The sequence below is a fragment of the Spea bombifrons genome, chromosome 3, assembly GCF_027358695.1.
Source record: "Spea bombifrons isolate aSpeBom1 chromosome 3, aSpeBom1.2.pri, whole genome shotgun sequence".
NCBI lineage: Eukaryota > Metazoa > Chordata > Amphibia > Anura > Pelobatidae > Spea > Spea bombifrons.
The window spans coordinates 85,567,317-85,639,405 of record NC_071089.1 but is presented as its reverse complement, the minus strand read 5'-3'; the positions used below and the strand labels follow the sequence as shown (position 1 = coordinate 85,639,405).

Below are 72,089 nucleotides of genomic sequence, written 5' to 3'. Positions count from 1 at the left end.
CCCTGATATTAAAATTGTAGTACATTGGAAACTGTGAGTGCTTAGTTCAAAATTCAAATAGGGCCAATAGAAGCCTATCATCATTTGCTAAAAGGGAAATGTTATAACCTACAGTGTGGTGGACTTCTCCATTCATCTTCACAAAGGACTGCTGAAATTTTTTTTATAGACCTGTGCAAATGGGCCAAAAACTATTTCGGTTTGTTTTTGGCCCATTCATTTTCTGCCTATTCGGTTTGGACTAACGTCGGGGGCACTTTAAATTGGTGGAAGGACTTTAACACAAGCACAGTTATTATGGTGAGAGTTCACTTTAGGGCAAAATTGCGGTGCTTTTGGTGACATTCACTCTCTCGGTTGGAGGATCGGAGGAGAGGATGTCACCGGAAGTGCCACTATTTTGTCAGAAGGAGAGAGGATGAAAGAAGGAAGGTAGATGAAGAACAAGAAGACGGCAGATAAAGTAGATATTTAGAGAACGTGATCAGCAATGGTCTTAGGGTAGCAATTGTTGCTGCCCATAAATCTGGGAAGGTAATAAGGCCATTTCCAAAAATGTAAGGTCCATCATGCAACAGTGAGAAAGATTATTAAAAAGTGAAAAACATTTAAGACGGTTTCCAGTCTTCCCAGGGCTGGACGTCCCAGCAAATTCACCCCAAGCTCTGTGTTCAGACAAATTGCAAAAAAACTGAGTTATATCTCAGACTCTACTGGCCAGTTAATATGTTACATGTTAAAGTTCATGACAGTACCATTACAAAAAGACTGAACAAGTATGGTTTGTTTGGAAGGGTTGTCAGGAGAAAGCTTCTTCTCTCTAAAAAGAACATGGCAGCAAGGTTGTTTCTGAACAAACCACTACCTGTAGAATTAAGAGGGCTATAATAACCATAACTTTCAGCAGTGCAAGTGCTGGAAACATAGTTTAACATAAACTATTTACTTGGCTTTGTAGGCTTATTGGTAATGTATCCAATAGATCTCTTTCCTAGTTTTCTTTTGTGAGTTTTATATGCCAGTCCTGTCAATTGAATACTTTATTCTCTGTTCATCCTGTTTTCTATAAAATGTTGATTGTTTTAAATTCTAATCCAAAGATGCATTGCTATATTTAATGTGCTATTGTAGTAAAGAAGAAGTAAAGTGGTGACTCATGTGGCATGACGGTTGAATGTGGTAACACTGGAAACAACTGAACAGGAAATTAACGGCATCAGGACTGTAGTGTTAAAAGCAAAACATTGAGGTTTTTTTCTCAGTGTTGCAAATAATGCTACTGCTTTGCCTTTTTAAAGTGTATATTCTAGTATGCACATTCCTTTTACTATGGCCACCATACAGGCCTCTTCTGATACACCTGTTACGGTTCTCTGCAGTCTGATACTATTCTCCCAATAATTCAGCATTGGAATCCCATCTTTGCTTAATAAACCTTAAAAAAAAGCTAGCTTCCTACTTTGTGCTATGCTATAAATGATTAGTTCCAAACTCGGTCAACAGATCCCTCACGTATGTTCTACCTCTAGCCTCAGTAGAAATATTTGTATAAATAAATATCACTCTTCCAGTGCTAGTATGTTTAAAATGACCTTATCCTTTGGCTTAACCCTGGTGTCTATAAAACCAAAGCAAGAATTTAGTGCATACCCAGCGAACACTCTTCCTCCCCAAAAGAACACTTGTCTAAAGCATAAATAGTGGAACTGCTGTGCATTTGAAAGCCTTTTCTGGTTGCCATTAATGAGGCACCTGTGTGGCATGACCCTAAGGTTTTGTCAGAACCTGCAAACACATTCAGATTCCTGGGTTGATAATGTTGGTGTGTGTCTAGTGCCCTTAATAGGCAGGGTATAACCCAATGTCAGCCTATTGCTATCTTATCTCCTACATGGCCAGGGACGTCATTGGTGAAATTCAGATAAGTAACCAACAACATATAAAAAAAAATGTCTAATGGGTGAAACAAAACAAATTATCTCTCCAGAAGGGACCATATCCAGCTTTTGGACAAACCAGGTAGTTTCTAAAACCTTGTGTGACTGAGCAACCATTCCACATTTAGTTGGGGTGCAATTGACACTTAAAGAAAAGGTGATCAGATAATGCATCCACATTTAATGAGCAGTCTTGTTCTCAACTTAATAAGTTTATATTCTTCTCTGTGGTAATACTAAGGTTTTAAAGTAGTAATGGTGGCAGATTGAGTATTTTGCTTTGGGTATGTACATGTACATCACTAGCATGCTAAACTACTACTAATCCACTGGATTGATTTGAGGAACTTACATGTTTCAAGAGGCCTTGTACAACAAAAATGCAGGTAGTCTTAACAAAAATATCAGTCATGGAATCTGTTTAAGACGTAAGCATACATAGATTTTACCTTGAGATCATCCAAATCTTAATTACCATAACTGGGGGCTTGCTGGGTTTGACATGGAATTTCTAGGTAAGGCACTCCAGGGCTCCAAGTGAGTTTCTTAAATCTCCGGGCAGAGAAATAGTGCCCTAAAATAGATAATCCTGACAATGCTGTCTTCATGCCTCCTTTATGGAGAGCTCCATGGGACTGGCTCTAGGAATTTCCCAGTTATGGACATCTGGCAGGGTTACAATCTAACTGGAACTACATCGTTTCTTAGCGTAGCCACAGCTTATTTCTTTGTAAATATCCACCACTATATATATTAAGCAAACTGTAATAGGTTCAAATAGTCTTTCTATCCCTCCTTAGTTTAGTGTTTGCCTGAGAAGGAAGAGTGTATTTTACCTGGACCTGTTGCCTAATCTATTGTTTTTAATGTCATCATCAACATGGTCCTGGACCCAGTTGAAGTCATTCAATCAGTGAGTCTCAAGAACAGACCCCCAGAGCAAGACATTAAGAAAAAGCACTCTTTGATAAAAAATACTTATATAGGGAAAAGTACAGTTTTGATCAGGCTCAATTGCTCAAACATGATAATACCGTATATTCCAAAAACAGTATCTGAGTCACTCATCATAGGATTTACTACGTCTGCTGAGTTAGGCTGTTGATGTCTCTCCTAACAATGTTAGGCTGGGGTTTGTCATTCAACTTAAAGTTAAAACCTAACTGGATTTTCGCCAGATTTTCTGTTTTGTGTAAAAATCATGCCTTGTTTCATCAATGCAGATAGCGGGACTTCCTCCATATCGGGCATTCTACGTCTGTGGAATTCTGAACATTGGGAAGTATTACTCAGTTAATCAGATTACTCAGTCTGGACATTACCTTCATTACTAATTTCCATGTTAACTACAACATCACAATATCAGTTTCAACAGGTTTTGCACGTTCCCTGTATCAATTTGTTTATCCCGTGGCTGACCAGAAGTCATTGGAAATGTGCCAATAATCTTTGTTATTCTTTTTTTTTTCACCAAGTCAGTAACAGGGCAAATTCCTGCCATAGTTTCTGTTTAAAGAGAGATCTATATAAAACAGTGTGTGTAAGGTTTGGGAAATGAAAGTGCATTCTTTCCCTAGTTATCTATAAGGAGTTGAAGCTTAATAAACATCCCGCTGCTTAAGGAAGAAAGGTAACCATGTGGCTCCTTTCATTTGATTAAAGCAATGTGTTAGATATGGTTAAGTATAAGAAGACACATTTTTGGAACAACAACAATTCTAAATCAAGTATTTTGCACTTGTTTCTTAATGTTTGTGTGGGGCGTTCATCTCTACTGAATATAACATTTTTGTTACCATATGCAGTATTAGAAACCGGGCTATTGAGTATCCAAACTCTTTCTACAAATTATTTAATCCATTTAATCATTTTAATAGAACACTATATAATAGAACACTATAAATACATTTATTTGCTTAACATGCTAGAGAGAACTTAATCTTATATTAGTGGAATGTCACCTTTAATACCTTATTGAGGTAATTATTTTTCTCCTATCGGTCACCTGCCTACATGGCATTTGCCCAGTGGGCCAATTAGCTAGTATGCAATTGTAAAGAAAACGACCATTTTATTTAAGACTAGCCGATATGTCGTAGGGAAAGTAGGATTAAACTAGAGAATAGAGAGTTTCCAGTGACTTCTTTGTTTTTTGGCAATTTTTTGGGATTCGCAGACCATTCTGGCTCAGAGAGATTACAAAAGTCTCCGCTGTTAAGGCCCCTGTGTTAGAGCAGCTGTTTGTCATTGCTAGAAAACAGAGTAGTAGTACCCTTGAGGGTTTAATATTAGATTGAGTGACTGATATTTGGTGTGAGAACAGCACCTGGTGTGAGCAAAAATGGGTCATCAATTTCTTCACAGATGTATACAATGACATGCATATTTCTTTCTTAAAACAAAAACATCTTTCTTTTAATTTTGGCTCCTTAAAGTTAATGGCTGACTTAATTGGTAATTATACTAGAATGACACTAAACAATAGCTAAAATTTTATAGCTATAAATCAGCCATCCGACACCTGATAATGCTTAACGACGGCACTTCCCGCAAACCTTTATTCTCGCTTGTGATTAAGCGCGCAGCCAGCCAGTTTTTGGCTGTTGGCCTTAACGTCCAACGGTCAATTTTCATCCCAAGTCTATTCCTAAGAGGCAGTCTGAGAGTTAGAATTAAACTATCTTAAAATAGTCCCCTGAAGGGATTCATTTGCAGAACCTTATGTTAACAGGCGAGGTGAAGCGTTTCAGCAGCCTTACATTATACAAGACCTACCCTGGTAAGCTCAGACTACATGATGGATAAACCAGTTAGCTGGCATTCAGTTATAATATCAGGGTCGTCTCTTCTTGTGGGAGGAGGTGATCTAGGGCTGACTTCAACAGATTGAAATGCGTAAGATCACCTGTAAATTCAGTTTAGCGAATGAAACTCATTTTTTGCCATCCTTTCTAGCAGTCTGAAACATGGCAAAAAATCCATAAACAAAAATTAGCACAAAATGATCAGAAAACACTTAACAGGTAAATAAAACACATCAAGGATGTTGCTGATCAGTTCTGTCAAACAATGTCATACAGAAGCCATATACACAAAGCTAAATTAAGGATCCACCGGATATGATGATAAAGCCATTTTGGTTGACTAGGGACTGCTTGCCAATCAGTGGCAAAGAAAGCACTCCCATTGAAATAACTGGGAGCGCTTTTTGCACATGCGCATGGGGTTTGACTGGAGGGGAGTATATTATATGCAGGGAGATGTGTTCAGCTGAATACTAGACATGTGCATTTGGATTTCTACAAATTGCACATTTACCCCCACTGAGGCAGACACAAACTCAGTCTGATTCTCGTTTGCACTCTCTGTCTTGCTTTCTAAATGTTTCCCTACCTTCTCCGCCAACTGTTTCTTCTTCCGCTTCCGCATCTTTTTGTTCTTCCTGCTCTATCTTCTGCCTTCCCTCTTTCATCTTCTCTCTTCTATTTTCTATCTTTTATCTTTCAACTTCTATCTGCATCCATATCTCAGCAGACACAACCTGGTGCGAAAATTCTGCGCCGCTGGAGACTTCTCTCCCACGATCCTCCAGTAGGACTGGAGGACATCACAGGAAGTGCAGTCATTTTGGAGGAAGTTCGTGCCAGATAAAGGGAAAAGATGACATAGAAGATAGAGAGCAGATGAAGAACAAGAAGAAGCAGAAGTGGTTGGAAGAGAAGGTAGGAAAACATTTAGAAAGTATGAGAGTGAACACGAATTAGAGTGTGAGTGAGAGTGATTGTGGGTGACGGGTTACTTATTTTTTCCCAAATTAAAAATGGCCCGATTTTCATCCGAACTAAATGGGCAGGGAATGTTATTTGTGAAAAAGAATGGGCCAAAACGAACCAAAAAATAATTTGTGGCCTGTTTGCACGTCTACTGAATAGATATCCTGCACCCAAAAAAAGGTGAGAGGCAAGAGAAGGGTCTAATGATGGGGGATACTTCAGAATTCCGCAATGCGTTTGCAGATAGCAACATAAAAAAAACACAAAAACTAAGGAGACCATAATACTATAATTTACATGAAGGTGGAGTTGAAATAGCAACCTATGATTTAGCATTACTGAAGAGACTGCGTGACTTGTAAGCAGGGATCAGAGGAAGACCTCTGTGAATGAATCTGCTACAAGGAAAATATGTCCTTCTCTCTTTTTTTACTTCCTTCTTTCAGGTTTAGATGATCAACACTGACACAAGTCCCTGAGGTGGAACTTAGCTAAGGTACACATTGTTGGCAATTCACTGGGTATGAACTAGAGTCTCTGGGCCTGCTTCTTCTATCTGGGGACAGATGTATGTTGGCATTTTTCTACCCACATTCACCTCTTCCCAATGACTTTCCCCTGCTCCCAGCCCAATTCCCTTCCAGGTGCCTTCCCAGGTATGGTGGCACAGCTAACTCGGATGATATTCGCACAAGTGCAGGACTCACCATGGGTTTGGTCCTTTTGAGCAGCAAGCAGTGTGTCTACCATGCAAGGGGCATTATGTGGAGGAATGAGCCCATATCAGTACTCTTAGGGACGCCATCCGGTCATTAAGATCTCATCAGTTAGCAAGTTCAAGCTAACACGTTTGAGACATTTCTGCATTTGTTTTATTACAGTATGTTATCCTTCAAATAAATTGTCACAGTGTTAAACGAATACCATGGTCTTTTATCTCCATTCCTCTGTCTGTGTTTTTATTATAATATAATTTCATGACCACATTGATATTACACATGTCAAGGTTTGGCAGAGTAGCAAGTTTAAACAGATGTTTGTGTGTTAATCTCTCAAAATCTGAAGCTTTATGAGTAACCAAATGTTGTTCTTGTTTAATAAACGTAGGGATTACCATATAAATGTCCTTATGTGAAATTTCAACATTATTTGAGGCCTCCATTTTATCATTGTAGTATTACTATAAATGTGGTAACTTTAAGACTCATTATTGCGCTTATAGAATTTCTGTTTCTATGAATTTTGTTTAGATTTCTATTGTATTTGTTATGCAATTGCATTGCCAATTATCTATTAATTAGAACCTTCTAAAATAATATAAGGGTTAAGCATTTGATCAGCAAAAAAGACTATGAGCCTCTTGAAATCCAAATATAACATTTCTGATATTATGTAAGGTAATTGTTCCAAATCTTGTTCGATTTCTAAAATATTAATATGTGAAGCTAACAGACGAGATTTTTATATAGTATATATTGAATTTACAATATATAATATTTTAATATCATACTTGTGTGATCACTGATTAGGAGACAAACAGGCACGCTGCAGAAATGTGCACTACAAATATCATGGCTTCTTAAGGTTAGTCGTAGAAAAATGCCATGTTAGACTATTTTTTTTTAACGTTTTTACAGTATATGCTGTTTTTCCATCTGAAAAAGTGTTAAAATAGAGACAATGCTATGTATTAGTACAAATAACAATAATATAATAATCAGAAGTAATTATTTATCATATACCAATCCTATAATATGGCACACCAAAAAACATTAGACAGACAAAACACTCAATGCATGCTAATGAGAGAGAAAATGCTTGGCAAATGCTGCCTAAAGTTCTTCTTACTATACCTTGTTACCCTGGTGGTTACATACGGAATTGCAAGTAAAACATACTAAACAAGGCCCAGGGTAATTGTACCAAATCTTGTAGCAACTGCCCTCTCTACAAGCACCACACAGTGGTGTTTATTTTTACCTTTCCTGCTTTTTCCACCTTTTCACTATTCTTCAATAAAAAGGAACCATGTGACACTTATGATCCGGCAAATCAGCATTAGCATTCTTGTGGCTTTACAATAAATATCTACATTTTAAAAAAGAATGCATGAAAACATTAGCTGCTCTTTGGTTATGGCTTTAGTTTTAAATTCTGTACCGGAATAAACAAAGTTAAAGTTGGAATGTAAAAGCAGCATTTTGTAAATCTAGCCATAGGAAGGATATGGATATTAAGGGATATTTCTGATAAATATGACCTTGTGCGCAAACAAAGGGTCAGCTTTATTTAGAGCAATTCCATTTGTTTCCATGGTGAAGAGTCAGCATTTAGCAAGTTGCCCCATCATAAAGATGGCCTACTGAATCACTTTAAAGTTACTCAATTCTAAAGGTTAAATCAGCCGGCTGCTTTCAGCTTCATCATATATGGGAACATAGCACTCATCCAGCGTGTGCGTTCCACACCCAGCACTGTTTTGCAAGACTAATCTTCCGCAATACTGTTAGACTGTGTTCCGCGTGTTAATGGAAATGAGTAACGGAATCCTCACAACCAGGTAAAGGCCACATCCTGAACTCCAGGTGCCCTAGGCTACATTTTTCATCAGGTTGAACCACAGTTTGTCTGGCTGAACCTCATATTAATCCAAATATGTAATTTGTAAACTGTTTCTTGTTCAAAGTAAATCTCTCTTCGGGTCTCTTAATTGCATTTTAAGCTATTGGTATTGATGAATGTTTCTCAAAGACATTGCTAAAGACCGGTTCGCAATGAGCACAAAGTTTAACAGATTCCCGACCAAACTGCTTACACTATTGGGATTGCATATTACAAAGAATCTTCTCAAGTCTCATGAGAACAAAAAAAAATGTTTAAACGGCTCAAATATCAGCTTTCGTTTGAGTCACACATTTTTTAATGACTCTCTCTATATTGTACTTCTAAACAAATTATTAATCTTGTTTTTGTTTACCTTGTATTTCGTCTCAAGTAGTGCCCTATCTTATAAACACCATCTTTCCTGTTTATTTAGCTGCTATAAGCAGCTGCTCTGAAAACCCTTCATTTATAAACCTAAACACTATATTTCGGTCCAATAAAAGCTTGGCATGGACAGACTTAGTAATATTATATTCTGGTAAAATATAAATAAAAACATCCCTTTCTAGTCTCACTTTCAAGGGCGAGTCTTAAAATACCCAACTCTTTTTCTAAAGCATTGTTTCTATTTTTTTTTTATTAAGAATCACCTAAAACTTTGTGCTCCTCTTTCAAAACAATCATAATTAGCATTTAATAAACTGTTTATGCCATACTTGGTATATGTATGTGTTACTATATGTTCGTTATCACCACACAGGCTACCAGACAAATACACTAAATCCTTCCCAGGGATCCAATGATGATTAAAAGTCTATGGAGGAAAGGACTTCATTAGATAAACAGAACTTCATTAGCATTGCCATAAAGAATTAACGGGATGTGGCGGAATGTCACCAAAATACCACATGACCCCATGCAATGATGACCTTTAGGTCCGTACATAAAAGGGGCTTGAGAAATTACCAAATAGAAACCCCAGAAAAACAACAGGTCCTACCTGAAGTCAAGTCTACTTGCAGAGTGGAGAACTGCCATTTTTGCCTTCACCACAAACTGCTAGGAAGGCAGAGATCACTTCGCAAGTGTTGTGCGTTGATAAGCAAAGCTCTAGTTTTTTCTTGTCTGAGCCCCTTTTGTCAAAGTGTTTTGGAATATGCTGGCCGCGGTGATGGGCAGCATATTTCAGGCTTACTTGGGGGTAACCTGTTTAGATACTGCAAAATGATGTACCATTAGACTTGTGCATTTGGACTCGTACAAACTCAATAGCTGGAGGGACTCAATGAAACAAACAAAAATGAATGGCACAACCACCGACGTTTTGTCTCCCTTTCATACATGCTACTTTTTTGGGGGGGACAGGCAGACAGGCTTAAACATTGATTAGCATTTTTTGGCAGCATTCCCAAAAAATGTGGTCAATGTTTAAAGTGGGTACTCTTTAGAAACAATCAAGGACAGGGTGCAAAAGGTTACACACAGCTAAAGAAAAAAAGACTATATTTAACCACTGAAATGCAAGGCATTGCTGTTCCTCATATCCACCCCCCCCCAGTAAAGTAAATCTTCCTTACCTTAAGTAAGACTTTATTACATTAAATAAAAACACAAATCTCAAGGGTTCTAAGGACCTCACTCTTATTCTGCTGGAAAGCTGTTCCACATATTCACCACCACTGCCCCAGTAAAGTAAATCTTCCTTCATTGAGTAAGACTTTATTACATTAAATAAAAGCACACATCTCAGGGGTTCTAAGGACCTGAAACTTATTCTGCTGGAGGTTGTTCCACAAATGCATCACCACTGTCCCTGTAAAGTAAATCTTCCTTACATTGAGTGAGGCTTTATTACATTAAATAAAAGTACAAATCTCAGGGGTTCTGTGGACCATTAGCTTTCCACCACCACCTCAGTAAAGTAAATCTTCCTTACATTGAGTGATGTATTATAACATTAAATAAATGTACAAATCTCAGGGGTTCGGTGGACCTCAAGCTTCTTCTGCTGTGGGGCTGTTCTACATAGCCACCACTCTCTTAGTAAAGTAAACCTTCCTTACATTAAATAAATATCCAGCTTGGCTATCCGTTCTGTGTTCTACTTGACGTCCGATGATCCCTGCCCTGGGTTTTACCTGTAGAGGTATCCGGCTATTCCTACAGTGCTTTGCCACCTACGCTCAGTGCCTACAATACCAACGTCTACCTGAACCTCCACACTGCTGGGATCAAGTTCCTGTCCTCTTATCTTGGGGCTTAACCCCTTGATAGGTGTTTCAGGGTGAAGAACTTCTGCTGTGTATGCGCCTGAGTGATGGCAGTAATGACAATCATACAAGACACAGAATTTCAAGTAGTTCAAGAAAGCTTGAAATGCTTGTAAAGAATTAATAAGCAATAGGTGATTAAAATTGTTTTCGACTGACAATATCTGTTTATGTATACAGTAGGTGGATCGCCAGTGTCTATAGATAAGTCCAGCATTCCTTGTATATTAAGAGTAAAACAGTATCATACAGAAGTTAGTTGACTTTTGTGCTCCATACATTAATGTACATTGTTGTGCCCTATTTAAAATTGTGGGATATATTACTAAAATATTATGTTAAAGTGGATGGATTGGACAGAGCTATGATCTGTTAATTTTCTTAATTGTTCTGTTTGCACAATAGGAATCAAAGTTTCAGTCGCTCTTAGAACCCTGTCTTTTTCTGAATTTGCAGTTAAATCTCTGAAGTTTGGCAAACAATATTTTCATCCAGATCATTACAGTACAGCGAGTCCTGGATGTAGTTATTGCTTTTCATTCTTTTGCAGCGTATGCACTTTTACTTGTGCTATTTATAATACTTTTAATAATCCAGATGTCTGCTTATTTGTTCCAGATTACGTACTAGAGAGACACAGCCTTTTTCTGTTCTGGATTTCGATTTGTAAGAAAAATTCATGCTTACGGCCACCCATTACAATTTAAGAGGAAGACTTACAACTGTATCCACTCCTTCTAGCTTTCAATCAGAAAGTGAAATTATTTTCTTCTGTAGGTTTTCTGCACTCCCATCTTGAGTTACCCTATTCCCTCACTTTTCACATTGTTTATTCTTGTGGTCTTCTCAATGATCGCTCAATATGAAGTTCTGTTTTCCAATTAAAAGTAAAAACTGTGATTTCCAAAGAATGCGTTGCATTGAACTAAACAGTGAATCATCTCTCCACAAGGTTATGTTTTTTTCCACTGACTCCTCGCCCCTTCATCAGACGGCAAACTACAACTAGACAAGTCCTTCCTGGAAGCTGATAAAGTGATTTTTGGATGCATTGATGACAATCACTGGCTGTAACATGAAACACGTTTTGATACAAATCACTCTTTATTAATCATGTATTTTTTCCCCATCTGAAACAGAGAAGTCAGTTCCAAAATGAAAGTTCTGCATTCAAGCTAATGAAATATATTTACAAGATCCCTTCCTAAGAGATCTGCTATGTTTAATCTTTTACATAAAAACATATATGTTTACCTTCTGATGCTTTGCCGTTTTCAACATGGCCTTGGCCACTTTGTATTGATTGTTTGCTGATTACTATGAAACCAGAATTATAGGCTATATCATATCATTTAATATTTTAATATAAAAAAATGTTTGCAAGCATTAATCTGGTAAAATATTGGCGTAAATATTGATTTAAGATGTCTGTCCAGCTAAAAGTCTTTAGCTTCTCCCTTTAGCTCTTAGTAACAGAGATATGAGTTAATGCATTGCCCTGCAGTACATTCCCGTTGGAATAGATATGAGTGACATTATATAGGAGCATTATGTAGGGGTCACAAGCTTGCATGTATCATCCTCCCTATCTCAATCCTGCTCTACAGATCACGGTCCAAGAAGAGATTCCTGGCATTGTGGGGAAATGTAGACCATATAAATTAATTAAACAAGTAAAACATTCCTCACATTCATCTACAAATAGCAGTACTCCCCTTGGTACTTCACCAAGAACTATGCATGAGATTTGTATAACCATCATTTTTATTTGTTGTAGAATGAGTTGTGTATTGAAAGGTGTATTATGTTATGTTTTTCTATAGTAAAACAAATATATTACGCTGTAATATTTTTAGTCATCCATCCCTAGATATCTATATTCCATCAATTTAAAAAAACAACCTAGGAATCTGTGTTCTCTTCTGCCTACATTGACCCCTGCCATGTCTTCCTTTAAGTATCCAAAATCAAAGTGTCCAAAATCACAACTATCATCTTGTATTGAACCCCTCATTATTTGATTTCATTATTTTGCTTGATACGTCTAATATCTTGTTTGTCTCTCTTACCTGCTGAATTCAAGGGGTTAATTTTCTGTTATGAGACAGTCCTATAATTTCTTATGCCTTGCTTAGAACAGCAATGTAGTCGCACTAATCACAAGAGGATAGATAACAGGGACACATAGGTGAATTCATCTCACATGTGGACAGATACAAGTTACAATGGAATTCAACTGGACAGAAAACAGTTAATTGCAGTACCATCTCCCTGTGTATTCCCCTGATATTCTGCTTATTTACTATCTCACTCACTATCGATGTTTGTTTCTCCTTACATGTATTGCTTTTCCCTTTCCCCATAATGACTCCAATGCACATATCACATTCCCCTCAAAACCCAATACTATCCCTTATTGTTCTTCCTCCTCCTCCTATGCTCAGGGGACATTAAACCCAACCCTGGTTCCCCTATTCCTATCTGCACCTGTCTCTCTACCTGCTGCTCCTTGATGTTTTTGATGTTTGCCATCGTTCGCTATCCCCTCTCTCCCTTGTCTCACCATCTTCATGAAATTGAAGCTCGGCATCTCCAAGACTGCGCCTCTGGTTATTCCCTCTTCAATGCCGTTCCTGAACAATCTCCAATTTGCTGCCATGGAGTGACCTTTCCTTTACCCCTCATATTATACTCACCAAATATTTTCTGAAATACCTTCACTTGCACTTCTTTTTTTCCTCACACAAGAGACTGCTATAAAACTAATATATTTCCTTGTGATATCCCATCAGGACTATTGCAACCAACTACTAACTGCCACCCATTCACCACTTCTAAACACCTTTACAAGGACCACTTTCTTATCTCATCGCTCCTCATTTGATGCACCTCCTGTGCCACCCCTCCATTGATTCTCCATGCCCTCTTATTCTGTCTCACTCCCTTATTTTTTCCCTTATTTTTTACTCCCTATATGATATTTTATACCCTGTGTTCTCCTGCCTTCAAAATTTTAAGACAAGTTATGCTTTTGCTTACTAAAGAACTTGGAGGGATTCTATCCTTAAATTCTGATCTCGCTTACGCATTCCACACATTATTCGAATCCATACATCATCATATCACTATATTTTCTTACATCTTTAGCGTATATTTTCTTTTCTTTTTGTAGTAACCTTCATTTTGCTTGGCTGCTCCAGTTTTCAATTCTAGAGCAATTGCTGTCTGTTCTCTGTGTTTCCTCTTAAGATGTTTATCAGTTTCTTCCACAGTGAGTTCCCTCCTATTTAGTAATATCTTGCTTCATATGACATCTATTTGACAAGTGTATTATATACCGGTATATATAGTCTTGTAAACCTATGTTGCGCACTACCACTACATTCTTCATCGGTTCCTAAGTACACAGTACTTCTTCTTTCTAGAAGGGTTGATTCTGATGTGAACGTTCAAAGTTGAAACATTTTGTGAAATGGTCATAGGATTAAAATAAAGGCAAAGTGTTCACATAAGTGAAGAAAGAAGAACATTAGAATACTTATTAGTATACTTGATCCGACAAGAGGTTATTAGTCTAACGTGGGAGAATTTATTGAGTTCTGAGAGTGGTTTGTGAACCAGAGAAATACATCACAGGTGAAGGTTATACAGCGATTTAGTGTCCCCAAGGTAACGGAATTAATGCTGAATTAATTAGCCCTTTAACTTCATGATTAATAAAAATAACCAAGGATAGCAATGTAAATGGAAAAGTAGATTCCCCCTATCCCACTATGCCACTGGTTTTGTAGATACTCCTAATGGCATAGCTGGGCAACAAAGGCTAATGTTGCGGAAATCTGCATGAGAAATCAGCCAGAGGATCTCTGCCGTAGGGCAAGCTATTTGGGAGATGTATACAAACAGCAATTATGGTGCAAATAACTTAATGTTGAGTGGTTACCAAGGGCATTCCTTTGATTTTATACCTAAATTGGTCTCCAACATCATTCTTTTCACAAATGGTTGTGTATCATGCAAACTGTTTTAAATGACTGAATTCAGATTTTTTTTTTGTGTAATCCGGCACTACAACGGTGATGTAAATATTTTACACCTGGCTTAGTTTGTTTTCTCCTGTGTAAGCTCTTACTATTTTATTTGTTGACATATTACTCTTAACACCTTCACGGTGTTCCATGCCGTGAGTAAAAAAAAAGTGGGCCAAAAAACCAATTGTGATGGCATCAGACAATAAAATAATAAGAAAAGTTATCCAGCGGTAGATGCCTTTTGCTTTTCTTGTGCACAGGTTTTTGTGGATTACTACTCCTATAACCCTCAGCCAAGCCAAGTTGTGTCCTATAAAAGTGTGTGCACAGGAAACATAAAATAGCTGGCTTACTTGTGAAAATGTACCTTTTGTTACCGGAATTGTCTTTGCACAGTATATTATCATTTAACCCTTTATTTTCTGTGTGTTTACCATGCTTACCTGTGCTGTTGCGTGTCATGTAGTGTGCCCCGTGTGCAAAAAAAACCATGAAAAGTTTGGTTAAAAATGCAATGAAATTTAACATTACGGCTCCCTTTGCCAGGGATTGGTGACCAACTGGTTGCATGATAAATTGTGAAACAACCTGGGTTGTCTTCTCTCCAAAAATCTTTTGAAGGGTTATTTTGAGCTGGGGGCTGCTAAACAGCGTCTGTCTTCCCGTTCTGCCGCGGTGCACGCTTCACAGCTGAGCGTGAAAAGCCGGCACCGCGATGGAGCCACGGAGAGTGAGGGGCGCTGAGCGGTTGCTGAAAACGTCACGAGCGACCGCTCGGCACCCCTGCCCGGGTCTTAAATTAAAACATCGGGGTTTTTTTTGTTTGTTTTAACTTTATTTAACATCCTCCATGTTAAATAAAGTAAAAAAAAAACTTTATTTAACATGGAGGATGTTAAATAAAGTTAAACAAAACAAAAAACCTGATGTTTTAATTAAAGTCCCGGGCAGGCGCCCCCGTTGCCATGGTGCCCTGTGCAGCCGCACAGGTCGCACACCCCTAAGGCCGGCCCTGGGCATGTTGCATTTTGTGCGCTATAACTTCCAAAACTCCTACAAATTGCAAATTGAAGACACTCACATTAATATATTTTGTGGCATTGAGCTTGTTAGGAGGTCATTTTAAATAATGTACATTATTTTAATTCATAATTAAATTCATAATAAATGATGAATTATACATCTAAAAATGGTATCAAAAGAAAGCTGTATCTATCCTTAAAAATACAATATATAATTTGTGTGAGTCGCCAAAAATTAAGGAAACAGTGTATTAATGCTGAGAAAGTCTCAGGTTTTTGGGCACAAAACACCCTTGGTAAGGAAGGGGTTAATTGTGACCCTCTAAAGATGGTTGGCTACAAGTCATCACTACTTTCCCTCCCCTACATATTTACCCACAGCAAAGGAGAAGGGTGGGTCCAGTAATAGTTATTTGCCATAACCTTAGCACAGACTCTCATACAGGAATCAGACTGCCTCCTAACTAGGATTTGTTAACTAATCTGCCCCATTTATGGTCAGAGACACATTTGTATAAATATTATCAGTTTTCACAAGATTGATGGCAGGGAGAAGCAGAAGTTTTTTCTTTCTTTCTTTTTTCTTTTTTTTTTTTTTTTTTAAGTAAATTGCTATCTTCTTCTCCTTAGCTGACTCACACCAGCATCTTTACTTAAGTAAAGAGGTTAGCAAAGAAACCACCAGTAAGGAGTGATGTGAGTTGTGTTCCCCAGCAGCAGAGACTTAAGTCAGCAGTCTGAATGGCTGAACTTCAGTGAAAAGCTGTGAAACCTCCACATATTGACACATCCCCCTTTGCTGATTCATTGATCTACATGGTTTAAATAGTGGGAGGGCAGCAATCCCTTCCCAGATTAGTGGAAGCTGGACACAGGATCACATCAGCATCTGTGCAGGACTGTGTAACACAACCAGGGTAGGTAACATCTGGATTTTATTCCCCACAATTTCTTCTGAATTGTACAGTTAAGGTGTGTATAAAATAACAAGAATAAGAGACTGTGATTGATTTCAATTAGAGAGTTCATTCTCTAACAACTACATTTGACTTTTGAAAGCTGTACAACCATCCTTTACCATTTAGTGTAACTCTATCTATTGACACTGTATTTCTGTATTGTTCTATGAGGACTCTTGGGGCATTGCTTCTTCCTCTATTGTTAGAGTAGATCAGATTGGGAAACTTCAGTGTTTTTTTTTCTTTCATTCATTCTTCCTCCTGCATCTCAAATTATTTCATTCTGTCTCTCTCTGACTCCCCTTGATACTACCTAACAGTATCTTCATCATAATCACCTCTTCTATTCTCTCTTTCACCATTTCTGTTACATAGCTGTAAATGTAGCTGTTTCCAAACTATCGTATAATGATAAGCACCCAATAAATTTCATGTTTTTTTTTGTTTTCCAAGTTTAGCTTTAAATGTATTGTTCCTATAAAACTTTTGTAACTAAGAGCAGTATTCGCAACTTAATTCCTAACCCTCCCTGGAAATACTTGTTTCATCAAATTTTGCTCATTCATATTTTTGGCTGGAAATGCTTGTCACGTGATGCACACAGTTTTACACTATGAAACCTAAATAGGAAATGTAAAATTGTCTAAGTGGAACAAAATCTTTAATACTGAGCTTTGACCTGCAAGTCCTACAGTAGTTCCATTATTGTGTCCCCATACTCTAGCAGCACTGGACTTATCCTTTTGATTTTATCTTTGCACATCACGCCTGCTGGTGCCTGAGATATATTTTGCTCAACTCACTTTAAAATAGGGAAAAAATTCAGTTGTCTCACTGTAATGTAACACATCCCAAAGGATTGTTTGCGCACCCATTTACAAGCCAAAAACATTCCATAAGCCAAATGTATGTGTAAGTGCAGCGATTTCAGATAAATTAAAGGCCATTTGTTGGATGACGTTATTGTTGGAAGGACTACAAAAAAAAAGAACAATGTTGGAAACATGTTTAAGGCAGGAAATCCTTCTACAAGTAGAGTCTTGGCTACTCTAAGACATATCACATCTGTGCATAGGTGGGGCATGAAAATTGGGCTTTGTTTATTAAAATGCAGCCATGCTTTTGTGTTTTGTATTTCCTTATTATTACTTGTTTTTTTTCAGTATAGCACCATCGTATTCCATAGTGTTGTACAATGGGTAGACAGAACATAACAAGTAGTATGTAACATAACAATCTGACTTACAGAAACAGGTGAGGAGGGCCCTGCTATTATTATATATATATATATATATATATTCTATTATATATTAACTAGTATCAGCAACTATTTTCAATTCAATAAGTAAAATTAACCCTTTAAAATTTTAGGATTAGGTATTTGCAGTAAATAAATAGGAACTATTGCTACAGTTAGTAGCAGAGCAAACTGCAACAGCATTGTACGGAAACAATTTTAAAAAGAATTGTAGACATGTAGAAACATTCACATAGTAAAAGTGCAGGGCACTAATGGCTATGGATGCCCATTATGATGACTGACAGTTTTTCATTGGATTACGTTTACTTTTTTTTTGTGTATATTTAACATCAGTATCTAATCTACCTTCTGCTCCTCCATACAGATTATGGAGTTTACATAATGATTTACTTGTTGGATACTAGTCATCACTTCTGTACAGTATTTACATACAGTTAAACACAGCCGTCTTTGTATAGCATGTTTCCTGCGTACAACCCACGTCGCTGTATGTGTGCGTAATGTACTTTGTATATAAGGAGATATTTATACGTTTTCAAGCAGGAGCAGCTAATCTAGGTACAGCTCTTATTTAGAATGGGAAAGAAATGTTCACAAGTTATTCTGCTTCGTCTCAGTCCTTTTAATGTGTAGTTTTCCTGCCAGAATACTGGAATGTCTCAGACTAATCTTGGTTGGGAAAAGGGACAAGTCCGTGCTATATAGGAGGGAACACATGAGTAATTGAGATTTGTACAGTAATAATACAAACAAAAACACCCATAATTAGGTCTGGACTCAATATGACTAAGTAGCCCTGGTACTTTAAAGTTGGTGGCCAGCAAATGACGTATATATGGTCACATGTTACGTTTATAAACCCTGGCAGCATGCTGCCGCGCATGCCCAGCCACTGTAATTCCCAATCTGCCGTGGTAGTATGGGTAAAGATCCAGCCCTACTGGCCACCGTGTGTTTCTGTTTGCCAGATGGCCAGTCCAGGCCTGCCCAGAATTAAAGACAAAGGCTAATCGCCCCTTGTTCACCATCAAATGTTAACGTGAACAGAACATGCAACAAAGACAAAATTAGAATATAACTTTTGGAAAGTGTTGTCCAATGACTCTCAATGTTTTTGTTTGACCCTTGTCTAAAATGTTTAATATGGTCTGGCTACTCGGGCAAATACCCCTGTAAATGCTTAGCCCTGAGTTGTTACAATGCAGCTCATTCTGCTTTTGGAGTACAGATGCCTTTGCCAAGGACTTATAGTATTAAGAATTTAGGATTTCCAAATAAAGCATTTCCATGGCATTAGCTAACCCGAAACACTCGATGTGTTATAAGTGCCTCTAGAAGTCCACAACGCAATATGAAACTTTGGAGTGGGGGTGTAGTTCTCTAGATGACAGAGATGGTGGCACTTTAGTCTTCCTTCAGTAATGTGGCTAGAATTTTGTGTGTGAGCGGTGTTTTAGCAGACTGCTACGGGGATTGGGTAGTATGAGCGCGTATAATCATTTTGCTCTAGCCTTTTTGTGCTCTAGCATCGTAACTTCTGGCTGGAAAGATTTCTCGAGCAGCGTTAGGAAGTAACTGTAACTGGACCCTTAGGATGGGAGGGCATATGAGGATAAGAGGCGGCTGCCGCTTGGATTTCTACATTTTGATACATTCACATCTTCATGAGAGTTCACAGCAAGGAACAAAACAGAGCACTTGTAATAATACATAATATAGTGCCTAAAATGTGTTTCAAAACAAATAAAAAACAAAGTACACATATAAGTGAATACGTACATACATGCATACATACTTTACTTACTTCTCCCATTTCAGCTTTGTGTCTTTATCCGCAAATGGTCAGAATCCACTTTTGGACCCCACTATATTATACTTTACCTATACATAATGATATAAATGCCATGCTATAAAGCCAAATACATAATGACCACTGCCTCACAAGGTCAGATTCAAGCTCAATGTGCCGTAGGTTCACTTTTCTCAATGTTTAATTTTGCTGGATCTCTTTATATCCAACTTCTATTTCCTAGACTCTGGGAGTGTTTGTTTTTTTGAGTAATTCATAATTTTGGATCAAGAGTAGGAAGGTTAGGTAGACTTGATGGACTTAGGTCTTTTTTCAACCTTACTTACTATGTAACAGTATGTAAAATCATTAAACTTTTACCATGCTTTGTATAGTGCTGCTGGCCAATAGAAAATGTCCCAGAATGTCCCCAGATAGACAAACCACCAAGAAGCATTATTATTGAAAATATACTGTACCTTTAAGTTCTTAATGACATCCAGAAGTATGCCAATAATTCCAGTATTAGCAAATGCCTAGGATGGGAGATTTAGTTCTCACATGTTTTATTAAAAACAGGAGGCATTTTTCCGCCTGGCTGGTTGCTGCTGGAAAGAGATTGAATTAAGACGTTGGGGTTGTGCTTGGCAGTCACCCCTTGCCTTTATTCAAAGCAGATATGTTAGTAGTCTGGTGTCAGAGGTTCTTTTGCTACAGTCTTATGACCTTTTCTGTAAGTATCTAAAAACAAGCACCCCCAACAATTAACGTGAGACATAACCTAATCCGTAGCTATATATATACACACACACACACACACACACACACACACACACACACACACACACGAGTTTTTGGTGCAAAGTTGATAGAATGTGCGTGCCAATTGGAGTATCCCACTGGTTGTTATAGCGATAAAACCACTTTCCAGACTTTGTGCCAGATTCCCTTTTTACATAACCCCTGCGGTCTCACATATTGATAGGGCTGGTACTGGATGAAAAGTGCCTCCTACTACCCTTTTAAACTAACGCAATATAAAAAGAGGATTTCAGCAAACTATGTACATTTAGTACAGCTAATCCTAATCAAGTTCCACACGCTGGTTCTTCTGACTTCTGTTTATGTCTTAAATGAATATGGACGGATGTGTTAGATAAAATTGGAAGATGGAGCTAAATCAGCACATGGTTTTAATCTGAACTGCCTAAATTTATCAATCTCATCTTGACTTGTTTTACAAGGTTTTATACAATAGAAACATTAGAACTACATGGTACTAGTGTACTCCAAGTGTGTTAAAAACAGAACTGCTGTAAGATACAGCAGGGAGATAATATCCTCCTTCCTCTCATATTTAATAAAAACTAAGATTGAGAAAAATGCATTTTTAGTTTTTATTTCCTTTTATTTGCCAACCTGCCCCCAGATATGCTTTATACCCCCTTATAAGCTACTCTGCCCCACAGAAATGCCTTATACCCTCCTAAATGCCACTCTGCCCCCAAATATGCTGTATACCCTTTATATGCCCCTGCCCCAGAAATGCCTTATACATCCTATATGCCACTGCCTCCCTGATATACCACCCTGCCTCCCAGATATGCATTATAGACCTCTATATACCACTTTGCTTCCGTGATATTCTTTTTAACCCCTATATGCCACTCTGCTTCCCTGATATTCCTTTTAACCCCTATATGCCACTCTGCTTCCCTGATATTCCTTTTAACCCCATATATGCCACTATATACGCTGCACTGAAGACTCAATGCGAAAGGCCTTCCTTTTTCATATTAGAAAGCACAACGTCAACACGGACAGCATACAGAGATCATGATAAGATGTCACATAGGTAACCGCTAATAACCGATACAAGAGCTGACCTAAACTTTAAAGATCAAGAGAATAACCTTAAGAGTAGAAATCACTGCAAGAAAGATGGTGGAATAACCTGAAAACAAGTATAAAAACCTGCACATACACTATATGACCAAAAAGTATGTGGATATCCGACCAAGACACCTATATGAGTTTGTTGGGGATACCATCTCATAACCATAGTGAACATAACAGCTTCCACTCTTCTGGGAAGGCTTTCCACTAGATTTTGTAGTTTCTGTGGGAATTTTTGCTTATTCCTCCAGTAGAGCATTTGTGAGATCAGGCACTGATGTTAGCCAAGAAGGTCTGGCCCCCAATCTCTGTACCAGTTCATCCCAAAGGTGTTTGATGGGGTTGAGGTCACGGCTCTGTGCGGCCAGTCAACTTCTTCAACAACAAACTCATCCAGCTCCCGACACACAGTGCTTGCGCTGATGTTTCCAGAGGCCATTTGGAACTCTATAGTAAGTGATGCTGCAGAGGACAGGCAATTTTTATGCCCTACACACTTCAGCACTCACTTCTTGAGTGTTTATGGATTACATTCCTCATCTCTCTGTCTGAAGATTTGTGACACCATTTTTATTACATGTTGTCAATTTAATAAAATTAAGATTATGGGTGAGCAGTATATAGATTGTTGTGGATTTATTTATTTTAAAAGCTGGGTGATAATGTGTATTAACGGCTATTAATAGTACTGGGTAATAAGGATGTTTGTATTGTTCCATGTGTGATCACGAGTATGTGTGTTTGTTATTTAGTGGGAAATAGAGGGAAGGTAATAAATACCCAGTTATGGATTGAGGTGGTATAGTTATGCACATAGGTATAGTATGTACAGGTGGAAGACTATGGTCTGTATACTGATCACACCAATAGAGAAACATCCCATATAGTCATTACGGAGGAGTAAAGAATGACCCCTCTAACCCTGTGATGAAGCCCCCCCCATGTCTTGTAGGGCCCCAAGGATTCTTAGTATACAAGCGAGTCCTTTGATGCTGCAACTGACATTGACTGCTAATGATTTCAGTGACTGATACAAGACATTGTCGAGGGCAAAATTATCCATTTAAGTAGAATAAGAAGTCACCCATTTATATTTAGACTTCACCCTAGTGCTGCTGAACTCAAAGGGTTTCAAAGATAATAGAACTGACTATTGTAATGATAATAAGAGAAAAATGTAATACATTAAAATAAATACATTTTTGGTCATTTTTGTTTATTAATAGAACAATTTGGTTTGGGGACAGGATAATGCGGGGGGGGGGGGGTCAGGGAAGAATCTATGAGGTTCAACTTTTCCCAGATCTTCAAAGGAAATTTACTCCACTTCACAAACGCAAATGCAGATGAATGTTGCCTTGCATCTCCGTGGCTTGAACAGTCTCCTGAAGAAACTGGATATTTTCTCCTTTGTTGTCACTCTGGCTGGAGGATTTTCGGCTTGTAAGCTCATATCCAGGCTCAGCTCTGACACCGTCAGCATATGTATGTCGCCATCTCGATCGTATAGAGGCGCTGGATGTATCACGGCAAAGGAATCCATCTCCAGACTCAGCTCTGAAATGGTCTCCATGTGAATGTCGCCATCTCGATCGTATAGAGGCGTTGGATGTATCATGGCAAATGAATGCATCTCCAAACTCAGGTCTGACACGGTCTCCATGTGAATGTTGCCATCCCGATCGTATAGGGGGGTTGGAGGCATCTCTGGAAATAAATTCACCTCCAGGCTCAGTTCTGACAGAGACGTCATGTGTATATCACCATCCCGATCATACAGAGGCAGATGAGGAGGCTCGTTGACAAATTCTCCTTCAGCCATTGTTGATCGCGATTTGTTGATACCAAAATACTCAGAATACAGCAACCAGTCCAACTGATAGCAAGTCAACTGAATGTACCGTGCCTGGCATGCACTGCCTGTTATGCTGCAGTAACTATGATGTCATAAAACCTGACAAGAAGTCTCCAAAACAACGCAATGTATCCAAAGTCTACCTTTAAACTCAGTAATAAAAATGCATCCTTTCCATGTTAAAAAAGGAAATTGTAGCAAAGCTCTTATGTAATTTCAGCAAAGGCTAATTCATTAAATGATACAGTTTAATGCACATTCTAAACCAGGGGTTTAACTGAAATATATATATGAGTGAATTTAATATATATCATGATGTACATTTAACTGTTCATTCATTCAATCAATCATTTAATGAATGATCAAATATAACATAGGATTTTTGTTTATATATCATGAAATGTAACTACCTACTTCTTTTTTGTCTTTTTTTGCATTAAATATATTGAAGATAAAGACATTATAAGATGACCCCCCCCAAAATTTGAAAATGTAGGAAAAAAGAAAAAACCTGGCTATAACTACCCTATAAGAAAAACGTTTTACTAGTAAATATGAATTCACCCCCCCATGTCTTGTAGGGCCCCAAGGATTCTTAGTATACAAGCGAGTCCTTTGATGCTGCAACTGACATTGACTGCTAATGATTTCAGTGACTGATACAAGACATTGTCGAGGGCAAAATTATCCATTTAAGTAGAATAAGAAGTCACGAGTTCATTTATATTTAGACTTCACCCTATTGCTGCTGAACTCAATGGTGTAAAAGATAATAGAACAAACTACTTTAATGATAGACGGTAAGAGAAAAATTTAATACATTAAAATAAATCAATTTTTGTTTATTAATAGAACAACTTGGTTTGGGGACAGGATAATGCGGGGGGGGGGTTTCAGGGAAAAATCTACGAGGTTCAACTTTTCCCAGATCTTCAAAGGAAATTTACTCCACTTCACAAACGCAAATGCAGATGAATTTTGCCTTGCATCTCCGTGGCTTGAACAGTCTCCTGAAGAAACTGGCTATTTTCTCCTTTGTTGTCACTCTGGCTGGAGGCTTTTCGGCTTGTAAGCTCACATCCAGGCTCAGCTCTGACAGGGTCAGCATATGTATGTCGCCATCTCGATCGTATAGAGGCGTTGGATGTATCACGGCAAAGGAATCCATCTCCAGACTCAGTTCTGAAATGGTCTCCATGTGAATGTCGCCATCTCGATCGTATAGAGGCGTTGGAGGAGTTGGAGGGATCACGGCAAATGAATGCATCTCCAAACTCAGGTCTGACATGGTCTCCATGTGAATGTTGCCATCCCGATCGTATAGAGGCGTTGGATGTATCATGGCAAATGAATGCATCTCCAAACTCAGGTCTGACACGGTCTCCATGTGAATGTTGCCATCCCGATCGTATAGGGGCGTTGGAGGCATCTCTGGAAATAAATTCACCTCCAGGCTCAGTTCTGACAGAGACGTCATGTGTATATCACCATCCCGATCATACAGAGGCAGATGAGGAGGCTCGTTGACAAATTCTCCTTCAGCCATTGTTGATCGCGATTTGTTGATACCAAAATACTCAGAATACAGCAACCAGTCCAACTGATAGCAAGTCAACTGAATGTACCGTGCCTGGCATGCACTACCTGTTATGCTGCAGTATCTATGATGTCATAACGCCTTACAACTGACAAGAATTCTCCAAAACAACGCAATGTATCCAAAGTCTACCTTACAACTCAGTAATAAAAATGCATCCTTTACATGTTAAAAAAGGAAATTGTAGCAAAGCTCTTATGTAATATCAGCAAAGGCTAATTCATTAAATGATACAGTTTAATGCACATTCTAAACCAGGGGTTTAACTAAAATATATATGTGTGCATTTAATATATATCATGATGTACATTTAACTGTTCATTCATTCAGCCATTTAATGAAAGATCAAATATAACATAGGATTTTTGTTTATATATCATGAAATGTAACTACCTACTTCTTTTTTGTCTTTTTTGCATTAAATATATTAAAGTTAAAGGCATTATAAGATGACCCCCCCAAAATTTTAATATTAAATTAGGAAAAAAGAAAAAAGCTTGAATATAAGACTACCCTATAAAGAAAAAAGTTTTACTAGTAAATATTCACATGTAAACTCATTTTTCATATTTAATAAAAACTATGATTGAGAAAAATGCATTTTTTGTTTTGATTTCCTTTTATTTGCCAACCTGCCTCCAGTTACATACATAGTAAATATATAGAAATGCAAAGTTATGCATTATGGTAAAAATAATAAAAATGCAACCTATTCTTTAAATGGAATATCCTTGGGGGAAACTACCAATGAGAAGGACATAGGAATAACGGTTGACAACAGACTTGACAACAGTGCGCAATGCCAGCAATCAGCTGCGAGGGCCAATAAGGTTTTGGCATGCATAAAAAGAGGTATTGATTCAAGGGAGGAGGATATCATCTTGCCTCTTTACAGGTCATTGGTAAGACCTCACCTTGAATACGCGGTACAATTCTGGGCACCGGTCCTTAAAAAGGACATTTTGGAATTAGAAAAAGTGCAAAGGAGGGCTACAAAATTAATAAGGGGATTGGGAGATACTAGTTATGAAGAGAGACTAAAAAAGTTAAAATTATATACGCTAGAAAAACGGCGTCTCAGAGGGGATATGATAACATTATATAAATATATACAGGGCCAATATAAAGAGCTCTTCAGTGACCTGTTCATTAACAGAAATATAGAAAGAACAAGAGGTCACCCTCTGAGACTGGAAGAGCAGAGATTTCATAGACGACAAAGGAAGGGATTCTTTACAGTGAGGACAATAAAATGGAGTTCACTTCCAAGAGAGGTGGTCTTATCCAATACATTAGATGCCTTCAAAAGGGGCCTCAATATTTTCTTAGAAAGGCATGACATACAGGGATATAAATAGAATAACATTAATATTTTAGAGCTTCTTGATCCAAGGAGAAATCCGATTGCCTCTTGGAGTCAAGAAGGAATTTTTTTCCCCTGATGGCAGAATTCAAAGTAGCTTAATTAGGGTTTTTTGGATCAAGAAGGTTAGGTAGAAGGGCTGAACTTGATGGACTTAGGTCTTTTTTCAACCTTATGAACTGTGTATACAATGACCTGAACTTTAGCGAAAGATCACATTGTGAATAAAATGTAATACACACTTATGAAGACACTGTTTAAGCCCAATCTACTATAATAAAATATAGATGGACCAATATAAGAAGCCCAGTAAAAAGTTATATCTATCAAAAGAATAATGCATATTTTCTGAGCAGGGCTGGATGGGGATGACTAAGCTGCCCTGACACCCATCCAGCTGGATACACGTGGTTGCATGTTATGTTTTTATACGTTTGTGGTGTATGACAATGCGTATTGAGTTGGCAGCGGCACACATCAGGACCCAACCTGCCGCTCCAGCAGTATGAGTAAGAGTGTGGCGCATCAGCCACCGGCAATTACCTGGTATGTCAGCCATGAGAAGTTGCTTACTCAAACATGATCACTTTCACCAATGAATCGCCGAAATGTAACCAGCAATGTATTCTACAGGTTTCCCAGCAACTTACAGTATAGATAAAAAAAAATTAAAGTTTTTTACCTTACACTTTGTATTTCATTGTATAGCCTTTAGTGGACCGGTAGGGATCTGAGCATTCCAACCTTTGCATCCTTTTTATGTTTTATATGTGAAAATTACTAATATAAATATATACTCCATGTAAAAAAAAGTTACTTGAATAATTAAAAAAAAAATACAATTTAAGTAAAATTAGATTCCTTGAGATCCATAACATGTAAAAAAATTTTTTAAAAAAAGCTTGCTAGAGTAAAAGCTATTATTTATTTTACTTTTCCAAGAAAGGCCCAGTTATTTCCCTGATGCAAATTTTGGCATCTATATTTGGCAAATACCATATGGATCCACTATACCTACAGAAAAGTTCATTTCACTTTTTATTATTAAAATTATGGAACAGAAATAGGACAGATTTAACCCTTGTGGTTCAAAAATGTTCCTTTTTATTTTACTTTGTCTGAAACCTTAGCTTTGACCCACCACGTCAACGAATATCCGATCACATCTGCACTAGAGATTAGAAAATTAAATTGTTTTTCGTAAAAAAAAACAATAGTGAGAAGTGATTTTTTTAAATTAAGCTATTCTCCCACGTGAAAGCAGCTATATTAATTATTCAACACTTAGTTTCAGCCTTTAAATCGACATGTACTTGGATTAAACAGAACAAATATAGAACCCAAAGAAAAAAAGTGTCCCTTTAGAGGTTCTGTTTCATTATGGTAAGGCCAGCCTTACTGCACTATAAAAACTGTTGCTTTAAGGAACAGCTCCCACAACCCATTTATGACAGAGCTAGGTTTTCTGTTTTTCTGGCCCAATCATTCACCTTGTCCCTAATTTTTACTTTATCTATGTGATCATCACATGCCTGATCTTTATCTGCCAATACTGCCTGATGGAACGCTTAAGGACTTCTAATATACCCAGGCTTAACTTTTGCCAGTGCTACTAATTCATCAAATGTATCCAGCTCCAAACTCTCTGTTTGCAGTTTTTCTACCATGAAGTTGTTTTTAATGGTTATTATTATTATTATTTTTTAAAAGATTTAGAATGCAGTTACATTGTTCTAATTTTTTTTTTTTTTTTTTTTTTTTACTTTCTAGCAACCATGAAGTGGAAATTTCACCTTATCGGAATTTTCTATATCCTGCCTTTAATTTCTGGCCAATGCCCACAAGAATGCAGATGTCCTAGACCTGGACAAGTAGACTGCTCCGGATCCGATATCTTAGAATTTCCTAGTTCTATTCCATCAAATATTAGAAGTCTACAGATAATGAATACTGAAGTTACTGAGCTTCATGATGGTGTTTTAGAAAACATGACCGCACTGTTAATTCTGAGGATTGAAAAAAATGAACTGGCAACTCTAGGAGCCAAAGCATTCTCCAACCTGATTTCTCTTCGTTATCTTAGTTTGGCCAACAACAGACTGCAAGAGTTAACTGATGGCTTATTCAAAGACCTGACCAAACTAGAGACTCTTATTTTGTCAAATAACCAAATTAACCAACTTCCCTCCATGTTGTTTGCTCCTCTAATAAACATAAAAGAACTTCAAATATTAGGAAATGAACTGAGATCTATACCTGATGGTGCTTTTGATCAGATGAATGGGCTTACCAAACTGAATTTAGCCAAAAACTATCTTGAACATCTGCCCCCCAAAATTCTGGATAAAGTTACTAAACTTCAAACCCTTAGGCTGTATGAAAATCAACTCGTTGATATTCCTGAAGGATTGTTGAATAAACTCAATAGTCTTCAGGAAGTTGCATTACACAGCAACCAAATCAGAGAACTGTCAGCAAATACATTTTCCAACAACCCAAATTTACAGAAAGTCTTCTTATCAAATAACAAGCTTTCCTCATTGCCCCAGGGTTTATTGGTGAACCTGCCTGAGCTATCCAAGCTAACATTGCATGGAAATGAAATAAAGGAGATTACAAAGGGGGTCTTTGGGCCACTGCCAAAGTTAAAGGAGCTGTGGCTATATGATAACCAGCTTGAAGTACTTGGAGATAATGCATTTGCAAACCTAACTAACACTCAGCTGCTTATTATAAGCAAAAATCAGATCCACACTATCTCCAGAGATGCTTTCAATGGGTTAGATGAGCTTCTGGAGCTTTCACTTCACACAAATGCCTTAACTACTTTGGATCAATATATCTTCTGGAGATTACCCAAGTTACAAAATATTTCCCTCCACAGCAATAAAATAGAAAGCCTCCCGGCAGGCCTGTTTAGAGGTATGGACACTTTGATGACTGTACAGTTACAAAATAACTCCCTACAGAATCTACCAAAAGGTATATTTGATTCTTTGATACACCTAAATGAAGTCAAACTAAACAACAACCCATGGAAGTGTGACCTTGATCTCTTACCCCTCGCAAACTGGATTTCCCAAAATAAGCACAAAGTTGGAAACCACAGTCAGCTTGTGTGTACCAACTCACCTTTGAAGGACATGCCTATTTCGGAATTAAATGAGCAGGATGTAGAACTTCTGACATTAACCTCACTTCCAGATGTGGTCCATTTCACACATAAAACTGAAAGTTCTACTGATAAAGTTCTGTTGACCTCAAAAACACCAAACATAGAGGATGCAACCTTTATGGACACCACACCAAATATGATTTCAAGTAACACTGCAAAAGTAATACCAACAAGCATGCTTCCCGATTATGATGATGAAGAAGAAGAGGAACGTGGGGGAAACAAGTTAGTAGGGGTCGTGATTGCCATAATAGTTTTGGTTTGCATCGCCCTGATTTGCACAGTCATCGCTTGTATAGTATACAACAGAAGGAAGAAAAACCATGTCGTACTTATGAGAATGAAACAACAGAATGAGGCATAAACTGATGGACCACCTCTGTTGTGGAATGAATATAATATGGACCAGACTCAAACTATTGTGGCCCACAGTCTACTAGTGTTGAAATGAGGGAACAAACTTGCAATATGTTCTAAAGGTTACAAACCGGTCAAGTTTTACAAAACTCTCACAATTCACTATGTTGTTGTAAAAGCAAAGGATGACACTGTTTTCATTCTAATGATCTGCACAATTATTCAGGTTTAAACCTTTAAATAGAGTGTATGTGCCTTAGTTTGGGTAAATACTATGTATGTATACAGAATGGCTTTATATAACATTTTGAGCGAATATCTAAAATACAGATTGGCTAATATGCTGACCAGTCATATTATTTATCTATACCATGTGCCAGTAGGATTTGGCATAGATTATGAGAAATTGCTTAATTTAGTGCCCTAAAGACAGTATTTGCTTCTTTACCATATAAACCTAATACCAAGATATATGTTGCTTACCATTGCTACAGATTTTATTTTTGGATGTATCCCTATACTGGCGTTCTATCGATCGGTACTTCCTTGGCACTCAGAGGATTGTTGTTTTTATTATACATTATACTTAAGCGTCCATAAGCCAGTGAATTGGAATCATGTATTAATAAGCACATATTTAATTCAAACCAAACAATGATGTGTCTGTAGGTTAAAGAAAGGTTATACAGGGTTATATCTGAGACAGTGATCTACAGAAGCAATATATTCAGGATTAACTATGCAAGTTGTGATTTGGATGTTTTTGAAATGTACTTTTAAATTTTTTTTTTTTATATGTTCCCTTGTGGTTAGTTTTTTGGCATTAAACATAGCCATAGAATATTTGAAGTATGTCTTACGAGTTTTCTAAAACCACAAGATACATGTGAGGTTTTGTACGGTTGTTGTAAAAGATGAATATGCAGCGCCATCTGTAAGCAGATGTCACATGTGGTTCTAGAAAGTCTCTGTATACAGTACATTAACATGGTATACTTTGCATCGTATAGAACTTGTTAGTACATACGATTAGAGAAGTGTTTTAAATGATGTCGTTTTTTTCCTTGAATCTTCGGTTGAAAGTCAAATTTTGGAAATAATGGTCTTTTCTTATCACATGGAAATATACAACATTGTACTTAACAACAACATTATGATGCAAACAGATACAGAGAAATGCACTGTAGACAGAACAGTAATATGGCCTGTGGGGGTAGGATTGCCACTTGCCCAGATTTTTATGCAAAGTCTGGGCCAGTGGCGATGGTAGTCCACATTTTGCAGTATGGGGGGTATTGGGCAGCCACACTTGACAGGATCCTGGAACACATGTGAAGGGAAGGACAGTCATCACAGAGTGATGTGCATGTACTGTAGATTTGAAGGCGGAAGAGGTGACCGGCTGTCTTGACAGTGCAACTTACGTGGAAATGGGGTAACTGACACTGCCTGGAGAACTATAGCCTACAGTATGGTTTGCAGGTATAATTACATCATTGTGTGTTCCAAAAGTCCTCAATGTCTGCCAGTTAAAGGTTTTTCATTTTCTTTCTATTCTATATCTTATTGTTTCTTTTTTTTTCACTTTCTCTCTTTTATTCTTTGTCTCTCTTGTTCCTTTCTCTCTATGAAACCAAACATCTTAGCTGTCATCGGTTAAAGAGCACCCATTGTCACGCTCTGACCATACCCCCAGGCAAAACCTCTCAATAAGTGCCCAGGAGATGGCTCGACAATAAGCAGCAATCCCAGTTGAGGGGGTCTAGGGGTATCAGGTAGCAGGATCCTGATTCCACATACCCCCCCCACACACCCTTTGCTCAAAATGCATTTTTACTTATTAGCTTTTATGTAGTTAGAAGGAATCCTATTATCTTATCCCTGGTGTTAATGAAACATGTTGAAGTTTATTCTTCATTTACTATATACTGATAAGAAGATATTGTACTTATACTTGGAGAGGGGGCGACTGTCTGTAAATAATGTCATGTTTTTATGATCCAACAAGAATGTTTTGCTTTGTTGTTTTTTTTGTATATAGAACGCCTTCTATTTTTTGAAACTTAGTCTGCACTCCACAAATCATCCCAACACATACTGTATGCTATCCCTACCAATTTAATAATTTACTGGAATGGGATTGTGAACTACCTATAGCTGAACATATGTCTGTCTATAAAAGTAACTCTCTGACAGACCTAAAGTCACAGCTTTTAGCCGGCTTCATCTATTTAAACTACTTGTAACCTGTACTTTTTGTTTAAGTGTTTTGGAGATAATTAAAGGCAAGGAACCGTTTTACCTCATGGAAGCTGAAAATCTGTATCAAAGGTGGCAGAACTAGATTGCCAATGAATTTCCTGTCTTGATGTTATCTCAATATACAAAGGCAGCCAGACCAGGGAAAGACAGCAGTTTAACACAATAAGATAAATAAAAGGGTTAAATGTCTTTAAATGCCATTACTTTGTTTACTGAACTGTAGTTTTTTCCCCTTTAGAAACTCGATGGCGTCACATCTGTAGATAATCCTACATATCGATGGTTTCATCCTTTTAATTAGGAAACGTTGCAGGCCATAAATCGTTTGTCCTACGGTATATCTTTTGCTTAAATTTCCTTGACAAAAAGATGGCATATGGTTGGTCTAGAACATGCCAAGGTTCAATAGCATGAGATATCTTTTCAAATTGCCTCCATGTATCACTGTTACAACATATTTTCACAGACAAACGCAAATGTATTTTTTCTACTGAATAATAAATGGAGTTTTTCTATGTGTGTGTTCACTTTTTAGAAGTTACTTTTTCCGGTGCGTAGTGACATGTCCTGGCCTTGGCAGACTAGGCCTAGGAGGCAGGTCCATGGAGGAGGCAGAGCTTTGATCTCCTCAAGCGGCCCATTTACGCTCTGAAGGCTGCGCCAGCTCAGCACATTGTGATTGAGGGCACTGCATAGATTTAAGATACGAAGACATCATTTCCCAGCGCCCTGTGTGCTGACCGAGGAGGGGGCCTGGGGTGGCATGAAAAGTAAATTTGTCACTGCCTGTGTTAAGGTGAAGGTTTTCCAGCCACCACCTGGTGAGTGCCGTCATATGCTATGAAAGCATATTAAAGGCTTGCATCATCTTAAAATGCATCCTACGGAAGCCGTGCGGCTTGGCACAGTCTCCATACTGTAAATGGGCCATTTAAGTCGATCAGAGATCTTCTTTGTAACTGGGCCGTTATGCGGCGACACAGTGGGACGGCAGAAATTTCTTGGCCGAGGCGAGAATACGTCGCTGGTGAGAGTCACAATAAGTCCAGGTATGGTTTCTCTGGTATAATATGCATTCCCAGGTACACCATCATGCATTGTTATGTGATGTTAATAGGTCTAACACACTCTGTGGCAGTTTATTAAGAATAATCTGTCACATGGTTTCTTACAAAGTGTAACATATTAGTAGTTTTTGTGTTCTGTTGAGTGATATTAAACTATTTTGTTGCCACAGCCTCTGCAACTATAACTATGTGTTATATTATTGTAACGTTGTTTTCCCCGTCAATAGAGTTGTCAGATTTCGTAAAGTAATTACTTGGTGGATATCAAGTCCCTTATGTTACAACACTTGCATCCTTCTGAACAAACATATAAAAAATACTTTTCACACTCATAACAGTATTGTAAACAATAGAAGCACAAATTGAATTTGTTTACTTGTACATTCTGTGCATACACCTCCTATCAACTTACTAACCTCTGTGTAAACTCTGTGGAACTCCAGCTGTAGTTTTAGGCAGAGAAACAGATAAGTCACATTATAAGTAGAAAAGTTGAACAGTGTCCTAAGCAACCTCCTCAACAAAAATGCATATTCCTTAGTACTTTGTAAGTACTTTCATTCTTCACTGCCACTTTCAATTCTGTCACTGATTCAATTCTCACTGATGGTACCAGGGCTAGAGAGACCATCAGCTGCTGCTCCTGGGTCTTCACCTTTACCATTTCAGTAATTGTCATGGGAATAAATTATTAAGATGTCACGTGATGTGCCAGAGGTTCTCTCTTTTAAAATTGATAATATTTCTGTCATCACACAGTCTATCATATTGGTATGATCAGATGCCACATAAATGAACATCATCTACCAGAAAATGTAGACCTAATAGTTGCTTGCAAAAAGATTGCCACAGTCTTCTCAGAACCATTAGCACCATTAAACAGACCATCATCAGGCCTCTCATCAATAAGTGTTGATACCCAGTGGATTTTGAGGCTCTAAAGTGATTCTTTGTAACCACCTAGCTAGAAATTGCTCAGATAAACACCCATTTCTAATACAGAGAAACTATGCCTGTAAGTTGTTCTGGTTCGTTGCTGGCTTCATTCCAAAGTACTGCAAATTTCTGTGTAAAACCCAATACAATGAATAGCATACATTTTAGTATTTAGTTTGATTCTGACCTAGGGGGATTAACCACAAACATCCTATATTTAATGCATTCTCTAGTATGTTAAGAAACTAAACCATGGCAGTTTTGTCATCATATTATTCTGAAGGTTAATCATATAAAAACACCAAAGCAGCTTTTAAGACATTTTCCAAATTCTATGCCCACAACCCAGGAGTATCTTCTTTTGTGTTACATTAAAAAAAAACATATAAATGTGGCAACATTTTACATGATTAAAGAATTATTTGCTATAGAGCTTTAACGTTAACAAACATTTTTGTTAACTTTGTTAATTTTAACAAACTTTGTTTCAAGCAGTTGTCTGGGAAGATAGTGAAGAAGAGTGAGTGAGAAAAAATAAATACATTTGATTTCAAATAAAAAAGCCCTACCGAAAGGGCAGAAAACAAAATTTTGCATGGACCAAAAACAAAACGAAAAATGTGTCCAAATCATTTTTGGTCCATGTGCACATTTGCAGGTTTGGTCAAACACCACTTCTTCCACCCAGGGACTAAACACTGACTAGAGATGGGAAATAAGTTCTGATTTCCAGGATCTCCAGGATAAATCCAGAGCTTTCCCAGGTATGCCCATATACTGGATGACATTTAAGAACTTTGCAATATGTGTAAAAAAAACAGGGAAGTGAAAGCTCTCCACCCTCTGTTATGAAAGTATGCAGAATATTCTAGCAGTCTGAATAGCTTGTTTCCCTGAAATACACTTGAAATGTACTGTTCCACTTGCACAAAACATTAATTCTATTCTCTAGTAAGTTATACAAATAAACCTTAAAAGATATATCATCGTACTCTTTCTCCTGAAGGGTTAATCATATAGAAACAAGGAAACTTTTAAGAAGAAAGAATAAGAACTTATATGGGAACAACCAAAATCAGATCCTGCTTTTGAGTTGCTTGACAATTAAGTGTTCATGGCAAAACTTGATTAAATAATTATGTTTGTGAAGGGTTTGGGCTTTTAAAAGTACTATGAATGATATTTCTAATGCTGTATTTAGTAAATTAAGTAGAGTAGATTTAATTCCATTTAATTCCAAATGCCCTTAGTTTTGAGGTTATGATCTACACAACAACCAAAGACCATGGCCACCCAGGCTGCCACTCTATAATATCTCATTAATATTAGTAATGTTTCAAAAGCCTATAATAACACATTTTCAATCACCTTTATTCTCTGAACTCCTAACATTCCAGCCAATGTCCGTTTCACAATGGGAATAACTTTGCTTTTCTTCCTCTTCACTTTTTGGCTAATTTATGTTGCAGGATGATATATTTTAGTTAGTATCACCTCTCTCACAGCTGTGATTTCATGTATGTACTCACACTGTGGGAGTGGGTGTCCCGCATGAGTCAGCTCTATATTAATGTCTAGCTCAAGTATCATAGCAGCACAATTCTAAACAAATTTAGGACATATCCTAAATGACTCATCTGCCTTCCTAATGAAACGTTAAGCTTCTTTTGGATACGTCTGAACATTTTCTGACATCGTGGAACTGTTTAAGACATGTTATCTGGATGCTGAATGGGCAATAACCAGTGCCAGCTAATCACTTGGAGTTAACTGTTTCACTGAAGGTAGACACGCTTCTTTGCCATAGAAAAGTTTTGTCACAGTGTCTGTGGCAGCAATTAATACAGTAGAATTCTTGAAAAAATCCAGACGTGTTAATACATACAATGGGTCTAGTATAATTAGACAAAGTTGGTGTTGAGGATGCAGATCAACAAGTTACAATGTTGCAGCCTTCACAATAGAGTCAGATACAATCGATATGGGATCACACAGATTTGAGAAGTTTAGGGAACATCGGCCAGAAGAGTGCTCTTTAGCTACTTATAATTGTAATATTACAATTACAGTGCCTTTTAGCCCAACGTTTGCTAAGACCATCCCTGTATGTCACTGTATATATGATGTCATATTCTGGCGCTCAGCAGAAAACGCCGGCACCGCAACGGAGATCGATGCCTCGCTTAGGAGAGCGAGGGGCGCCGAGCAGTTGCTGAAAACTTCATGAGCGACCGCTCGGTGCCCCTGTTTCTCTTCCGCATTAAATAAAGTTTTTTAAAAAAAAGACGATGTTTCTATTCCCGACTCCCGGGCAGGCGCCCCTACTGCCACGGCGGCCACACAGGCCGCACACCCCTAAGGCCGGCCCTGAGTGTGAGAAAGCGTGAGTAAGTGTGAGTATGAAAAAAACAATGGAATGTAAGGGAAAAGTCTTGGTTCTGTGTTTCATTTTCATTTGTTTTGTTGGGCTCTCTCCTTGTTTTCAGACAATCATACGAATCGACACATTTTGTCAAAATTAAAATTTGTACGAATCCAAATGCACACAGCCACACAATAATATAGAAGACAAATAATGACTTTTCTTCTTTATTGAAACAGCTATACAGGCATACCCCACATTATCATACACAATGGGTCCAGAGCATGTATGTAAAATGAAAATGTACTTAACGTACATCACTACCTTCTTTCACTTATAAATGTATGTGCTGCACAGCAATTGTCAGGTCATTTCCACCACAAAATTCTCAAAAGACAGACAAGATGAGCCGACGTGCTGGCGTCATGCTGATATGTGTCTGTTCTCTCAAAGCGAGCGTACATAAACAGGGGAATACCTGTGCTGCCACTATGTCCTTAAAGCGGGCTATGCCATTATTGATGTTTGCACTCTTTCCTTTATTACATAGTACATCTTGTGAGATCTCCTATCCTATTTATTAAATCTTGTGCATTATAACATTGCTATTTATAATAAAGTAATATTTGATAGCGCATAAATATGGCCATGTGTTATATTCATATAAAGATGCTGTCATTTAACAGCCCCGCATTATATGCAGCCCCGCATTATAGGAAATACATTTATATTCTCCCTTTGCGTGACCATCGGAGTTACAGGACCAATGCAAGTTCTACGAATCCAAATATGCCCTCATATTCCTGATTTCTGGAAATGTCACTGCAGAAGTGCTGATGTGATCTCCGAGAAAAACAAATCCCAGAAATGTTATCTGCTCTGTAAACCTTCACTCCACCCAAGGAAAAACTGCTTGATCAGATCCTGTATTTACACTAAAACTAAGCAGAGGCACAAGTTACTGCTTCTAATATACAGAGACGCTGCATCACCTTCTGGGTGCTCGTTAAAAATGGTACGTATTCAAAGAACAACTGACCTTTAAACACCCCAAAAATAGGATTTTATTTGATACTCTTTACGCTTTGAGTGATTGCATTGCTTAGAATTGATTTACATTTCTCCAAAGGATATTATACTGCTGGCACCAATCATTAAACAAATCTCCTTTCCAAGGGAATCAGCCTCTGTCATGCAGTTAACAGCTTTGATTTAAACTGATTGGTGGATATTATCTATAATAAATATATATATATATATGCAGAATTCATATATGTGCATGTCTATAAAGAATGTTATCTAACAAAGTTGCCATTTTCTGCTTTAATGTACAATAAGGGACCAAATATTCATCTCCGTTTGATCACTGATTGTCATCCTGTATTGTTGTATTGTACTTCAGAATATGCACACTTTGCACTGTGAATTAAAACTGGTAAAGATTTAAAATTATAAGAAAACTATTTGTTTTTCAGTTGAGGAAAGCATTGGTCAGAGCTGTTCTCCTCTGTGCACTGCTCGATCTTCATTCTTGGTGGGTGCAGAGCTGCTCGTCCTCGTGTATTTGCTTTAAGGAGGTGAACGTTTTCTGTTTCAGCAAGACAATTACAGAAGTTCCCAAAGACATTCCCCTCCATACCAAGGAACTTATGTTTTTAGAAACATCCATTGATATCATTGAAAACAAAACATTTGGACATTATCAGGGTTTGACAAAGCTGGTTTTGTTGAACAATAAGATACATTATATACATGAAAATGCATTTAACGGGCTACATTACCTGAAAGACCTGGAGATTTCAGCCAATCCTCTATCAGAATTAAATGTATTCTTATTTAATGGACTAACAGAACTTCAGAAACTCACCATCACCTATAATGCAATACATGAGATTCAATGTGGACTCTTTCTTTCTAATAAGAGGTTGGAAATTCTCTCCTTACAAGGAAACAACATTTCTCGTATTTGCAAGGATGCCTTTCAGAATCAAGTGCGTTTGTCAGAACTCAATCTTAGTTCCAATGATATAAGATCATTTCCAGTGGGTCTTTTTAAACCACTACAAAAGCTGAAAATTCTCAAACTGAGTAACAACCAAATTAACAGGTTAATGCCTGACATATTTGACAACTTGTTAGAACTTAAGGAGCTGTCGTTAAATGGGAATCATTTTACCAATATTCCAAGATACACTTTCCAATCATTAATTTCTTTGGAGAAATTAAATCTTATGGGCAATTTTATTAAGAGTCTTTCTCATGAAGTCTTCTCCACTTTATCAAGTCTCTCCATGCTAAATCTAGAAAGAAACCAGCTCAGGGCTTTACCCCTAGGGATTTTTGATGCTATGAAAAATTTAACTATGTTGTCATTGGGTGGGAACAGGCTCCAATCTATTCCAGACAACATTTTTTCCAGCTTAGTCAAAGTTGAAAATATAGTTTTGTCGCACAATCAAATTGAGAAGCTGCAAACAAATGCATTTCATGGTTTGGAATCTGTTGTTCATCTGCACCTTGACAATAACAGCATTGATTTTATTGATAACAACATATTTAGCCAAATGACTACTCTGAGAGTCATTACGCTCCACCAGAACCAGCTGGCAAGGCTTCCAGATGGCGTACTTGATCCACTCTACAACTTGCATACTTTGACACTCCATAGTAATCGTTGGGTATGTGACTGTTCACTATCATATCTTGTAAAATGGATAAAGAACAATCAAGATATCGCCGACGTTTCCGAAACGGAATGTGCAGAACCACTGCATAACCAAGGGAAATCAATTTCCTTGTTACGTATACAAGATTTAGGCTGCCCAATTATTTTTGACTTTCCACAAATCCAAAAAAGTGGACTTCAAGTTCCGAAGAGTAGTCCAGCCAATCCTTGCACTTATACTTTAAAAGATGGAGTCCTACACTTTAGCTGTGAGTTGATTATATGTAGCAATATGAATATTCAGGTGGATATAGTGCAGGAATCGTATCAAAGCAACTTCAGTCACAATACTACTAATATCCAGAACATCTGCACTGTCACTAAACTTAGTTTCCTTGTCACACAAGTCATGAAGTAATCACATAATCCACAAGCATTTACATTTTAAACAGGACACTCATACAAGGGAGGGGGTGCACAGCATTTTGTATCGTAGCATTTAATGAAGTATAAAAATGAGCATGCATGAGTAAAAATGTCAAATGTCCAAAGGAAGCAACTTAGTGCAACTTTCCACAAGTTAATACCGTAATATAATATCCTAATTAACCCCTTCATAATGTTGAAAGTTCAGTTAGATGGGGGAATGACTTAATTGTTAATGTGTTAATCTGATGGCTTGTATTATTTTGAATTTGTACTGCTGTTGGTATACTTTATACTAGTATACTTTTTTTAGACATGTATAAAGTTGTAAAATGGTCTTGCAACAATAAATTGCCTTTATTCTTGTCTTTAGGGTGTAAAACATATTGCCTTTTTCAAACAGGTAATCTTGTCCATATGGTCTATAATACCTGTCCTCAGAAAACGTCTATGCAGTCTATGTACAATGGTATATGCTGGGTGAGCTCTTCAAAACTGTTATGGGCATTTTGAGTGCTCTCAATACCACACCAGTCTTGGTCTGTTTGTAGCCTTTACCTCTTAAGTTTTCCCAATTTTCTAAATATTTTATTCATATGAAACTATAGGTTATACAAATAAAAAGGTTCTAAAAAATACTACAAATAGTATGAACTCATTTTCATGAGTTTTGTCGGAGACGGTCCTTGTTATCGCTGATTTGTACGAACGCGCAAAGCAGGCAATTTTCCTTTAAAAAAAGAAAAAAAAAGTAAAAATATAAAAATGAATGCACAAGTCTAGTTTTTAATCAGAAAGGGCAAGCTGCACAAGTGTAAAATATGCACAGCTTCCCAAAGAACAACAAGAACAATGCTACTGGTACTCACCCAGTAATTACACATTATTAGCTAGAACTGTGGATATGAGTATATTGTAAATACTGATATTTGTGTCGGTGTTACTGGGGGGTGAGTAAAAAAGGATATGTGATAATTAGCGAACTGCAGGGATACCAATCTAAAGAAAATTAAAAGAAAAAAAAGGAGTGTGACAATTTGTCAGCTTAACAAATAGACATGTGCAATACTTACAGACAACAACCATAATGAATAAAATCATCAAAATCATATCAAAAATATCCATGGAGATGTACGATATGTAAGGTACTACTGGCATGGCTTACGCCAACTGCACATCAAATTAGATCAATTAACAATCACCATGGAATGAGCCCAAATGCAGGTGTGTAAATACAAATAATGAAACTTTCAGAGCATAAGCCAACGTCACACCTCATTAAGATACTAAAAGCAGTCTTTTAAAAATATACTTGCCAACTCGGCAAAATATACACCAACAACTCTTACATGCCAGATGTTAGACTTTGCATGTACGTATGCTGCAGATGTAGGTACAACACCCAATACTTGGTTGAAAGCCAAATGGAATTTACTAAAAAATTATGAGTGAACATGAAACGGGTACAGATACTGGCATACATCTACATACAAAAGCAAAAACCTGTATTTGAGTGTAATGTGTTTTATATGTCCTGTTTCCTGCTCTTAACTCAGTTTTATACCAATGTTTGTGCTTGAAATAGCAGCACAGACTCCAGCTTTGGAAGTAGCCTGTGACTTATTCACACTTTTTTGTGTATATAATGATCAGTTTTTTGAAACATCTAAATGTAATTGTGCCGTACCACTGGGTTTACCAATGTTTACAATTTACAGCAATGCCTCAAACATCTGGATATATGCTTTATCTCTGTATTAGTCAATCAACATTACCAAAGGGCATCACCTTGCATTGGGTTATCCTTAGCCTGATATCACTAATGCTTATCCAAGTACGATGGCTCCACCTAGAGGATCTGCTAATATTGCAACCTGTATAATACCGGTATATCTGTATATATTTAAATTATATACATATATATATATATATATATATATATATATATATATATATATATATATATATATATATATATATATATATATATATATATATATATATATATATATATATATATATATATAATATATATATGTAAAATGTGTGTGTGTGTATAATGTAAAAAACAGCTTACACTTTACCTAGGGATACCTATACATTGTTTTGTTCAGGACAAGTTAAGCTATTCAAAGGTTAAAGCAAACTGTGCATCCCCTAACCTTATATAGTGGTGAAAAACAAAAATTTATTTACCCCATTATTTCCCAAACATTAAAAGTAAAGTAAACTATATCATTTAGCCACAAACAAAATAATGCTAAGGACACATAAAATAGTTAGAAAATATAAATGTCCACAAGCACCGCACTCTTTTTGCAGCCCTGGCACATCTGATTTTGGAAGCTATAACTCCCAACACCTTCCTTTAGTTTTATTTTGTACATTTGTTTTTTATTAGAGAGGTTTTGAGGTGTGGGGGGCACCCATGACATCACACTACCCCACAACATCTATTACCATGATTGCGAGCAGCCATGGTCATATCTTAATTATATATATATATATATATATATATATATATATATATATATATATACACACACACACACACACACACAAAAATGAAATGTGTTTATGACGATCTGCAGCTTTCTCTTCAGGAGCCAATCAGCAGCCTCTCCCACACTGCGGAAATGTGGTTGGCTCCTGGAGTCGACTTTGGCAACCACACATTAAATACGTGGTTGACACGGAAGGGGTTAAAGACTGTAGGATACACAATACCTTACAGACAATTAGAAAAGCTGCGTATTTGTGGGTCACTTCACATTTAGTATGTTAATGTTAATATATGAAGTTTAGCCCCTTCATAATAAGGGAATTTTACACACTAAAGACAAGAGTTTTTTTTTTTCTTCCAAAATGTTATCTTAGAATACAGGGGGACTGATTGGCGCTTATCTCTTTGTCACAGTCCCTCCGTGAAATTCCCTACTAAACATTTTATCAAAATGGCAATACAGCTGACTTAGGCTACATGCTCTATATATACAGTATGTTCATCTCAAAGTCAGTATAATTACTAATTAAGAATTTGGAATGTTTACAAATGTAATTAGCTATTGTTATATATATATTGGTATAGGTATATATATGTGTGTGTGTGTATATATATATATATATATATATATATAATACACATCCATGCACAATGCATTTGCCACATGTAGGCCATCCACAAAATAAATAAAGGCCCGATGAAAGTGAAAAAGAATTTTTCATCCCTTTTGCACTGGAAGGATTCCGTATGGGGAAAGCCTCTTACTTTTTCAGGGCCCATCCAGTGAAGATTAGGAAAGCCATCAGTCCTCAGTTTGGACAAAAAGAAAGAGGGCATAAAAATTAGATTAAAAAAGCCAAATGCAAAACAAAAAATGATGCTATGTGCACCCCAGAATTTGGAAGCTTCATTGCATAATTGATGCACTTTAATATTAAGTTGCATCATCACATCACATCTACCGATACAGGTACTCTGACAAACTCTCTCCAATTTCTCTTCACTTTCCCAATAAGATCGTCCAATTACTCTTCATCTGCAGGGGACCGGGATCCTCCTATCTGGTAACCTCAGATGCTGGCACTTCCGCTGGGGCTTCTATGACAGAGCACCGGCGTCACATGACCTTCCGGTGTTCAGTCATAGAAGCCCCGGCGGAACTAAGACGGCCACCACCCGCTGCCCCCATGATATGCCTTTTAACCCCCTTTATGCCACTCTGCCTCCCGAAATGCCTTTTAACCCCCCATATGCCACTCTGGCTCCAGAAATGTCTTATATCCCTCTATATACCACTCTGTCACCCAGAGTGGCATATAAGGGTATAAGGCATTTCTGGAGGAAGAGTGGCATATAGGGGGTATAAGGCATTTCTTGGGGCAGAGTGGCAAGGGGGAAGATGTGCATAATTGGGGGGGCAGGTTGGCAAATAAAAGGAAATAAAAACAAAAAAAATGTTTTCTCAATCATAGTTTTTATTAAATCTGAAAAATAGTTTACATGAATTAATATTTACTAGTGAAACTTTTTTTCCTATAGGGTCATTCTTTTTTTTTCTAAATTAATATTCAGATTTGGGGGGGTTGTCTGATAATCGAGCAAATACGGTAATTCTAATATGCAAATACAATTTCCCATTAATGTTTACAAGAGTAAATTTATTTAAAGAAAAATACAATTATTGGCAAAAACAATACATTTTAGATAAAAACACACAAACAATAAGACTTTTTAATGATCACAGAAGGGACACAATTGTTATAGAAACACAGAATTTGACAGTAGTTATAATCTTATCAAGGCCACATGAAGTGTTCAAGTTGTCTTTATGCCTTCTCATTGTGTTGTTAAAAATTCATATCCTAAATACTCCACCTAGTGAACACATTTATATAGTTTTTTTCTTGATAGAATGTTGCCACAAATGTTACCCATATTCAAAGGGTATGACAAAACTAGAATAGACAAAATTAGCGAAAGAACGTCCTGCTTACCATCTAGAAAAATGTACTGCATAATGAACTAAGTTTTCTGTAAAATATGTGAAATGAGTCAACCAAAGAAGTGAAATAAAATACTTTAAATAATGTGGGTGGTTTTATTTTTTATTGATACATGTGATTACCAATATGCCAAACCATAAAATACTTTGGTGAGTAAGTGTAACATAAATAGAATACAGTGACAGCCCATTGTAGATTAAGTATATTCTAAATCCATAAAATAATGCTTTTTCTTTTTAATTTATTCTCAGAATTACACAAGATTTAAGCTGCCACTCAATCAAATTGTTAACTGTGATCCATAAACATATGTATATTATTAAGGCTTTGTATATAATCAATGCAGCTTCCTGCCCATAGCCACCAGGCTTTCCCAGATATAACTATGCATCTTACAGCAGTTGTACTATAGCAGCCATGATGCAGACAGCTAATAACATTGAGAAGTACTCCTTTAATCGTGGCCATCCAAAGGGCTTTACATTTAAGGAACTGGTCACTAGCATCCCGTTCTGTATTTTTTGTAAGACATTATAAAAGAAAGATGAGGGGGGGATGGGTGAGAAGTAGGCAGAGTTTGCCCAAGGATCACGGTTTAAGATCACAGGGCATCCTCATGGTAGTCATCCTGGGTATATATAAATTATATATATATAATTTGTTTGCCAATCACTGGCAGGGAATCACTTGTGTAAGAATCAGTTGGAGTGCTTTGTGCAGGACGGTCTTGCCCCCCCCCCCCAGAACTCTTGCATGAGCGATACCTAAAGCTTGGCTGGTGATGGGTATAACACACCTGTGTGCTGGAGAACAGGAGATGTGTTTGGCTGAACACTTTTCCTGCAAGCCAAGGAGCTGGAGGGAGAAGTAAAGAGACAAGTTTATTATTTTAACCCGTTAAGGACAACAGGTTGCCCTTAAACACATTAATGACAATGCATTGTGAACCTGTACATGTACAAGCTTTGTCGTGAAGGGGGTTAAAGTGCTGCTTATTTTGTTAAAACAGTTACATTGTGCATCACATAGTGTATTATTTCAAGTTCTGCAATAATGACCACTTGATGCTTTTCACCAACGTAAAAAAAATATTGTAATGCAAATGGCAAGCTGTGTACGGGGGCCTGATGTGTAGTTCATTTCTTCAAATTCAAATGTTTAGTACACGCAGAATAAGATTATCTTGTAAGATACAAGGTTTGCAGTGCTTATCTGCATGTCACATTCCTTCTGTAAAGTTATAAACTTAAAATGTTGTTATCGGTAGTGCAGTGTGGGTGACGAGTGAGGATGCATGTTCTCGCACACAGATCTTCACTATGTGCAGCAGGATTAGCAGATGTGTGAAGTGAGGACTATTTCAACACCAGATCCAGCAAAAACAGGTGAGTCCTCGGTATATATTGTGAGTGCTTTCTTGATTTGGAAGTAGTAAAACTACATTCTATGAAATGTATCGTTTAGTAGACAGTAGCAGCAGAGAAGTAATAGCAATGGATTTCTAACACACTACAGCATGAGCATCTGCAGAATTTTCTTCAACATATACTGAGACTACATGTGTGTAGACGGCAGCACCATATCTGTAGATTGCTCTCTTGTTGGAGAATGAACTAAAGGTGCATTTGCCCGGTGGGCCGGTGTACATCGGTGTCACATACTCACCCGACCTGCCACTCCAGCTACTGGAAATGCCCAGCACCTACTATGTGATCATAAAACCATAGCATGCGGCCTATCCACACCTACGTCATCAGGTGGCCAAAACCAAGGCCATCTTGGTTTTATGCCTATCCCATGTAAGTTTAAATCCCCTCACTTGTTTATGCTCTACAACTTCTGCTGGGAGGCTGTTCCGTTTAACTGCCATCATCTCAGTAAAGAAAGTATCATCAGGAGCCCGCACAGAGCTGCCTATTTCCCCTCTATTGTCTTGTGATGCCCTGGTTAACCCCTCTGTTGCAGACAGACTAATCATTTTGGGATTCTGAAAAATACTTTTTAATAATAGTATTTATTGCAAGCCCCGAGCTAATTGTCCTCTCTTGAACACAAAATGCAATCGTCTTCTATTTATACTGTTTTGCACACTGTTTTCGCTACTTTTTGTGAAAACACTGCAGGGGGTGATGTTAGACCCCCGGGAACTCTGGTGTGACCCAGCACAGGTAGGTGGTTATTATACTACGCATGCGCAGTGGCAAGCAGGAGGTGTGTTCGGGTGACCGTCTCATCTACAAAGCAAGGAGAAGGGCGCTCATGGGAGGAGGGCAAATACATAGAGATCATTGAAATGAATCCATCAATGTGTTTACATGAGAAAACTTTAATGGTAGCTTAAAGTGGACAGTCAGCTATCATATACGTTAAAGTAAACATGATGGCGGGAGTGTGCATTTCATTGGAAGGGATCTTACATTTGGGAGAGAAAACCTCATATTTGGAATTTCAGGAGGAATAGTGAGGTTGAGACTTGGCTCAGGTGTATCAACCTGACAGTTTGTCTCTTATACACAAATTCCTGTTCACACACACACGTGTGTATATATATATATATAGTGACACAGTAATCACCCTGTGTACAGCTAGTGTAATCTGGCCATGATCCGAAATCATCCTGCCTTACCTTTAATTCATTTGTTGATCTGGAAGTTGCTGTGTGGTGCCCACAAGTACTGTAGCTAACACTGATAAGTGCCCCCATCTGTTTGTATTACCCTACTCCCCCCTTTTTTTGACATACACTCTTATTACGTCACCCAGCCCACCTTGTTCAAATACTTTGATTTCTCCTCTGCCTTTTTCACTCCTCGTTTTGTCTCAATTATGTGTATACTGCCTTTAGAATGGATCGAGACCCTCATATGCTCGCCATTCTTGCTAGGACCTTTGTATGAATGCACTATGAGGCTAGATTGTACGCTCACAGCCAGGATCTCAACCACTGTTGTATCTATTTATGTATTTCTGTTTATTTAACTACCCCATTTTTGAACTCTGCAAAATATGTTTACACTTGATTACGTTCATTTTAAGAATAAAATGAAACAGGCAGGCTAAAATCTTTTTTTAAGGGGAGAGGATTTTGCAAATAGCGCTATGGCTGGTTAGTTTTTCCATGTACAGACACATACTGGGCATAAAAAAAGTGGCCTTGGCAATTTAAGCCCAGAGGCTGCTAAATAAAGGACCAGATCTGCCACCTAAGCAGCAGTAAAGTAGATGTGCACCACCATTAGCAACCGGCACACTGGGTTTTTTGTAGCAACAATAAGTTCAACTTATCTTGTTAACAAGTTAATTGGGTATTTGAAATCATTTCTATGTTGTAACTGAGCTTTTGCTCACCTTTTTGATCTTATTTAGTGGCTTTAGGATTCTGTAGAGGAAGACCGTAAACCTCCAATATTAGGTAACTGATGAACATAGGGATTTGTCTTTTTATAGCTTTTGGCAAGACTGGTCCGTACCCCGTCTACCTCTGCACATGATGCCTAATAGGATGGGAGCTATTGATATAGTTTGATCATATGAAGATCGATGTATTTTTTTTTTTTACATAAATGTGAATGAATAAATAACAAAAAAACACAAAAGAGACTATGCAATAGAAAGCTCCAGTGATATTAATATTTGTAATGTAGAACTATTTTAATATTGTGCATCAATTTTTTTGTTCCTATTTAGAATGACGATGGTAATCCATTGGATCTTCCTTCTGTCCTTACTCGGAGCAGCTGAACTTAATGCAAACAACTGTGAGAATGAATACGAGTGCCCCAAAGATTACCAGGATGTCTACTCAGATAAGACAATGACTGAAATACCCAAGTCCATAAAGCCAATAATCAGAGAAATCTTTTTTGTACAAACTTTAATATCAATTATCAGAAAGGATGCATTCAAATACATGGCTAATTTGGAAAAGATTTTCTTTATTAGTAACAAGATTAAAACAATTCAAGTAGGTGCCTTCCACAATCTGCCAAACTTAATTGAACTAGAGATCTCTGCCAATAAGGAACTGGAGATACTTAACTTGGGGATATTTGGCAACTTAAATCACTTGAAAAAACTTGTCCTTAAAAACAATAACATAAGCCAGGTGGAGAAGAGAATTTTTGATAATCTCGGAAAACTAGAAGAACTTTATTTAAACATCAACCAAATCCCTTTCCTTCCTCCTGGATTGTTTGACTCACTTGGTAACATAACAATCGTACATCTTGCCAAAAATAAATTATCGACGTTACCCAAGGATTTTTTTTGCAAACTGCCCAAACTAGAAACCCTCCGTCTGTACGAGAATGAGCTAACTGATCTTCCAGAAAACTTATTAGACAACAACCCAGCACTGATTGAATTCAGTGTCTCAAAAAACAAAATTAAAGTATGGCCCAAAAACATTTTGGCTAAATCTACAAATATCGAAAAACTCTTCTTGGAAGATAACCTTATTGAAGAATTGCCAGATAACCCATTTTTTGGTTTGAACAAAATGAAACAACTGAAAATGAGTGGCAACCAACTTCTAAAGCTCCCAGATCAACTGACTGATAACATGCCTTTACTTTCCGAACTCGATTTGCGACAGAACAATTTAACAACAATGCCAAATGGAGTATTCAAGAATATGAAGTCGTTAAAAAAGCTCATTATATCCTCTAACAAAATAGACACTCTTAAAAAGGAGATGTTTGCTGGCCTCAATCAGCTGACAGAGCTGAATTTAGAAAGGAATGACCTTACATCCTTAGACCATGATACCTTTTCTTTGCTTCCAAAATTGAAGACCCTAAGACTTGGTAAAAACAGGTTTACGAACCTCCCTGCTGCTAATGTTGATTCATTGGCTAAAATTCCAAGCATATATTTAAGGGAAAATCCTTGGCGGTGTGATTGTCAGCTTGTGACATTTTTCACTTGGGTACATAATAATAAAAAAATAGTCAAAGATGCAGATAAACTGGAATGTTATAGCCCACCCCACCTCACTGGAAGAACGCTCATCTCCTTAAAACAAGATGAATTGGTATGTGTGACCACTAAAGCTGAAACAATTCTAACAACAGTGGCTACTACACATATTCCAATAACTACCAGGGAAGCCACTACCACACATTATCCAACCACCATGCAAAGCACAAAATCCATGAAGGTTACAACACAACCACAAACTACAACTGAGGAAGTAACAACTCAAATGTCAACTATAATGCCAACCACAGAAGCTACCACTATGATACCATCAACTCCAAAGCTAAACAACTTGATAATAACAACGGCTCAAGAAACCACTAAAGTGACAACTAAGGAATTAACTAGTTTGTCTACTGTACAAAGTACATCTATAAAGCAAACAACTGTTCCATTGGTAACCACTGTTGAAACTACCCCATCATTTGAAACCACAACATCTCAATTGACCACTTTTCTACAAATGACAACTACAGAGACTACAACTTCCTTCATGTCTACTTCAAACGTAGAGACATCTAGTGCTCCACTTACTACAACCGAAGAACCTACAACACATTTAATGACTACCACAAACGCAAAAACATCAAGTGCCCCCCATTCAACAATCAAACAGCATACAACATCTTTAATGACTACCACAAATTTAGAAACCTCAAGTGCCTCCCATACTACGACTGAATTGCCCAAAACAACAAGTTTGAAGACTTCTACAACCATAGATACAACAACTGAACCGCTGACTACGACACACCTAAATATTATAATTACAGAGCCTACAACGGTCCCAAACAGTGAAAGTACATCATTAAAGCCCAGTACAAGCTTGCTGACATCTACAACTCAATTTCCCTCAACTACAGTGCATTGGAAAGAGGAGAAACCTACAACTGAAGTGGCAACTACATTTAAAATAGCATCAACGTGTCCCACAAGCAACAAAAGTACAACTACAGCCATAACTTCCGCCAAAGCCTATAGTACCCAAGCAACAACACAATATATGTCTACAACTCTTCTGGTAAAATTCATGTCGACAGAGATTGATATAAGCCTACCGAACACTACCCCATCCATAGATACCACATTTTCATCTACAATTTCATTTTTTATCACGGGAACCACCATGTCCTACAGAGAAGAAGACAATGCAACAGGGTCTGCTTCACAATCGCTCAAAGCTTGGAATACTCTTTTCGGAGAGAATTTTCATCACTGCCAAATCCTCCTTATCTCTTACCTTGTCTTGTTGTGCATACAGATCTCCTCAACCATCTTTTTAATAACATTTACGTATACTCTACATAAATCTATTCGTAGTGTAAAGGTACCAAAACGCCCTGTTAGGCTTGTGTGGATCTATATGAAAAAAGAGAAGACATAGATGAAAATATTCAAACATTCATGTTGAAATATCGCTTCTCTTCCAGTTTCTTACATAAAACTTGGAGAAAATAAAGACAGTACCAGCAGCAAGCTAGCTCCTCCAGTTATTGAAGTTAGCCTTCATAATGCCCTCCTTTGGCAATAACTGCATCACGGGTAATATTAGTTGTTGAATTGTGTTGCCCAATGCAGAATTGGTCAAAAACGCATGTAAACTATTTTCACCAGAGCCATTGACACAGATGGAAAACGGTGTTAATTGCGTATATATTGATTAGTGTCAAGCTTTTAATTGTAAGGACACCAATTTTAGCTCTTTGCACTGGCCAGTGGATAACTGAGAGTCAACTTATTACAACTTCTAACGAAACATATTAACAGCTGGGAAGGTTGCTAGGAACATTGGGTGTATTTGTATAGTCTAGTAGGAACCAGATGTCAGTAGAGATGTTTACTCGTATTAATATGAGCTTTGAGGTACACTTTATTTTACATTAGAGCAGTAGCCGATTTTAACAATACAAACAGTATTATCACAGAAAGTTACCTGATGACATCTGTATTGCTGTATTTTATCTTAAACACAATGTTTTATGATGTAGCAAACACTGTATATTCTTCCTCTGTTTTTCATTCTGCCTCTTTCATTGCTGATCTGTGTGCATAAATAGAATTAATCTCACTATGAGAATAGGCATGTCATTTTTATTATTAATTTATTGTGATGCAAATTAACAGGGGGATCTGATTAACATTTAATTGCATGTCTATCTTATTAGAGGTCTCTGGCCATCAACTGTGAGGTGGGATAACCTTTTCTTCAGCTGAGTGTTCCTAGATGACCCACCATGAGTAGGGACAAAATGGACTGTTGTGTAGAAACTTTTTTCAAGAATGTTAATCTGCATTTTTTTGTTCTTTTCTCATGTTATGCACCTATAAAGCTTCTGTTTTAACAAGTTTTGTTATTAATAGATAAAGTAATTATAGAAAGTAAACATATTGTAAAAGTTATGATCCATATCTAGACTTTACTTATTGCCTGTGTTTATTATTCTGTTTTTGAAAAGCTGTAGGGCACGAGGCAATGTTTACGCCTTTGTTCTGGGGGAAAGTACATACTTTGTGAAGTTTTGACTTCATGTGCCTTAATGATATTCTCATCCCTTGGTCGTACATGTACGTCAGTTGCCCTTGAAATCCAAGACCTCAAACTGCATTTCTCGCTCATGCAGAAGGAGAATGAGAGTGTGAAGAAAGATAGTCTGGGAGATTGAAAGAAGAAAAAGAAAGAGTGAGGGTAAAATAACAAATAGAGGGTTTTTCACCAAAGAGAGAGTTGCCGGGAGTTTTGGTTCAAATAGAGGGTTTTTCACCAAAGAGAGTTGTCGGGAGTTTTGGTTTCAACTCTCTCATTCGCTGTTTATTATGAAGGGCCAGCATTGACAGGTTTCTCCGAGTAAAGCCTAGACTGGTCCTGCATAATGCTTAAGTCAAATATTGAGGACATATATATTATATAGGGCAAGTCAAGCTTCTCCTGAAACATGACGATGGGTTGAGTCGTCATAACATATAATGAAGTGAATGGGTTGAAACACCATCTTCCTAACAAAACATCTCCCTTTAAGGAATAGACCCCAGAGAGGAAGTTAAAGTGAGGAGAAATATGAAATTAGAGAGAGGAGATAGAAAGATAAAATGGAAGAGAGAAGAAAGAGAAAGTTTAGTGATAGTGACACACTCTAGTATCTAAATACACAAAGTTGCATATAATGTTATAAGAAAAATAAAGGCTCGCTTTTCCTTATGACTGTTTTTGCAGGAAAATAGTGCATCTTATACTTTTTGGTACTTAGGAGAAAAAAGCACCCACCTTTATTGAAGAACCAAAACCAATTTAATAAAATATCCATGAACCCAATGCAGTGGAGAGGTCCCAAATAATGATTTCTAAAACATACATTATTATATACTACAAAAAAATCACACACAATTACTATACGTTTATTGTTGCACAACACCATACAACAAAATAGTCAAGGGGCTGGTCACTTCAATGCACTGCTGCAAATAAACACAAGGTGGCGCTATTGTATATGAAGTCACATATGGACAGTTCTTCAAGCTTCAGAAATGTGGATTACAGCAGGCACCTTAGCTCAAGCAGGTTATAGAAACGGCTCACCTATTAGGCAGTTCAAAATAGTAGTCCTAAAGAAAATACATTATAAAGTTTAAGAAATCTAAAGCAACACCTCCCATGCAGTGCTTTCCTAAAACAGTTTTAGTTTTGTTCTAATCATGGAGATATCAGACAACGCAAGTTTGCATCACTGAACATCATATATTACTTCAACATATCATGTAGATCTGTAAGAGGTTTCCTCGTCGATTAAATTTGTCAATGGCCCTCTATCATTAAAATCCCTATAAGCCTAATTAGTATATCTATATAAAATTTGTATTATGTGAAAATAGTGACCAGAATTGGACAATTCCCAGTACAACCCCTTTCAAGGCACATAAAACCGTGACCATCAGTAAGGTAATTTTCCGCATATATGGTGGGCGACAGTGAAACATGGTGGGCGAGGGCAATATCCAGTCCATGACGCCATCTGACATAGGTCGATATTTTGGTCTTATTATGAAATATTTTAACGAATATCTAAGTCCCACCATAATTACTGCGTAGAACCTATACACCATGTGGATATAGTAAGGGCTCACTGATGATTTATTTTATCACGTGTAGATTTAAAAGCTATTTAATTGTTTCCTCTTCCTTATCATGATAAATAAGCACCAGATGCTGGCCATGAACACCGCAGACAGTCCTCCAGGATGTATGCAAACAGGGAGGTGTTGGTAGAAGTCACCACATGGGTAGCAGAGCACAGAGTATACTCGGACATTAACAAGATTTTTCTTTTTTTACACTAATGTTTATTATAAAGTAAATTCCCATATGAATAGAAAAAAAACAGTGCGCTGTTTACTCAATAATTGTCAAGAGGGTTGTTTTGTGCATATCGCTATGCTTTACTGTAACGTTCAAATAAGTCATAAAGAGCAAAGCCAACATGTGGAAAGCTAAAGAGCAAATATTTTTTTAAAAAATAACGCTTGGATGTGTTTCTTGGCTAGCTCCTGCTGCCCATGTGCTGTACTAGAGGAACTGCGTGGACTTCATTTGCCACATTCTTACAGATGGCATGGCATAGAGCGATTGGCCTCAATCTACATAAACAGCACATTAAGTGGCAAAAGTAAAAATACTAAAACGTACCCTTAAATACAACAATCAAAGTCCCTACCTCTCTAAGAAAAATAAAACGTAACATTTATTGATGTTTGTATCATAAAAAACCTGATGAATGAGCACAAGGTGTCAGAGGGGGCAGTTGGTATCCCTAGACCTCTATCCTCTTATTTAATATAATTTAGAATTAAATTAATATGAACACCCTTTAATAGTTTATTGTTTTTGAAACTCACTCCATGGGTCTGTACTAGGAAGGTGTTTTACATTCCGAAGTACCAATGAGTAGAAAAATAGAGCAAGTGGCGTTCATAAATAAAATCAGGTGAAAAACAATGAATATTACGGTAAAAAACAGACCGTCTGATGCATATCACCCTTAAATAAGCACCTAATCATGGACACACAATACATCCCCCAGAGAGTATTTATAACATTATATTTCGTAAAATACATTTTCTTTTATGAACCTGTATAACTCAGGTTAGATAAGCACAACAACAACTAAAAAATAATTAGCCCAACGTATTGTTTTTAAGTAAAGCCATTTTGTCTGGGGCACCTATATTCTATAGCATGTAGTTTCGGCACGTGTAACATACCACTCGGCAGTATATCGGATGTATACATTCACAGAAGAGAACAAGTCATACATCCCATATACAGCAAGGCAGCAACATGTGAAATGTTTCTGTCCTGGAAAAATAATGGCTGATTTCGTTACTCATTAGTGCCCCTGTCAATCAAATTATAGACTTTATGTGTGAGCAGAACGTCGATGATATCAGTACTGAAAAACACAGTGCCCTACTCACTATAGGTGAGAGGACACATCAACAATGTTTAAGTTGGCCTCGCCTAATGAGAAACTTGATCGACTCATCCCAATAAAACTCGCTGTTTAATAAATATCAAATTTAAATTGCATCTGTGTGTTATTTATATCCATACAGTGAAAAATGTTACCCAAATGTTATTGCTTTAGTGCTGGCGTATAACAGTTGTAAAGCTGAGACGTCCAACAAACAATATCATAGTTATTGTTTACACCTTGAGAGACAGCACATAACATTTAGATGATATATTGGTGATATATTAATATTCTGTGTTTTTTTATATATTTATTCATATATCATGAGAGGTACCACACAATCATTATTTAGCAAAACATTGATATAAATAGGACACAGCATATTCAGTGTTAATGGGCCAGTTGACGTCGCTTTTAAGCAGTCCGTTGAGTGGTGGCAGTACAGGAATCCTAAACACAAAAGTGTCCCTCTTTGAGCATTTTAAATGTTGGGAGTTATAGGAAAGTAAAGTACACAATTAGCTATCACAAAATCAACAGTTTGCACCGTACAATAGCATAGCTGTATTTGTATGGTGATTCGTGTTCTTCATTTAGCTAAGTAGTATATTGAGCCCCAGAACATCATATTTGTGATGATTTCCAGACTATTGTTGCAAGTGGTTAATGCTATCTTGCCCAGTCCCCTACTCATGGCCCACTCCTTCCACTTGACTTGAATTAATTGTAATACTTACCTTTATTTTGTGCAAATCTAGCCATTTCTTTGTGATGCCTGGATTACCACCAATTCCTTTGCCTATGTCTTGTAGAGAAACGTGCAATGAAATGTATCGAGGACTTAATTCAATTACTCCATTTGATGTCTATGATTTTAAGCACGGTCACTATCCCAGTAAGCTATCTGATCATTACAATAAATAATGCGCACATAAAAGCAAAGGATAATGAGCTGATACACAAGGATATCACAGGTGCTTCTTGTGTGGGTGGTCAGAGGAAGGAGCAAAGGCATAGACTGTCAGTTATTAGCTTTCTTCCTTTAAGTCCTAATTAACGGTGTTTGCTAAGAGTCTCAATTACTTCCAGTTCTGCTCTTGGCTGTGGCTTTTGGGTTTGAGGCAGCTTCTGGCAGGAACCAGAGGTTTTTAATGCATACTGATAAAGAAGTCATTTCCTAATGGCTCATATCTTTGTCATAAGACTCTTGTTTACGACCATGGGAATCCAATAGTTTTTGAAATCCTGCTGTTCGCTGTTCCTGCTCTTTAAGATCAAATGGATTAAGAAGTCAATGTGTGGCCTCAGTGGCACCTTTTTCAAAATTATATATAAATGTGAGAATTCAGATGTATCCAATAATTACTACATATGATAACTACACACACAGGAGTAACTAGAAACCACAGGTCCCCCGACTTCACCCAGCAACATGTCCCATGGTGCCAGCTTTGCCCTTAAACTGCTTGTGGGTGCCAACTTTGCCCTTAAACAGCTTGTGGGTGCCACCTGTGCTCCGAAAGAGCTTATCACTGCCATCTTAACTTCCAAACATCTTGCCTGTACCAGCTTTGTCCCCAAAGAGCTTGCCTATGCCATCTTTGTCCCAAAACAGCTTGTCAGTGCCCCCAGACAGCTTGTCTGTGGCATCTTTGTCGCCAAACAGTTTGACAGTGCCCCCAGGGAGCGTGTCTGTGTCATCTTTGCTACCAAACAGCTTGTCAGTGCCCCGGCAAACAACCTGCCTGTGCCTCTGACTACCCCAATTACCCGCAGGAGTGGTTTGGATCTGTCTGTGTGCAGACTGATCCAGCATGCAGGAAGTAGATGTGATGTAACTTCCTGCACGCTGGATCAATCAGGCACAGCATGCAGGGAGAAAGTGTGAGAGATAATCAGATTAGATGATTTGTACACTCTCAGTGCAGCTAGTTGCAGGTAGTTTTGAAGGGGTGGAAAAGTGGTCACAGGGGCCACAGTTGCGACACCTGTGACCATGATTGCTATGCCCCTGACTACAAAATACAGCTGTGCAAAGTTAGTAGCCCTAGTGGAGGCTCCTACATTGCAAATCGTATTTACAAATATATTTTACATTTCAAAAATAATTTTCAGAAACTAAAAAGTGCAAAAATAAATTCAATATGGGGGGAAAATATTTCACCAGGACTAAAATAAATAAATGACTTTAATGGCTAGCTATCACTGCAATGCTTGCCACAAAACTTTTAAAGGATGGAATGAGAACTATATCTTGATTAGACCTTAAAAAACTTTGAATAACCACCCTCATTTAAGACAAAACTGGTGAAACAACTCAATTTTCGCTGTTGTCAATCGCACCAGCCTGGTGAATGATTGTAATATCCTGTTAACAAGATTTTTGTTTTTCAATTTTTCAGAATTGTTCTTTATATGTAACATGTGCTCGCCAGCCACATTCCAATAGCCTGGGGCAAGAAATGAGGCACGTTCTGTATATATGGCCATTATGAAAAGCGTTTGCTGCTTGTATTGAATGATTTACATTTCAATCAAATTTGGCATAATAATTTCCCACTGGTCATTTTAAGCAGATAAAACTGTTTTTGGATTAAACCCATGAGCTTTAGGTTTCATTCATGAGGATTTGCTTCAGGGAAAGATATTGCCAGTTACAAATGAATTTGAGTAATGGGGTGCAATCTTAAATGCCGAATATGTTTAATCTATTAATTATTAGTATTAATTATATTAATATACACTGTGGTGTGAGTTACTAAAGTGAGATCTACATTCTCTTTTAAAATAATCGCTATTTCTCATATATGCATTATGTTTTGTATTTTACATTAAAGAGTTGACTGTCTGCCTGCATAACAAATGATCCTGACACAGTCAGTCGGAAGGAACTTGTTTGTTTAAGATACAAGCAAGTTATGTTATTCCTTACGCTGGTTATGTGCTTCTATAAAGACACCCAAACGTTCTATATTGTGCAAGAGGAGGGCTGTGCTTTTGGAAGATTAGGTGGTTGAACACAGAGGGCAGATTTGGGAATGAAAGATTAGTTTCTGCTATTTATGATAATTAGCAAGAAGTCATGACTGAATCATTGGGTTTGATTGTGTAATGAAGCTACATTAACTGCCCTGTATTGTTTCTGCCAAAGCATGAAAGCTTCTGTTAGCAACCACCCTCTTTCAGATCGAGTCAGTAGTCCGATGAAAAAAAGACAATGACTCTGGGCAGAAGGGAACGCCTTGACCCGTTTTCTATACTTGTTCTATACTAGGATTATAAACCTCAACAATCAGCCGCAAAGTTAATGTGAACACTTTTTAATCCCTTTCAACGCAGTTGGTTTGACTATATCATATTTGTTCCTGCTGTGTCCAAGATGTCTGAATAACCAGGGGAGTAACAGTAATAGCTCATGGAATATATTTATTTCTGGAAAGTCAAGGACAGACCCTTATTTTGGAGAGGGGAAAATTCTATGATTATGACAGGGTGAAAAAAAAAGACAATAAACATGTAATATAGTAACAAAAAATTGAGATCCCATGTAGAGCAGATGTTTGTAGCTATCCTCCAAGCTTCTGGCGTGAACGGCAGAGGACTCCTGAGCCCGGCTAGAGGGACTGAGGAAGCCCTTATTTTGTTGTATCAGATGGATAAACTGAATGTCATCAACCTGTTTTGGGAGAAATTTGTTATATATTTTGGCAGCAGCACATTTAACCTTGTCTCAGATATTGCAAGTTATTAACCCTACCTAATATTCTATGTGTTTGAGAAAGCAAATATACCGCTACAAACAATTTATAAAGTAATAGGAGAGATATCATTTGCCCCCGCAAAAAACCTCTAAGTGGCAGCCAGAGAATGTTAAGGACTTGACAACAAGTAGGCACAAATATTTTGATATATTTATAACCATACTAAAGCGATATGAGGGTGCTGCAGGCACTCCCTACAGAGTGTATACAAAAAGAGAGGTAAAGGCTGTGCTTCACATAATAAAAATATCATATGTATAACTACAAAATCTGTCTACTAACTGACTAATCAGTTTCATGTACAGAAACTCTAAACTGTGAGGCTAGGGAAGCCGGGTTAGTCAATCAAAGCAATTAAAGCTTTAATATACGAAGCAACACAGATCTGCATTTTTATTGGCAGGACAATAGGTCAATTACTTCATAAAATGTGTAGCCTCCCGAAGAGAGGTTAATGATCCTGTGGGTTGCCACTGTGCTCTGTGTGCACTAATCAAGTTATCATATCTCTCAGCGGCCCAGTCAGACTCTACAATGAGCAAAAAATTGCGGACAAATTTCTAGCAGCAGGAAGTTGGAGCTCTCCTGGGATGCAGGATAAAGAGTACCTGTAACCTCTCTCCAACCTCCTCTCTCTGTCCTGCTGAGAGTTCACTCCGGCCCCGCACCATGCTGGTTTCTTAGGCCACTATAAGCCTGGGAAAGGCGAAACAGCTCTTTGAATGAGAAGTCAATGATTTGTGTGTAGATAATACATGAAATGCGTGAATCTGTTTTGGGCTGATACTGTTACTTCTATTGACAGACCACTGCGCTGCTGTTAGTGATATATGTTGCCATTCTCTGCATTTCTTTCAATAGCACCAAGCGATCATACAAAAAAGACAGCACAAATCGTGTTAATATCATTTCACGTGCTCTTAATGAGAAAACTTCAAATGCCACTGTTTAAAAATTAACCAATTCTGAAGAAAACTTTCTCCCCTAAAGGATCCACTGTATTAAAAAGAAAATGATATATTAAAAAAAATATATGAATTCACCAACCATACAAAATATACGCATGTAGGGACAATAAAATACATTGAGTGATCAGCAAATATCATATGCTGGAAATAGCAAGTAATGATTAACGGGGTTTCAACTGACATTTCTAAAAAAGTGTATGAAAATTATTTAGGTTGGTTATTGGCGGAATAAAAATTATTATTAACTCAGTGCCACTGAAAATCTTCTTAAAGACTTCTGTACTTTTCACAAACAGATCTTTCTGCAGTCATTAAGTAAATAGCAGTACGCAGTTATCTAAGAATTGCCCCAAATCTCACAAGGCAAAAATCATTTTCCGACTAAAAACGAAACTAGCCGATTATTCTCCTTATACCTTACGATGCCCTGGGTGCTAACATTATTCTATCTCACAGATGATTTCTATGTCAGTTTGCCTGCAGTTAAAAACAAAAGCTCAGGTAGTATCTTCAGTGTGAGGGTGACCTTTCACACGAGTCGACGTGCATGCAGTGTGCTGTGGATGGAGTACAATGTAGGCTGAAGGTGGTCAGTGCAGTGACCCTGCCAGCAAAAGCTACCTGCTGCTCTCCACAATGAGACAAAGTTCCAGAGTCTGCCTCATGAGACAATACAGAAAAGAGTCAAAATAATAATGGAAACTCTACTGCTGCTCCCTTCATACAGCTGACTCAACTCTTTAAGAATAGAAAGCTCTCGGCTAATAAAGAAATAACACACTGGGAATAAAAGCCTTTAGAAGACATCTTATCCCAGTGATGAAAAAAAAATGCCAACATCTGTGGTGCTTTCTACACAAACAAACGAAAGCCCTAATGAATACATTCTGCCAAAGCTTTTCACGTTTCTAAAGAACGGGACCATTTCTTATGGAAGTGGATTTGATTTTTTTTTTGTGTGTGTGTGCCCTTCTCTTTATTAACACTCTTGAACCGAGTACCCCCTGCTTCATTAAGGAATCAAGCATGGGATGAATGGATGATTAGGGAATCTTTCTTGGAAAGTTCAGACAGACTATGAGATTAGGCTGCAGATATATGTTTACGCAGACGAGTCAGGAATAAGGGCCATTTGCTGGAACAGGGCATACATTGTAATAAGGCTCTTGCAACAAATCCCTGCATGCGGTGCTTAAACTCAAGTACATGTAATCCGCTTAATGGCAGCATTTACAGGTTTTTACATGTTTTTTTTACCAAACAGAAGAAATATAAGGTGAACATAATAGTCTCTTCAGTGAAAAACCAGATAGATCTTAATTTTGTTACTTTTGTCATGCCTAAAAATTTAATGCTTGATGTTGACATTGTAACATTTTCATTTTTTTTGGCTCACAGAATTAAGCTTGCTTGGGCAACCATGACTTTTTTAAACTAACTTTTTTATTTTTTTCATAGTTTTTAGTATTCAGAATTTGTAATCAGTTGAGAAAAGTGGGTTGTCATCCAGTTTAGAATTTATTGGAATTTATAATGCACAACAAATAAAACATTGTCTAGAAAATGTATCTATGTTGGTACTTGGATATTTTTTCCACCTTTCAGTTGAATTGAGGGGTAATACATAATGTTGACATCACTTTAGTGTTTCCCTACTGATGAACTGGATGAGTCAGAATGCATCGGAATACTGTCAGAAGAACTGCTCTTCAAGAGCAGGGGTATCCAGCCAGATAACAAGCGTTCAGAAGCCACAACCCTTCAGGGTTCCCGGTAATGAGATAAAATGCCTATTAAGTTCTGGTACTAAGGAAGGATCCAGTAAATGTCCCCATAAAGGATTCTATTTAGTGTCTCTTCATCTTGATAAATCTTGATCTCAACAATATTTGTTTCCAAACTGGATTGGGGATTTAAACCCGCCATGGCACTTTAAGGCCAGCAGACGATAAATGACGTATCTGCAAGCTTACACTCTTGCAGTTTGTGGCCCCATATATCCACGCTGCACATTAAAGGAACGGTTCTGGCACTAACTGTAAGTTACCCACAACACCTGGCACTGGCCCACCTGTCGTTGGCACAGTTTGACAGATGGCCAGCAGTTAAAATAGGAGAAAAGTATAGTTAAAATTATACCATTTATTGGCTAATAGGTCCAACTTGGTCTTGAAAGCTTGCAATTAAACTCTCAGTTAGCCAATAAATGGAATAATTTTAACTATACTTTTTATCATTTCGTAATTAAACAATACTTATTTATGTATTTTTCAGTTTTTTTTTTTTACTTATTATATTAGTTGTTTGTCATTTTTATAAATGTTTGATACATATTTCGATACATTTGATATTTATCCCAAACTGGGATATCATTTAAGACCATTATTTATTATCAAAAACACAACTCTTATAATTATGGTTTTAGAAATGACTCAGTAATAATTATTTCTAGAAATACCTGGCATAAAACCAGTGTTAATTCCAAGTACCGTGGAAGGGAAGTTGTAGAGAGAGCAGGCAATTGAGAAAATGCCTGGAGGAACCAAAAAAAATGTCTTTTGTAAATCTCCAGGTGTTTAATTCTTTAAGGATTAGTCAGTCCCCTGCTGATATTTTTAGGTTGCATCAGTATCAGACCTGAGCACAAAATGTTTCTTTTCCCTTTTCTTGAACCAGTCCCTGGAATTTTGTACCGTAAACCTGATGCTGATTAGTTATCCAAGAGCGTAACAACAACGAGCTTACCCTCCCATATGGGAGTTAAACAAGAAGAAGTAACTAGAAAAAGAAGTAAGAAAGCGGAGTAAAAATTTTCATTTATTTTGACTGATTATAAACATTTATCAAGCAACAATGAAAAGGTCTCAGTAACTATGAACCCCAGAGGTTCCAAGGTACCTTCTGCTGCTCTGCTTCTACAAACTTCTTTTTTTGTGCTGCCATGAACCATATCTTAAGAGAAAATCACAGAAACAGCCGGCTGCTTATCTATTTAAAGCAGGAGAGTGGAAAATCATTGTGTCTGATAATTAAGGCTAGTAGCAGCTTTTCCAAGACTTAAGTGTGGTTCATTCTTGGCTAATCAAGCGTAGGTCTTAGCTAACCCTAATTTCCAGGGCCGTCCTAGGCATTCTTCTTATAAAAATAGTGATTTGTTTTTACCTTGGCATTAACAATAAAACTCCACCTATCACAACAGATTAAAATCTAGTGCTCTTATAAGCATGTTCTTTCACCCATAACTTGCTGTTATTTTATTTGCATATGGTAAATGAATGGCAGATACAGCAAGCTGGTGCACTAGAATAAAGAATACAAAAACATTTCTTTGTAAAGTGGTGTATAGTAAAAAGAAATATGTGTTAAAAAACCCGTAAGCACTTTAGACTATTATATGTACATTATTGTTTCTTATTTTTCTTAAACAGTTGTGAAACAACTTTATGATAATTACTTTTGTTTAGAGTCAGTTTGCATCTAATAACAAGGTAGTATAACGAGGTGTACACAATTGGTTCTATACATATATAATTTTGATTTCCAATCTAATGCTATATGATCAAGGTTGTCCCTACTATACACTGTAGGTGGCCAATGTCAGGTGGGGGCGCTTCCATCTGGTTTTCTTCTATGTTTGCAAGTGATTGTCTGCAGGAGAGATTCACCAAAGTTCTTCTTTAGCTCTAGAGACCTTTGGGACAGGCTTTATGGCATTATGTCTCATATAGATAGATAGATAGATAGATAGATAGATAGATGGATAGATACCATAAAAAGGGACAGAGTCCATGGCCATCCTTGATCTCTTTGCTAATGGGCGGCTGCATGAGCAAAAATCCATCTGTATTTAACAAACAAAGATTTGGCGTTGAGAGTTGATAACTTTTCTCCTTTGTTTGCCAAATGGGAAAAGAGACCCAAAAGTTCAGTCAAGTGTCCTTTTTTAATGAGGAGCACTTATTCTTTACCCATTGTTGGCCTCTGTGACCCACCAGCATTAGATTTCAAAGGTGTTTAATAAAAAGTCTAAATCTCTGTTATTTGTTCCAGTTTGGTCATACAATAAGGCTTATTAGCGAGTTCGGTTTTTTTATTGTTTCTAAGAGTCCCTACTCTACACTGTGACCAAAAACTCATTTGTTCAAGAAGAGTGTTAACTTTTCTCCCTTTGCAAACACTGAATTCTTAAGCGACAGATTACTTGTTAAAAGAGGGAAGGATCTGAACACAGCTTAGCTTGCCAACGTCATTAGCTGTTTGCTCAGTTTGGAGCCCAACATAAAAAAAATATGTTTCACCTTACTTTAGGCTAATATTTTTCTTAAATAACATAAAGAGAATAATAAGAGGGATAAGATGATTGATTATACAGTGGGGAAATGATTTCTGGTGTGTTTGTGAAAGTGAATACTTCACCGTGCGTTATTTTAGTAGGTGACAGCAGACTTGCACTGGGGGTATTTAAAAGGGCTTAATGTTTGGGAGACTCTTCAGCAAGCTCAGTTAGCTTGTGGGTGTAATCTAACCCTGGCTTAGTAGAACTGCGTTGAATGACAGAGTTCAGGCAGAAAAAAAAATTTCCTTTAAGACTAAACAAGCAAAGAAAAGCTGACTGCCTTCTCTGCCTGCGGGGGCTCATTACCTGATACCTAAATCCTTTTTATCATAGCATTAAAAGATAAACAAGAGCTCGTGGAAAGGTTTGTGCTTCAGGGCTGAGGTGTTGACTGAGGCCAGGGGGTCAGTTCTACGCCAGGTGAGCACGTGGTACTTCTTCAGTCTGTAGCTGCCTCGGAAGCCACCTGCATGCCTTTCTGGAAGAGAATTCCTGTTTTGATATTTTTTTCTAGTGCTTAATTGGTTAAGCAGCTCGTTTCATGCAATACAATATTCTCCTAAGCAGTCTTGATAAACCGAGGCACCAGCAAGCATATCCATGCTGCAGATTATAGGAGATGATAAGTGTAATCACTGTAGGACCCCAACTCTCTTAGTTCTCAGTAGTTGCCTGTCAAAAGGCTATTTGAGCAACACTGTAATCACAGTTCAGTAATATCTGCAAAGGTAAATGGTGATCTCCTGCTTTGATAGTAAGAAGAAAACTTTGCATTTTCTGTAGTTATACACTTGTAAGGCAAAAACATTGTTGTCAATCCTAGGTCGGAACTGCTACCTATTTTAATAGGAATAACCACTATTTTACCAATTATATTTGTGTGCCTTTAACTGGGAGTTTTAAGACAAGTTGAGCATTTGATCGATGAGAAGTTTGATGTGCTGCCAAATAGCACTACGCTAAGGAACTGGAGATGTAGTCATGTAAGCAGAATACTGTTGAACATATATTCACACTTAGTTCTTTGGCCTAATATTATATACAAAACAGAGATTATCTTGGTTGGACGATACTTTAGGCCTGACCAGGCAGCACCCCAGCCACCCCCTATAATGAATAGGTGCCAAGATATGATGTCATTTTACCATCGAGGCTGTGCCAGTTAGGTACCGTGCTCCATGGTGTATATGGGCTGTTACAAGGGAGATCTCTGTAGGAGAAGTGTAAAATCAGGAAGACTGACCACTCTATAGGGCGATCAGCACCTGGTTAAGCAGGTAAAATCATGTGGCCCTGTTGTTTAACATAATTAGAAAGCAAATGAGCAAATTAATGAACCAAAAGTATTAATTTAGAAATGTGACAAATTCAGGAGGAAATATCACTTTTTCTCTTTAAATAACAACCCAATTTTTTTTCCACTGGCTTCATGAAACTTAGTGTTATATATTGTCCAGTCCTCCAACACAAAATCACCAATAGGGACTGCAAAGAAAGAACACAGAATTACTCTAGTTAACATGTAATGGTAAAGCTCTTGCTACTCCCGACACTCTAGAATCAGGAGAAACATAAACATGTAACACTAAAAAGGGTAAATAAGAGTAACAGGTCCATGTTAGCCTCTATGTAGGTTCTATATGAAGCATACATCAGTTGCAGCTATAGTATACATGTTCTTCTCTATAAACCATTTGTGTAATAAATGACAATGATTTTATATATATATATATATAATTTCTTTCAATAAAATGTATTGTATTGATGCTCCTTGCAGTGTGTCTCTCCACTTCTATTGGGTGAATCTGACCCTTTCTGAATGTTGCCATCACAAGACACAAAAACTGTCTAGAGGGAGAAAAGGGATATCAGAGCAAGACTCTCAAGAACCACTGGTTCTTGAATGCTGCTCTTAATCTATTGTGATCAAATAGATCACAGCCTATTTTGTTTCCTTAATTACCTTTAAAATTGTTGTATACTCACCAAGTACTTATTGTTTACATAGAACCTTGTTGCTGTGTGTACACTAAGAGGGGCTACTGGGGCTGAAGCCCATTTTGGGCTATTGGCCACCTGGGGATTTATAGATCTTCCTCTAACTGACCCCAAATTAATACAGCATGTCGAAGGAGTGGTCTACCCCAGTACCACTAACTGGACCAGCTCTTTGTGAACAATTTTGGGGCTGCCCAGGGAGAAAGGAACAGAGTCACGTCACGTAACAAGAGGTTCGTGTGTGAGCAGTGAAGAAAATCTAGAGTTGAGATGTGAGAGTGATAAGTGAGGGAAGGAGAGAGATGGTAATGGGGAAAGGAGGGAAAATGTTTGTGAGCTTCAATGCATGCATTTATGTATGTGTTTATGCATGTATGTTTGTGCCTGAGCATGTATGTGCATGTGTGTTTTTGTATGAGCATGTATGTGTAAGTGTGTATGAGCATGGATGTGTATGTGTGAGCATGGATGTGTATGTGTGAGCATGGATGTGTATGTGTGAGCATGGATGGGTAAATGTTAGTGTGTGAGCATGTTTGTGTATGTGTAAGGGTGTGTGAGCATGTATGTGTAGGTGTGTGACCATATATGTGTATACGTAAGTGTTTGTTAGTATGTGTGTATGTGTGTTTTTCATGAGTGTGTAAGTCTACGAAAATGTGAGCGTACGTGTAAAAATGTCTGTCACTGCTTATGTAAGCTACTAGGGGAGAGGCAATGGAAATATGGGGAAAATATGCCACCTATAATAATGATTAGATTATAATTAGATTATGATTAGATTATGATTAGATCGTGATTATTATTATGATAATGAATTACATTAGAGATTGGGAGAAAGGAAAATACATAATAAAATGGACGAGATATGGGGACAAAAGGGAAAGAAAATGAGAGATGAGGTCAAAGGAGGCAGATAGAGAGAAAGGGGAGACACAATAAAAGCAATAATGGTAGAGAGAAAAGGGAGAGATGAAGTGAAATCAGAGGAGAGAAACAGAAATGGAAGAGGTGAGATACAAAAAAAGAGGAGATATAATGAGAAAGAGGGGTCATAGGAAAGGGGGAGAGATACAACAGAAAAGGGAGGTAGGTAGAAAAGGGAGAGAGAAAGAGAAAGGGTGAAAATGTGGAGGAGAGAATACGAGGAGGGTAAATATACAAAAGGTGGGGTAAAGAAGAGGAGTGATGTAGGGAAAGTGGAAAAAAGAGAGAGCAAAAGAGAAAGGGGAGAAAGAAAAAGCATGAGGGATAAAGAGAAAGAGGATGAGAGATAATGAGAAGGGGGTCAAAGAAAAGTAGAAGAAATACAGAAAAAGAGGAGAGATAACAAGAAATGGGAGAGATAGGGAGAAAATGTGAAAGAAGAGGAGAGCTAAAGAGCAAAGGAAGAGCTGAGGTAAAGAGAGATGGGAGAGTTAATGAGAAAGGGAAGGATGAAGAGGAGTCCTGAGACCCTGAGAGGAGAACTCTGTGAGTGCAATGTTGGTGCTGAAGCAAGTCCTTATGTACATATTATAAAGTTAAAATTGGATGTCTAAAACAGATAGACTTAGTTGTATATTTTACAGAGAAATGGAGAAATCCGAATGTTGTTAATTTAGAATATTTGTGTGTATGTGTATATACAGTATGTGCAGTGTGTGCAGCGACCACTCCCAAAGCGGACTCCACTGCTATCAAATCTAGTGTTGGCTCTAGCTCCAGATCTTTTAGAGACCTAGCAACGCCTATGGTACACAGTGCTTTTAACAGTCTGTTTCTAGTGCTGGTTGGACATAGAAATGAACTGGTACTTTTCCTCTGATCATTTTAAGCAATGCAGTTGTATACCTTTGTGAAAAGTGTATGATATCATTTGGAAAGAATTATAACCATTACTTGTTCTTTTGAATAGACCTTAATGCATCCACACCACATATTATAAACCTTAACATAAAATGTCTTTTAGAAATAAACTTATTTATATCTTGCATATAAGTATTGGATGTTAAAGCTCATTTGACTTTGATGGCCCCAGGCCAAAGTCTTAGAACGATTGTTTCATCGTGAAAGGTGGAAAGTAATTTGCCACAAGGAGGAGATAACAAATTATCAGTCGTCACAGAAAAGTCATTATCTGGGACTGCCATCATTTCCTGTCATCAGCTCTTAAGTGAATCTTTCATCCAGTAAGTGAAAATTCAATAAAAAGGGTTTATTTCCTACAAATCCCATTCACTATAGATGGATCAGCAAGGATCAGTGATGGAATTACACTAGCATATCCAGTGGAATTAAAATGTGGGATCAGATTGGCTCAGCAAAGAATCCTTTGTCCTCTTCACTACCACAGTAATTGATGAGTCTTTGGGGGGGGGGATTTCACAGCCCCATCATCGTTTGAGGATTTCTATATATTTTTTACTACAATTAGGATAATTATAGTGGAAAAAATATAGCTGACTATATGCAGATGCTGTGTATATATATGTAGCAATTGGCGTTGATTTCCCAGTAATGAAAAATTTGCTCTGAGATGTCAAGATTGGATGACACCAGAATGTATCAAGCAATCTGTGCATATATATAAGCGCTGTGTAAATTGACGGCGCTATATAAATAAAAGATAATAATAATAATATATTTGAGAAAAGCCATTTATATTCATAAACAAAGTTTTGTGTGTAATTTTAAAGTTATCAGTAATTCTCTACTCATATAAAAGTTTCTTCTTCTTCCAAGTAATATGAACTATTGGAGATTTGTCATAGCAGCCCACCCCAATCATCAGACAGAACTAATGTTAAAGTGGAAAACACGAACTGGGTTTATTTGGAACAGCACAGATATTTATACACACAAACACAATTAGATCAGGAGTATAATCTCATCACTGCCACACAGCCCAGCGCCCCCATACAATTCTATGGCCAGCAATGCCCACCCTACAAAGAGTCACTATTTTGGGATGATTCCGAGGGAGCAGCGTCAATCCCGGGTATCAATCGAGAGCTCAGGGTCCAAGGATGTTATGTTCCAAAAAGTAACTTGATCTGTCATCGTCATCGGGAACATCCCCGGGAATAGTCCATGTGGTAGCTGGGACAGAGTTCCACAGCTGTGTCTGGGTAAACCCTGGTTCTAAGAAGGGGTGAAAAAAACAGGTTTCCCAAATCCGTAACCACCTCCGATTGCGACCCACCACCAGCACAGTATAACCCCAATAGAGCAACGTGGTAGGGCAACAAGTGTCTGTAGTGACTCTGTTCCAAAGGTCGGCGTACAGTTCCTTGGATTTGCGGCTAGGCCCCAGCCAGGCGCATGAAGCATTTCCGTCCATGTTAGCCCCATAGCTGGCTACTCCATGGGAGTCTGGTTAGGGCAGACCAGATGGGGTTTTCCAGTCACCTTGTGCCCCCCAAATGAGACACAGGGTGACTTAGACATAAGAAGGGACTGGGCAGACAGGCAAGGGGTCTCCCCAAGAATCCATCAGTCCTCACAGTAACCTTCACCCAAACTCAGACCTACCCACATGTGCCCTCAGCCTCAGGGGTTACCGTGCAAAATATTATATATATTGTAAATATGCATGTATATTGCACATATTGTACATGTAAAACATGCTAAAAACATGCTAAACTACGTTAGAATAGTGCCTTGAATGTAAAGACTAGACTTTGACTTGTTTAAAATGAAAACTTTGTTATAGTTCAACTAGATTTCTCTTCAAGTGTTAATTTCGTACTTCTCATCTAATGAACCTTGACATGTATGAGGCATCCACTAGAAGCTCCTCACCTGAATATCCGCGTTTTCTGGGGCATAGATTAAGGACCACTCCGTCTGCATCTGCAGTATGCTGTAGGGCTTTGTCTCTAGGGGCGTGCACTCCACCCTCTCCTCCTTTTCCCTCCTATGGGATCTGACCACGGCACACGCTAGCAGTGGCATCCCATGCCTGGGAACATTTAAAAGGTAGTCTCGCTTCTTCCTCTTTGCCTAGTGTTGTACTGTGTATTATTTAGCATTGTCTGCATTTTGCCTAATCGTTGTTGATTTTGGATTGTTTTATGTTGCTGCCCCTGTGCCTGTTGCCCCTCACCTTGGACTTCCTTCCGGTTTAGCCCCATTACTGGTAACCACTGACCTTGGATTGTTTCACCTTTTTTGCTGATTTCTGGTGCCCCTAACCTTGGCTTTTGTCCTCTTCTTTCTGGAGGTGTTTCTCTTGTTGAGATCTTACTGGACTAAGAAATACAGAAAAGGCAAATATTTTGTATTTATGTACCCCATAAAACTACCGTGTTCATTTTAGATCCTATCTAAACCCATCCATTCAGACGTCTCATAAAAAGAGCACTGAATAGGGCAAAGGGCATGTGAGAGCGTGTGGAGTCTTATTTAAGAATGAAGAGCATGTTTCCAGTTACTTGTCTGAGGCCTGCATGGCACGCACACACGTCGCACTCAGCAGATGCCTGCTCCTCACATATCTCACACGGTAATATAACTCCTGCCACTGTGCCTACACTGACAGATACATGTGGTTAGGCCTTAATCCCATCCCAGTGTGACAGTCCTGACAGCATGCAGTCAGTAAAACCGCCAAGCGCTGCACATTTCCATGGGACACCTGCAGGGTAATTTTATCTTCCATCTTATATGTATAACACCATCCAGAGAATTCATTGAGTCAGGGTGCCCCAGCACTTTTATGTGCTCTTCAAATTATGTTAGCACATAGAAATCAAGCTCCTCTGCAAAGCCATTTAAACAGATTGTATTTTACTGATATAAACAGATATGATAGACCATTTAAATAATTTTTTGGTCATGTATGTTAAAGATGGAGTAGAGGTGGATGAGGCAGCCGAAGCTTGCTGTAAGTCAAGAATGAGCTGAGATAAGGACCAAAATCCTGAGAGGAGGAGCCCTTCACAAGCTAGGCTCACTCATGTTTTTGTCTCTCCCACCTATAGGGTGAACCTTTATTCATTAATGTATTCAGAATAATTAAACTCTAGAGCCAAGACCAGACCCCCCTGCAACACAACTAACATGGAAGCCCAAGGTGCTTCCAGGTCAATTGTTATCAGGCTCTGAACCAGTTTAAAGTGCTGCAGAGCCAATCATGAGAGGGCTATTGATGATCAGATCAATCCTGACCAATAGGAGTGATCTAATCATTATAAAAGCCAGTGGATGACTCCTCCCCTCCCATCAGTGACAGCTGTCAGAGGGAGAGAGGGGTCATCCAGATTATAAAATAAATAAAACACATACATTCTTACTTACATTTCATTATTTACATATTAATACATAATCGTTAACTGATTACTACCTGATCACTGATTAGTGACACTTTAGGTCACTGATTGTTGACCATCGGTGTGGTCACCCACCCCCCTTTTGTATTGATTTATATGTACTTGTACCCCCCAGCCACCCCATTTTTGTATTTAATTGTTGTCCCAAGGCACCCCCCCCTTTGAATATGGGTCCTCTTCCACCTACCACCCCAACTATCTTTTTTTTGTCGGCTTCCTTCCCTGCAGACTGCTCTCCTCCGACATGTCACGTCTTCAAAGGGGCGGAACGAAGAGCCTCACTGAGGCACAGGGCGGCATTGTGTAGGCATGACGGCCACTTTACAATCATTAAATGGCCGGCGGAGGCGGACTTATGTCCGCTTTAAAACTCGCAGCTGCATGGCCTGCAATGGCATCTCGGTGTGCCGGCCCGCGGACTGGCCAGCCCACCGCGGGTGCTGCAGGCTTTTGCCTCGCATTAAAGACTGCCCCGGCAGTAGTTTGGCCGTTTAGTTAAGATTCAGGGCGGCCCGGGGGGCAATTGCCCCCCTGCCCCCCGCCCCAGCCCGCCCCGTCCCTGATCAATACAAATAAAATGTTTGGCAAGGTCAAGTTATCTCAAACAGCAGCTGGTAGCTGAATAACATCACCACAATTTGTAGGCGCTGAGTTAAAAAAACAAACAAAAAAAACGAAATCAAGTAGTGCTTATAATTCTTATTAGGTAATAGATTTGACTGACTCTTAAATAAAGATTAACCAAAGAGAAAGAAAACACATGATTTGTGTTATGTTTTTCAATATTTCTTAAAAATGTGCCCTCCCTTGAGCCGTCTGTGCTGTGCGTGTGTTCTTAAGACTGCACTTGGCCACATCCTTCTCAGATGTCTTCGATGGTAGCTTAACAGCTAACCTCCAGCTGTGCTTCAGCCAAGACACATCCGTTAGTACAACTGAGCAGGAGCTGACAAGAGACCTCCAGATCACTTTACCAAATGGCCAGAAGGAAGGTCTGGCTGCCAGCCTAAGTCTTCGGACATATTGCAGAAACATGTTTTATATTTAAACCACAAGGCTTCAATCTGTTCCCTCAGTCTGTGAAACCAACAGTTAACAAAATGCTTTTTAGACTTTGGTTGTGCATTCTGTTGTATTAAAAAAAAATACTATTTTAAAATGC

General features: G+C 37.9%; 2 protein-coding genes across 2 annotated transcripts; both read left to right on the top strand.

Moving 5' to 3' along the window:
• Window positions 1-16,358: 16,358 nt before the first annotated feature.
• Window positions 16,359-51,499, top strand: LOC128484063 (uncharacterized). The gene is made up of 4 exons (XM_053460381.1): window positions 16,359-16,554; window positions 28,128-29,890; window positions 37,992-39,595; window positions 47,801-51,499. Exons 2-4 carry the CDS (start codon window positions 28,133-28,135, stop codon window positions 50,472-50,474), a joined length of 6,036 nt encoding a protein of 2,011 aa, XP_053316356.1. The 5' UTR covers window positions 16,359-16,554; window positions 28,128-28,132; the 3' UTR covers window positions 50,475-51,499.
• CPN2 (carboxypeptidase N subunit 2) lies at window positions 37,500-39,972 on the top strand. The gene is made up of 2 exons (XM_053459193.1): window positions 37,500-37,531; window positions 37,992-39,972. Exons 1-2 carry the CDS (start codon window positions 37,529-37,531, stop codon window positions 39,597-39,599), a joined length of 1,611 nt encoding a protein of 536 aa, XP_053315168.1. The 5' UTR covers window positions 37,500-37,528; the 3' UTR covers window positions 39,600-39,972.
• Window positions 51,500-72,089: the final 20,590 nt, after the last annotated feature.

What these genes read in the sequence shown, in the direction of transcription:
- LOC128484063 (XM_053460381.1), top strand. Translation starts at nt 28,133, where the DNA reads ATGAAGTGGAAATTTCACCTTATCGGAATTTTCTATATCCTGCCTTTA. An exon ending in GAATGAAACAACAGAATGAG is followed by an intron (nt 29,891 to 37,991) that starts GCATAAACTGAT and finishes TTTGTTTTTCAG; the next exon opens with TTGAGGAAAGCATTGGTCAG. An exon ending in CTTGTCACACAAGTCATGAA is followed by an intron (nt 39,596 to 47,800) that starts GTAATCACATAA and finishes GTTCCTATTTAG; the next exon opens with AATGACGATGGTAATCCATT.